General features: G+C 40.4%; 1 protein-coding gene across 2 annotated transcripts; it reads right to left on the reverse strand.

Annotated features, from left to right (window-relative positions):
• Positions 1-33,407: 33,407 nt before the first annotated feature.
• On the reverse strand, positions 33,408-56,899 carry LOC122808686 (solute carrier family 2, facilitated glucose transporter member 3-like). 2 transcript variants are annotated; one of them, XM_044079670.1, is made up of 10 exons: positions 56,529-56,899; positions 51,620-51,718; positions 45,728-45,888; positions 43,633-43,873; positions 42,826-42,988; positions 42,154-42,341; positions 41,080-41,184; positions 40,874-40,975; positions 39,265-39,468; positions 33,408-35,705 (listed from the first exon to the last, which is right to left on the reverse strand). In XM_044079670.1, exons 1-10 carry the CDS (start codon positions 56,541-56,543, stop codon positions 35,475-35,477), a joined length of 1,509 nt encoding a protein of 502 aa, XP_043935605.1. In that variant the 5' UTR covers positions 56,544-56,899; the 3' UTR covers positions 33,408-35,474. The 2 variants fall into 2 exon arrangements, with proteins under 2 accessions (XP_043935605.1, XP_043935604.1); XM_044079669.1 differs by lacking the exon at positions 56,529-56,899 and adding an exon at positions 53,394-53,553.
• Positions 56,900-72,089: the final 15,190 nt, after the last annotated feature.

A 72,089-nucleotide genomic window follows, 5' to 3' on the forward strand; every position in this document is an offset into this window, starting at 1 on the left:
GCATATTGTGCCATAGTTAGAACATGTCGTTCCTCATATTGCATCTCAGTATTTCCCTTATTCGCAACATGCTTTTACTTCACACATTGTGCCATTTATTTATTTATTTATTTATTTATTTATTTTACATTTGTTGACCGGGCTAGTCCAGCTGGATAATTTCCATTTTCAGCGGAGGCGCGGAGAGAAAAGCTCCTCAGATTAAAACAAGGCTATAGAAATTAAACAATTACAATAAAAGCCTGAGACATAGACAGTGAGCAACAATGGATACATATTAGTTTAGATCAAGTAATAAAAAACACATAGTGCTATCTACGTATTGAGAAAGGCATTAATTCTTTACAGTACAATTATGTTAGGATGGGGTAATTACATATTTTAAAATGTATGTACATACTTATAAAAGACAATGTTTGTCCCTCTTTTTTTTTTTTTTTTTTTTTTTTTTGAGAACAGTCGTAACAGTAGACATTCGTGATCACAGAGAAAGATTGCAGTTTTGACATAAGGAATTATGATAGTAGAATGAAGATAGTAGATTAGTCTGGATTGGTACAAGAGCAGAGCCAGAAGTTGTTCAGATGTAAAAGAAGTTGTTTTTTAAAAAGATGAAAGGAGCCGAGAGAGGTAATGTGTGAGGGGAGGTTATTCCATATTTTGCCTACTGAGTTGGAGAAAAGGCAGTTACCTGCAGAATTTGTAATTCTAGTTGTGTTGATTTGTAGCTTTTCATGGAGCGCAGCTGTTTCAAGTTATTATAGGGGTCAAGAGGTTACTAAGAGCAGGTGTCTTTGAAGGTTGATATAGAATATTATGTGTTATTAAGAGTTGTTGATAGATAAGTTTATTAGGAAGTTCCAACCAGTGTAAGTGTTTTAAGTTTATACAGTGGTGAGTTCTATACTGGGATGCTGTGGCAAAACGAGCTATATTGTGGTAGGATGTAGTCAGTTTCCTAAGGTTGCTTTTAGAGAGGTTAGTGTAAATAGAGGAAGCATACAGTAGGGTAGAGATAAGATGTGATTGTGCTAAGGTGGTCCATGTTTCAGGTGTAAGGAAGGGTTTAATTCTATACAGTGACCCAATCTTTTTATTAACTGCTTTTATTGTGTTATTGATGTGATAATCATAGCTAAGATGATTATCAATAGTAACACCAAGCAGTTTGGTAGTAGAGTCAGGGGAGATGAGGGAATTATCACTTGCAGTAATAGTAACGTTTAGTTGAGAAGATTTGTGGGTAGGTGAGAATAGTAATAGTTTTGTTTTCTTAGGGTTGAGGAGAAGACATCTTTTTGAGAACCACTGTTCGACGGTAGAAAAGGTAGATTGTGTTAGTGACTGGAGTTCAGATTGAGTGGAAGCTGTGCAAATAATGGTGGAATCATCTGCATATTGTATACAGGTAGTGTTTTGGATAGATGATTGGAGATCATTAATAAAGATAGAGAATAAGAGTGGGCCTAGTATAGATCCTTGAGGTACTCCTAAAGAGATAGGTAGTAGAGCAGATAGAGAATGTTTCCATAGTACTGCTTGTTGTCGGTTTTCAAGATAGGATGAGAACCAGGTTAAGGAAGAGAAATCCAAGGCAAGGGATTTTAATATATGTAGAAGAAGTGTATGGTTGACCATGTCGAAGGCTTTTGACAGGTCTAGGAAAAGAGAAGAGGTTAGTTTGTTGTTGTTACGGTTACAGTTGATGGTGTTGGTAAAGGAAAGTAGAGCATACTTAGAGTATGTGGGTCCTTGCCTTGTATTACTTGAAATATGTTAAGTTTATAGTTATTTTGCTTAATATTTCAGAGGATATGCCACAAATCTATACATTATAAGCAACACTTTTAATTCCCAGTTTCAGAAGACAGTTTTTTGCTTACTAATTTATTATTTCAGCAACTTGCATAGAAATAAAACCTCCCATGCCTTTCACATGCAGTACTGCACCTACCATTTCCATATTTGCTAGCTCTGTTTCTTTGGATTATTGCACGGATACTTTTTCTCCACTATTGTCTTTAAATAACTTCTGTTCCCATTGATGTCAAAATGGAATGTGCTAGAAGCTCTACCCCAAAATGAAGAAAAGGTGATACACGACTTTCATCACCCTCTGTACATGTTATACTCAAAACATATCTGCTTCTAGTTATTCACTGGGTTCTCATTCAGTTCTGTTGCTAGATTTAATATTTTTATGATTTGGTGGAGTAGTATACACAATTAATCATTACAGCTTATAAAGCATTTATGTCACTTTTCATTCAGATTGTTTATATTCTTTTTCTATTTGCAGTGTTTCCCTTCATGTGGTGAGATTGAAACAAAAGCACCCGCAACAGTTTGCAGTCTGATAACCAAATGAGAATCTTTTGAAGACCTACAATGCGTACAAATCATAAAACTTTTCCAAAATCAAAATCAAAATCCAAAGAATGAAACATTATGCACCTTAATTCAAAGTATATATATATATATATATATATATATATATATATATATCCATATCTATCTATATATATGACTGCTATATTAGTTATCACTGCATGCATTTTATTGCGTGATGAAACGGTGATGTTTTCCATCTCTGATGCAGTTTGTCAAATTATTTAACTGTCAAAGTTCATTATATTAATCGGTACATAATTCAAGGGTTTTTGCCCTTTTAATTTAGTTTTTGCAACCCTGAAGTTAGTATATTTCATTTCCAGGGGTGTGGGGGATGAAGTTCCACATGTAAAAAGCTGTTTTTTATTTTACTTGTCATAATCACAAATGTAACATATTGGTTTACATTTGCAATTACTTCTTTGTGATAATTTTAGTGGTGATTAATGATAATCTCCAGTAAGTTTGATGTTATGTGTTTTGATCAAACACAGTGGTGATTAGTCAATCTAAACTTATATATATATAGATAGATACAGAATATATATATATATATATATATATATATATATATATATATATATATATATGTATTTATAAATATAGGATCATAGAATCATAGGGGATTACTAGGCTATCGCGTGGAGATATTTTATGCCTAGCCATTTCATCCCAATGTAATACCATAGAAATGCTAGAACATACCCAAGATTGGATTTAGTGATGACTGCCCATGTCCAGGAGGGTTGTGGGCTCTATCCCTGGTAAAAATTTATGGTACCCCATCCACTCATCCAGGTTCCTCTTGAATAGTGTCATAGAGGTGCTCTGCTTCACATGAATTGGTTGTCTGTTCCAAAGACATGACAGTCACTGGGACATAAATCTGTCCCTCCAGCATGTCCTATTTAAGTCGCAGGCCATATTTAGGTTCCTGGAATGGGTAGCCCTAGTCCCATTTGATTTAAGGATATGCAGCAAGTTCATTAGGCTTGGCTTTAAGATTGCTCTGTAGGTCAGGCATAAGTCTCCCCTAAGAAGTCTATACAATACAGAGTATAGTGACAGGGACTTTAGTCAGTCTGTGTAAGGCACATGCTGGAGCCCCTTGATCTTCTTTGTTAGAAACCTCTGAGGTCTCTCTAATTGTTGCAGGTGCTTGGTATCGTACATGCCAAACAGGGCATTGTACTCAATTATGGGCTGGATAGGTGCTGAGTATTGGGGGGGGCTTATAACTTATTTTGCTCTCGAGGTGATGCCTTTACTAATCAAGTGTGCTACATAGAAAGCTTTCCTTACTACAGTAGACATATAGTGGTCAATGTTAAGGTTGCAGTCAACTTGTGATCCCAGGTCCCTTACCACTTCATGGGTATTTAGAATATTGTTGTTGATTTGATAGTGTGAGGGGACATTGTTTGTACTGAAGGGAATGATGATGCATTTCTTTGCATTCAGTTTGAGACTGTGACTAATACACCAGTTGTTGGTCTGTGTGAGACCCTCCTGGATATACTGACATAGTTTGGGGAGTCAGTGACTGCACCTAGTTTGCAGTAGTCTGCAAACTTGGTCAGCCACAAACCCTTAGTTTTGACCTGAACTTCTGAGAAGTATATACCAAACAGTAGGGGGCCTAGCACTGATCCCTGTGGCACCCCACTGGTAACAGGTCTGCTGACTGATGTGGAGTCACCCACTTTGATAGTGTGTCTCTGGTTTGTGAGCCAGTTGGCAACCCATCTTACAGTGAAGAGGTTTACATTAGTTTGCTAAGTTTATTGGTAATGCCTGAATGTGGGATTGTATCAAAAGCCTTTGCTAGGTCGAGGTATGCTATGTGCACAAATTTGCCCTTGTCAATGGCCACGGTCACATTTTTAAAGAAATCCACCAGATTTTACAGGCATGATCTGCTCTTCATGAAGCTGAATTGGGTAGGATCCAGGGTTTGACGGTCACCTATGTCTTTATTTAGGAGGTCCATAATGTTACATTCCATGGCTTTACAGATGAGGCTGGTCAGGCTTATGGGTCTGTAATTTCCTGGGTCTGTTACTAGGCCATCTTTGTGGAGGGGAATAACTGTTTCTATTTCTGTTTTCCATTCCACAGGAATAAAGCCTGTGGTTAGGCTATGATTGAAAAGGGTACTCAGTGGTGCTGTTAGTTCATGTTCTAGCCTGTTTAGAAGACAGCCTAGGATGTCATCTGGTCCCATAGAGGCTTTTCTTTTGCCTTGAACAAGTCTTTGAGGACCTGCTCTTCAGATATGTATGGTGGAGGGGGGCTGGGGAAAGGTTTGTTGTAAGTTAGGAGGGGATAAGGGAGTGAAATTTTCACAAACCTATCCACTAGCAGGTTTGCTATCTCTGTGGGGTTAGTGTGCGTGATACCATTGGCCACTAGTTCTGAACATGATTGGGTCCTACCCTTTAGGTTATGTATGTAGCTGTAAAAGGCCTTATGGTTATCCTTGGCTATACTTGCTAAGTTTCCCTCAAAGGAGTCCATGAAGGATTTGACAAGTTGCCATATTTGTCTGTTGAGGCTGAGGAGGTTGATTTCCCTTTGTTGGGTCCCTGTCTTTGTTTTCTTGGACAGCAACATTTTGTGTTTATTGTAAAGTTTGTTGATGCTGCATGTCTACCATGGCAGCTTGAGTTTACTTTGGGCTCTGCCTTTGATTCTTTCTGGTACAGCTGAGTTTATACACTTAATCAAGTGATTGTACAAGACTTTAGCGTAAGCTTTGGCATAGTTACTGTGATGCCTCTGCACTAGCCCAGTAATCAAGGAGCCTCAATCCTCACCACTAGCACCAGTGAGGGACATACACATTGGGAGGATGACAAGTACACACATAGTAAAGCACAATTTCCCTTAAGACCACAGAGATCACAGTTAGTCTGGGGCTGGTCTCTCCCTCTTTCTCCAGACCTTCAATAAGACTCCCCACTGGCAGAGCTATAGAGTTTAGTCCTTAGCCAGGGTTCCAAGCCAAGTCCTCACAGCACTCTCTTTGTCAAACCAGTGCTTTGTGTCCCTGCAAAAGTAGCTGACATGCACACATACTTTGAGATTTGATTTATACACAAAAACACACCTGAAAAAGGCTGGCACAGGTTTCCTAGCTATAGCCCCTTCTGCTCAGACCTTAAGGTAGTTATCACACCACCAGAACCCCTTATTAGCTACTTTAAGGTCCTTCCCAAAGAGTGACCAATCCTACTGTGTAATGTTACTATTATCCAAATGGTAAGTGTGACCAAGACTTTCAGGGCTATTTAGGAGTGGCCTATACAGTGTCACCAAATGCATATGCAAGTAGAGCTTAAATATCTCTAAACAAACCAGCCACAATTAAAAGTTTAAATATATTTAATAATAAATAATAAAAGAACAAGAAAATACTCAGTAACTCAGCACAGTGACTACAGAGTTCAGAATCACAGGAAATATTGTAAAACAACATTGCAGGACAGTCTCAAATAAATACAGAAAACATCTAAACTAATCCTTACTATATTCATATCTATAAGTGAAATTCCCTAAGTCTTGCTTACAGACAACATGCAGGCAGAAGTGCTGATGAGTGGATGTTTCCAGGTCCAAAGACAAATGCAAAATGCACAGTCTCTGTGAGAGTTCCCAAATTAATATCAAACATTACTGCTAGGTCAGTTGGATGACATCACTATTTGTCACCTGCCTTCAGTTCCCAGGCTAACAGATACCAACAGAATTTTTAGCATCTCTGTGTGAGAAGTACATATTTCTCAGAAATTTAGAACTGGAAGTTGTAAAACAGTTAAACACTTTTACATTTTAAACCTAGTAATTATTGCTGTTTCAAGATAATAGAAAGAAACCTCTAGCTCTAGACATTTTGCCTACTTCAGTGAAGCTGAGAGATAAACACAATCATAAAACAATTCATTTATTTTCTTAGCGTTTGCAAGTTAACTCTGTTCTTTTCCAGTACAGTACACTGTGGTTACATTCTTGAAGCTCAGTACAGAACATACAGTTCAACACACACTTCTGCACCAGTAGTCTAATATCCACATAACATATGAGTTCTCTTACATTTGTAAGACAAACCTATGGATCATATTACTATTCACAAATGACATATGATTATTTACAAAATTCCAGATAGCTGGGCTGGCAGTGTCACATTTCTATATAAATCATATTAATATTTTCAAGTGACATATTATTTACAAAATTCCAGCTAGCTGGGCTGGCAGCATTTCAGTTTGTCATAGTTATCACTTCCAGCTTGGAGTGGAGCTTAGAATGCATTTATACCTTCACCTAAGAGGGTATAGTTTGCCTTGGTGAAGTCTTTTAGTCTGATTTTATTCTTTGTGAGTTCCGGTGTTAGTGCCAGCTCGATGGTGACTGATTTGTGGTCTGTTTTAACTAATGAGGGTCTGACAGTTGCGGCAATGCATCTGTTTGACATGCTGGTGAGGACCAGATCCAGAATGGTTGTTCCCCTGGTTGGGATATGGACAATTTGTTTCAGGGTATTTGAATTAACAAAGACAAGGAACTTTTGTGCTATAGTGAGTTAGGACTAGCGTAGGTTTCCATTTGCTAGGGGATAATTAAAATCCCCAATAACCAGTGTGTTTGGTAAAATTTGGATCGCCTCCTGTTTGGTCAAGTAGGCCTCGAAGACTTTGTGACCTATGGAAGGGGATCTATAACTGGCTATGACTGGAATGGGAGTTTTAACTGGACCTGGAGTAACTTCATGGAGTTGTCCAGTCTAACTAGATGGAAGGTGAATTTATCTCTAATATAGATTGAAACACAGCCTGTTTTGGTTTTCACATGTTCTTTTTGCGGTCTAAAGGTGTAGAAGGCATTGTAGCCATGCAAGCCAGGGCACTCTCTGAGGCCTTGAACCAGGTTTCTATGACTGCGCAGACATCTACATCTTCTAATGATAGAAGTACTTCCAGAGAGTGCATTTTTTGGTTTAAGCTCCTAGCATTTAGTGACATGTCCCTTATTTTGTTCTGATGGTTAGTTCTACGTTGATAATGTTGTTTTGAGACCTTGCCTAAAAAAGGCACTATGGGGGAGGCAAGAGCCTTTGCCAGCAGCCAAAAGCCTAGAGGTGCAAGGTGCAAACTGTCTCTGGCAAAGAAGTGAGGTTTGTTGTTACAAAAAATACAAGGTATGACAAACCTGCCATGCACAGAGCACCTTAAAGCACTTTCCCACTACTCAGTCTCCTATAGATTGCTGAGGGGTGATCTATGCCTGGCTTACAAGGCATCTGCAAGCCCCACACTTATGAATCTCCTGCATATTCGTAAGTCAAACAGTACCAGAAACACAAAGTCTAGGGACCTGAAGTTTGTCTGTGACTTAAACTGAACAAGTTAGAGAAACAGCTATGTTTTCAAGAGACTGCTTCTCCTATGGAACAGGCTTCCCAGTCATATGAATCTGAATGTGTCTATTACCCAGATGGTGAATAGGAAATCTACACCAGGCATGGCACCCATTTACCTTATGGACAGAGTTAGCTTAAAAATGCCTAGCCCTCAATGTACTATTCTTATACAGGATGTCATTATTCTTTGGGAAAACTTGGGTAGGCTTCGAAAGGCTCCCTGGGTCATTAGCCTAATAACAATCTATGAATATGAATCTGTATAGCAAGCAGAAAAGAAGTTTAAGTACCTTGATGAAATCTGCAATGGCGGTTGAGCCTTCAGGTCCGCAGGCTTATCACATGGCAGAATAAGATACCTTGAACAAGCTACAGTAAGGGAAGTCTTAAGAGAAATTACAAAAAAAAATGAATTCAACACTCAAGAAATTCATGGTCAAGACACAAGATAGAACACTTGAAATGGAAAATGTGCTTAGCAATCATGCTGATGCAATCTGGATATTATTCAAGAGAATGAACACTGATGGTTGAGAGACAAAGTGGCAGAAGCCATGCTTGAATTGCTAGAAGAGATGTTACAGGACTATCAAGATAGTTCCTGGAAAGAACATAAAGTTAATGGGAAAAGAAGGCAGCAACTATGACCAATTAGTTGCAACACAGCTACCTGGACACAGATACCTAGCCCTGTAATTTGAATCAATAAACCACACAATGCGGATTGGGAACCAACAAACCACCACAGCCCTAGACAAGACTATGGTCAGATTTGAGCCCATTAAAAGAAAAAAAGAGAGAAAAATTCTTTCCCTAGTTTGGCATCCAGAATAAAAATGTATGTGCAACACAGACTGGGTATTTATTGACCAGGATTTCCCACCGGACACAAGAAGGAAAAGAGCAGCATTTTGTGTGGTCATCTAGCTGGATAAGCACAAAGAAGTAAAAGTGAAAATGCAGTACCTGGCAATCTGGGGAGTCAAGTGACCCAAAGGACAGACATAGGTGGCTAGAGTGTAAGGAGGTCATAACTAGCTGTGAACAACAACACTCGGGCAGATGTGGGTGAGGATCTTAGCAACTCCAAGCAGGCAAGGCACCAAGCATGGCCAGTCAGATCACAAGGCAGACTGTTTCCACTGTTTATGATGATGGTATTAAGGCAGGCTGTGCTGCAACGTGAGACTGCAGAAGGATTAACAAAGAAGACCAAATGGGACAATAAGTGCAGATGACAGAATCTTTAAAGTGTGAGATGGGTATACTTAAAATAATATGTTGGGACATAAATGGGATAACTAGCCCCATAAAGCACTACAGGATACTATGGGTCATAAAGAGAGAGGTAGCAAACATCGCAGCACTTATGGAAATGCACTTGACGAAGCCAGAACTCTAAACGTTAAACAGGAGAGGGCTACAAGTGCAAGAAGATTCCATTTATCAAGGGACATGAAGGAGAGAGGTGATTATGTAAAGGATGGTACTTCCCTTTGAAGGGACAGGTAGCTTAGAGGACAGTTAGGTAGGTCTCAAGGACCACTTGGTCTGCCATTTTTTTATACTCACTGCTGTCTATATCACACCAAATTCAGCATTTAGGGAGGTCAGTAATATTGGGATTTTCAGATGGCCTTGTGTGTACAGCAAGAGACTGAAATCAGGTGCATGACAAACAATATATATGAGGTGAACAGGGGAGACGCAGGATCATAAAAAGCATTAACATTTTATTAAAACACCTAGGAGTGGTAGATACATGGGCCCTAGAAAGACAAAGAAGAGGAACACTGGGATTTAACTACTACTCTGAAAGGCATAATACTTGGTCACAGATTGATAGGGTTTATTTATGAAAAGACTATAAAGAATCTACAGTTAAGCTAGAGGTGGGGGCCTGGATGTTTTCTGACCATGCATTCTTAAAAATAGAACTCCAGCTCTGATATGAGCTGGCAATGCTTAGACAAAGAAAAAAAGGCTTAAAGATAATAAACATCTGAAACTGGGGTAATAGCTAATGTGGGGCAGAAAAAGAAATAAGACAATTAGAGATCCCTGAAAGAAAGGGAAATGCTACATCGCCATCAGCTTTTTAAGCAAGTGAGAGAATTAGTCACAGGGAAGCAATCTCATTAGAGACAGGAAATAAATCAACCTCAGGGAATCAAGCAACAGATTCAGTTGAGAGAGGACAACATAGTTTTTAATGAGGAAATATGCTATACAGAGCATGTACTTTACAAATACTCTGAAAACATGCAGGACCCTTACCCTACGTGTCAAGCAACAAGAGCTTGAGAGAGCGATTTTTGAGCTGAAGGATACTGTGACAAGTGGACTACATTATCAGTGATATGAGTTAATAGATCTACTGAGAGGTTAGTATAAACAATTATACTATACAGTGGATCAGATAGTAGATCTACTGAGAGCTTAGTATAAACATTTATATTATGCAGTGGATTAGATAATAGATCTTCTGAGAGCTTAGTATAAAGATTTATACTATGCAGTGGATCAGATAATAGATCTATTAAGAGCCTAGTATAAAGATTTCTACTATGCAGTGGAAGAGCATGTTGGTGTACAAAAAAAGCTCCAAGAATTTTTAGATCATCTTCCCCAACAGATATTAAGGCTCCAAAAGTCGGGTGTTTTAATATACAAACAACAGAAGAATAAATACAGGAGATCCTAAAAAGTCAAATGCATGGAAAATGCCCAGGCTCAGATAGCATCCTGGTGGAAGTGTTTGAGCTAAGGGGATAACTACTGATCCGAATACGGAAGGAACTATTTAATCTGATAATGATAACATATGAAGTCCCACTCTCGGTGAAAGATGCAATTTTATTTATTTATTTATTTATTTTACAGCACAAAGAAGGTAAAGACCCTAAGCTGACCTCATCGTATCACCCCATATCAATACTGAACCAGGATTATAAGTTTTTCATATAAATATAAGACAATAGTTAAATAAAGTATCACCTAGATTAATCTCCCTAGACTAGACAGGTTCCATAGAAGACAGACGTACAGAAAACTTAATCAGAACCCTTCGAATTATACAAAATGCAACCAAAGAGCATCTCCCAGTAGTGCTGATATGCCTCAGGCAGAAAAAAGCATTTGGTAGAGTTGAGTGGCAATACCTCTTGTAAGTTTTGGAGAATATGAATTTCCAGAGGGAATTAATACACCTGGTTTGAGTAATCTACCATGGAACAGAAGCTGAAGTCAAATTTAGAGCTTGCTTATCCCCAGCATTTTCCATCACAAGATGGACCAGGCAAGGAAGCTCACTCCTTCCATTAGTTTTCACATTATACGTAGAACTATCACTGGAAAAGATCAGAATTTCCCTAGTCGAGGGGTATCATTAGGGTAACTTTATCTTAAACATAGTCCTGTTTGCAAACAATATCATACTGACAATGCCAAACCCACAAAGAGATCTACCAAATTTATGGCACATATTAGAGGAACTTGAGCAAATTTTGTGTTACAAAATAAACATAAATAAAACCCATGCATTAGATGTAAACATGGCAGATCAGTGGAAACGGAAAGTCCAGTATTCTAATATATGAGGCATGGGGAGATAAAATACATGGGCATTAGGTTAGCAAGGACTTTGGAGGAATCTAGAGTAGCTATGGGAAAGCAGTAGAAAAAATAAAGGTAATACTGAGTGCTGGAAGCACTTGAACTTGGAACAAGACCAGGCATCCTTAGTATTGCACTGGTATGTTCTCAATCATTTACTATACCTGGGACAAACCTTCTGGCAACCAGTGCTGAAGAGTAAGATAAAGACAGAAGAGTGTGAATGAGAAAATTGACATAGAAAGATAGGAAGCTGGGAATTGCATGGGAGAAGCTTATATTACCCAAAGATATGGGAGGCTTAGCAGTCTCCTATATTAGACACTATAATAACTCTTTTGGTGGAAAATCATGAGAAAGACCCAAATACTAAGGGAGCAGATATATTAGCTCTAACATGAGGCTGCAGGAAGAAACACTTTAACACTTCTCTCTTCCAAGTAGTACCTACAGAAATAAGAAGAATATTTGCAAGCAAGGAACTGTGGCATTGGAAGAATGATGTATGTCTAATAGGTTCATAGGCTGGTACTAGGCTAACTGCCTTTGCAGGCCATTTTAAGCCTAGCCACTTACCCCATGTGAGAATCAAACCCTGCACCTTCTGTTTGTAAGGCAAACACGTTAACCATTATGCCATCCTCCCACCTAATAGGGAAATGATAGGGGACGAAGGTGAAAGAATGGTGCGCTGGTATCAGATAAGACTGGAAACAGAACAAGATACCGGCATGAATCGATCACTCCAGAAAGGGTAAAGAACCAGGAAAAGGCCAGGGAGGAAATCTGTTTGCCAGAAAGGAGATGTTTTCAATATGAGGGGATTAAGAAGCAGAGTAGAACTATGGGAGAAGAAAGAAAAGGAAGGATTGTCCAACTATAGTGGATGCTGGGCTAAGACAGGGGAAGGTAAGAAATAAACATCTAATAAACTGGGCCTCCTCGGTGTTTATGTGATGATTAAGGAAAGGGAAGAATGGGAGCATCTTCTAGGAATTAAGGAAAGGGAAGAATGGGAGCATCTTCTAGGAATTAAGGAAAGGGAGGAATGGGAGCATCTTCTAGGAATTAAGGAAAGGGAAGAATGGGAGCATCTTCTAGGAATTAAGGAAAGGGAAGAATGGGAGCATCTTCTAGGAAAGGAGATTCTGCAGCAAGGAAAAATACAAGGGAGAGATGTCAAGGGTTGCAATCAAGGCTGAGGCATTAGGATTTTTTTGTGGAAATGCTAGCATAGTTTCTTTCACACACAAAATAAGCTAGCAGAGATGTCCCTGACTGTCAATGTTAATTGCTGAAGATGTCAAAAAATGTAAAAGGTGGGTGTGTGAAGAAAGTTTTTGGAGTTGTGAGGTGCTAACAAAAAGTAAAACAAATTTACAAGATATCCTGAGTTCTGCAGTAGATCAAGGCAATGAACTTGCAAAAAAGAGTTATTCTTTATGGTTGCAACACTAAGCTGCCCACTTACATATGAAGACAAAAAACTCATATCTATTTATTTATTTTTTTATTTAGTTAGTTAATTATTGATTTTGTTGACTGTGAAAATCTGTGTGGGCAGAAACCTGTTTTCAGTAGAAGCACGGGAAGAATATTCCGCAGATTATGACATATAAGTGCACAAGCATTCAGTATTACAAATTAAGAATTACAATGCAAATTATTTAGGCAGTAACAATCCAACTACCAGGAAAAGACTGCAGATAGTAGCTATGTAACAATTTAACAGAAGTCCTACATTAGACTATAATTACCAACATAGGTAGGCTTCTCATAGGTCCTTTATAACAGAGAGAAGAAAAAGTTATTAGCAGCTTTTTTTTTTTTCTAGGCATGAAAGTGTGAGGGAGATAGTAGTTAAGTGTAAGAGGTGAGAAAGTGAATGTTACTGAGGTAACATATGCATTATGTGATGTGATGGGGATGAGAATTTGAAGGAAGAGGTGACTTTTATAAGTGCTTAAGATAATTAAGAATATTGTTGTGGATATATTCATCTGGGAGATGAACATGAACAGAGACAGTTATTAAGTATTTCTTGAGTTGAATGTTTACTTTGTTAGCTAGTTTGAGCTCAAGAGGGACAGTACTCCATAGTTTAGAGACATAGTTAGAATATAGTGAGTTTCCTGCCTTATTGTTGGATTTAGTTATGTACAGGATGGATTCATTAGTAGAGCTCAGGTCTCTGGTGGAGGACAGATATCTGTTACAGAGGGCAGGGCATTTGTCTGGCATGTAAATGATTTTGTAGGTTATGAGTATTTGGGAGTATAATAAGTAATGAGTGTGATACACTTTTATAACACCTTCCAGAATATAAACTGCTCTATTGCCATTTTTATTAAGTATATATATCATGCTATATGTTTATACTTCCACTATAATTAACTACTGTATCGCCTACTATTGTGCAATATTTCATTATGTTCCTTGTTTTATGAATAAATATTAAACAATGTTCTATTTATCTTATATGTGTATGTGTTCAGTTGTGTATGTTATATTTTATGTATATTTATTCAACTTTATACCGTATACTAATATTATTCTTTTGGAAGTATCCTCCCTAGGCCTCCACTGAAAAGGGATTTCCAACCCAGTCAGAAATTCCCAGTAAACAAATGTGAATAAAATAAAAAATGAATAATTCTTTGCTGTAACTTGAACAGCTTAAATGTCTAACAACACACAGTATTCTACATTTATGCATATCACTGGAAGACATCTTGAAGGCATTTTACAATTTCACCTTCTCAAAGAGGAGAAAGATAACACAGCAGCAATAAGAAAAAGGTCAAGACCTTTTTGCTAGCCTAGAAAGAACTTGCTACCCTGGGAACAGGGACAGTGGTAGATCAACCACAATGGGTTCTGATCTATCAACTGTCATGCGATTTGCAATGCACAAACTACAATACACAACGTGTCACGAGGCCACCTAGGCAGTGCTCATGATCCCAGACTTGACATATGTCCAACTTACATCAGCAATTTGTGTGGAATGATTCTTCATAAGGCCATCTTATTGGCATTGCTGGTTATGCCCAAGAGCCATGCCTCTTGACACCAATAAGGAACCTATCGACTATGGCAGAGAATGAATACAACACAATCCTATCACAGGCGCTAATCATCTAGATTTCTCTGGGGGTACCCTGAAATGGAGTACCAAAACATACATGAATATATTTGCAGTGTGTGCAAAATTGCATACAATGTTGGTACCAAACAGATACAATTGGGAAGAGAAACATTTAGGAAGAAGAATGTGGGACTCATTGACAGAGAAGGTGCCTGTTGAGGAGCCATCCTGTTGAAAATCCACCCATAGGTGATGACCATACAAGGAAAAGGCAAACACAATATGCTCCGGCACTAGCTAAGAGGCAGTGCCTGGTTTACAGTTATGGCTGAGATTAAACATAACATACAACCAGCAACAAAACAAAGAATGCAACTGTACATCAGACACCAGCTGCCCAGATAACAGTATACTGAGGGCAGGTCACAATCTTCATCAAAATGCCAGGTGGAGAGGCCCACACTGACAGCTGCCAATAATGGGTAGTATATGTGCCAGATGAGGTTGCAAGCTAACTTTATTGGTAAAAGTGGGCCTGGCGGTTGGATGAGAGTGGGGTGCCAGAAATACTGGACATGGTTGGGTGGTGTTTCCAATGTCGTTTAATTAGACAGAGGGGAGCAGTACAGATGGGTGAGCATGGACTCTGCTCCAATAGAAGGTAAGGCACTGTGCTGGGGTCTGATGGACAGGTATGTGGCACCCAAAGAAGATATGTGCACCATCTATTTATATCAGTGTCCATGGGGGCACTTTTTTGGGGAATGCTACAGTTGTGATTCACAGCATGCACAGAGGATGAAGTACTTTGTAAAGATGAATGGCACCGGATGGTATGCGTAGTCTCAGCATGAACACCCCATCCTCTTCTGTACTCACGGCATCCTGCAGAGCTCTTAACACTGGATAGAGGTGTAGAAGTGGTGTCTTTATGTGTCTTAGACTTTGCTCTCATCCTCTCATGGTAGGCTATCCTTTAAGCAGTGAACATGGACCATCTATAAGAATAGCACTGACCATAGTGGGTGACTGAACAATGACATCTGCAGCATACAGACTCTCTATGCCGGCTTTCTGCTATGCAACACAAATTGGCCAGGACCTTCCACAGGATATCAGAGCTGGATCCAGCACTAGGCAACTTACACAGTTGCCTAGGTCTCACTGGCTGGGGGACTGTCATAACATTTTATTTTAATAAATAAAAAAAACTTAAATTTCTTCTTTAAGGATACACTCTGCATGTTGCATCTATGAGTGCATGCATCTTTAGGAGGATGAAGCAAATAACGTCAGGATTTTATTTCTCAAATGCACGTTGGAGTTGGAAGTTTGGAACTGTTGCTGCATTGTTGCCACAAACTCAAGAGGAGCATTTCTACTGCTTTGGTGTGTGTGGAATGATAGGTTAGTTAATTAGCTTGCTCAGATTCAACCCGAGTAGCATGGCAACATGCGACAAGAGCCTTAATCCTCTATACCAACTGCCATACTGTGCATTTAGTCATCAGAGTTAATTGAAATATTCTGAAATATGTGATTTTTGCCTTTTATTGGTTCATGCACTTTATTTTATTGCCTAACGGGAAAAAAATTCTTCAAACCTACAGGGGTGCATTTTCAGTCAATGTGCTATAGAATTTGAAAGCAGTGTTAGTAGCACAGCAGGTAGTATACTTGTCTTTGATGAAGAAGGCTGTGGGTTCTTCTCCCACAACAAGTAGATGGAACGTTGATACTAGAGCCCATTTTAAGGGGGGTATTGAATTCCTGAGTGCGTTATTCTTTAGACAAGATGATAAGCCAAGGCACCATCTGTCTGCATTAATGGTAGGTGTTGTGAGATCTTTTACATCAACCTGAGCTATCAAAAAGAGTAGGTGGAAGTTTCCCATTGCCCTGGCCAAATTTCCCCTAGTACTATAAGTAAGACCAAGGGTCTCCACAGTAAAGATGCCAATAGCCTAGTGGAACTAACCTGGTCAACAAAGGATATTTAAATTGACAGTTTTAAATTAAATTCATGTCTCTACCTTAATTTCAAAAATAAAGAAGATAATAGCTTATACATTTGCAGTTTTGAGCAGTGTTTATGGAAACTGGATCAAGAGAGACAAGTACTAGTACTCCAGCATGGCTGCAGGGGAAGGTGATCCATTATCCTGCCTAGGTCCCCGTTTGTCCGTGATTAGGCTCTGCCAGTCATCTCACATACAATATACCATCCTAACAACCTCTGCTATGGCTGCATAGGTTTCTGCCTGGCCCTGCATAATAGCCCTGCAGGTATGCTGAGTAGTGGCCATAGTAACAGACAATCAGGAGGGAGGAAGCAGTACTCATGGTGTTGCCATCCACTGGCATGCTGACCTTTGTTGCTCATCTCATGCTCTATAAAACTGACATCGACCACAGAAGTCTCTGCAGATGGAGAAGAAGGCACTCCTTGTGCTGATGTATCAGATAACTCCCATCCTTCTCTGGCACCTTGGGACTAACACGTGGGTTGTACAGGCGCAGCAGCTGTGTCCACTGATTGCCTGTGTCTAACACTGCCACTAATACTCCTGACTGTGCTGGGATGTAACTGTCAATATCTCTGGATTCAGACAGGCCTCCAGTATTAGGCATACCTCTACCACAGTGGAGAAACCTGGTAATGCAGCACCTGTGAGAACATGTATCTATATCCAAGTATATGAATGCACCAAAGATGGTAGATGACTTCAAATCAAAGGGGGACTGCAGTAGACAGCTGAATGGGTGGCACCAACCAGAAAGGGAGTGGAGCCAATTAGAAAGGGGTGGGGCTATGTTACAGTGCGATCAATCCTGTCCATGCTTCAAAGATTAAAATAATAATAGATTTGTGTTAGTTTAATTTTTGCTGTACAGAGACAGTAGTCACAGCCTGCATGCTTACCCACCCCACACACACACATTAGTCTTGCAACACCAGAATTACAACAATAAGCAGCAAGGCCAGTAATTTCATTCTCATACTGACATAGCCCCCCTCCCATCCCAACTGCCTACACAAAGGACCTAGTTGGAACCTAGAAAGTTAAAAAATAAAAAAGGCAATATTTACATTACTGTATTGCTTTCACATAAACATCAACAAGAAATGAGTATTGCAGCAGTCAATAAAACATACTGCTTGAGCTCTTTCATCCTGAAAGCAACTATAACTTCATCAAAATCAATTAAAGTTAAGAAACAAGCCAATAAATACTTTAAATAATGATCCAATTAAAGATGAAACTTAAAATTTTAAAAGTACAATGAACTTAAAAACGAAACTACCATCCAACTAGTTGCACAAATTAAAAATAAATTACAATAAAAAATAATGTTAAACAAGAAGTAAATAAGTATGCAATTAAATGTAGTCCAACTTGAAGTTTAAAAAGGGCTGAAGAGAAATATTTTCGTTAATGCCAGGAAACTGGCCAGTGTGCAGTCTCATTTGCCATTTAACTTCTTTATTTTCTAATAGGGACTTAAAATCACCACCCCTCGGGCCAATTCTAACTTGTTCAATAGCAAATTTAAAAGCATCACAACTAGGCTAGAACTAAAATGTCTAAATAAAGTATTGTTAATATTATGCTTATTAATCTGATAAAAATGTTCATGAATGTGTTTCCTTATGGGTCTTTCAATTTTGCCCACATAGAAAGTGGGGCACCCAGAATATTTGGCTAAATAAATGACTCTTTTAGATGTACAATTCCTCTTAATAAAATAAACTCTTGAAGAGATGTCATTCTCAAAAGTTAAACTATCAGCTTCCAGTATAAATAGATATTGATCACAAGATCCACATTTTGATGTACCTTTCTAAGGTGTCACATTACTATACTCAAATCTTTCAAATCTTTAATATCGGGGACAGTTTTGTCCACAAAGGAAGGGTTATTCCCTAAAAGCTGATAAATTTATTGGTTACCAACATTCCAGTTTCTTATAAAAAATATCTTTGATTTCCTTAGCTTGCGGGTCATATTCTAAAATAAATGCCCTTTCATAGATTCCATTTTCTTTTGTCCAGTCAAAATTAGTTAAACCAGTCCCTAACAAAGGCTCAAGCTTTTTACCCCATTGAGACTGAACATACTACTTAATATCATTAACTAATGTGGCCAGATAACTTCTAGCTAAAAACATGTTAGCCATAAAAGCAAGCTCCTTAACGTCTTCAAAAATACAAATCATCCTGGCAGCCCTAATGAACTGACTTTTAGCAATACTTTTTTTTCTGACCAAGTAGATGACTACTTGAAAACTTTAAAAAAGAATTACTATAAGTTAGCTTTCTATACACATTGGATTTGAAGCCAGTACATGCCTTATAAAACATTGTATCTAAATAGTGCATCTTTTCATTACTAATGCTATATGTACATTTTAAAAAGATGATGTATTATTTATATAATTTGTAAAATTACTAATATCCTGATCTAACTCATTCCATAAAATAAAGATATTGTCCAGGAATTTGACGTACAGTTTAATAAACTTAAAAAAAATTGACTTCCAAAGATAAAATTTAACCCCCAGTTAAGGAGCACTAAATTAGCATAAATAAGGGTGCAAGAAGCAACCAATAGCAACACCTTTGACTTGTTTAAAATACTCCCACTCAAAAAATGTAATTACTGTCTAAAACTAAAGAGATTGAATCCAAAATTAATGTTATCATTATCAAATGATTTATATCTAGACAGGCTATTGTAAAAATGATCGATTCCTTCAACCCAGGGTATGGAAGAAAACAAAGCCACCACATCGATGGCCAAAAAAGTAATACTCTGAGAGCACAGATCCACTTTTAGTCTCCCTAAAAAGTCCCAAGAGTCAATAATAAGATGGTCCACTTTGTTGTAAATAGGTTTTAACCATCTATCAATAACTAAACCCAAGGGGTAAGTTTTAGACCTTCACCTTGCTACTATCAGTCTAAAATGTGGTTTATCCACATTTTTGTGGATTTTTGGGATACCAAAAATGGATGCTACTACCAGATTCTTTACTTTTAACACATTATATGTGTCCAAAGACATTCTCTGATCTAATAAATATTATTCTAAGAAGGAATCTATTCTTTGATAGTTAATGTTAATTTCGTTAATTGAAACATGGATGTAGGTTTCATCATCACTCAGGATGTCAAACACAGACTTCCTGTAATTTAATGCATCAAAAAAAACAGTCATTCCACCCTTGTCAGGTTTCAAAACATGTACAAGATTGTCATGTCTAAGCTTATCATACAGTTCCTTCTCTCCTTTGCTTAAATTATTGTAAAATGAACGTCTGTTCACACACCTTGCTTGTAAGCCATACATTTCATCAATAATGGATTTTTCCAAAACACTAAGGGTGGGGTTCAAAGGGGGAACTTGTACATGATCTTACTTCAGTTACCCCATACACACTTTACTCATGCAAGAGTAGAGTTAATTTCAACAACAAAACATTGACAAACCATCCTAATGTATCTTGATTAACCATACAAAAAGATATTGGGTTAAAAATATGTCAACCATAAAAAGCCACTCAGAACACACTGCATACCTAGTATCTCTTTTATACCTGTCAGGATATTATATTTAAAAACGAAATAATGTAATCAACAACTCCTAAAACACAGAGCCTCCCTATATCTGGTTAACCCTGCCAGGATATTATAATAAAGGAAAAAAGAAAGTCATCAACAGCCCCCAAAACACAAAGGCCACTGGAATCTGGTTGACCCTGCCAGTGTATTATGTAAAAAAAAAAAAAGAATTCAGCAGCAGTCCTCATAACACATTGCCTCCCTATATATGGTTAACTCTGCCATGATATTACATTAAAAAAAAAGAAAGTCATCAACAGCCCCCGGTCTTTCCAATCTAGACTGTTTTTAAAACAGTCCAGAGACAAAAAAATATATATTTTTTTATTTTAAAAGTGGAATTCGAGCATGCATGCATGATGCTGAGTTCAACAAAGAATTGCATTTGACTTTACATACTAGTAGCAGTTCAAACTGCTACTAGTGTGTAATGCTGAATAATTAAATTTCTTTTTCTTTTTTTTTTTTTTTGGAGAAAGTTGGGGGGGGGCTTCAGCTCAGCAGTCCGATACTACAAAACGCCACTGGAATGCACTCTTCACTAACAGCAATGTAGGTAAACCAGAGTGCCATGCAAAACCTATCTTAACATACCTTGATCAGAATGAGGCTAAAGCTGTAGTCCTGATGTGCCTGTAGCAACAAATAAGCCATGTTCATTACTTGTATAGCTGTCTGTCAGGCAGGTTATACAGACCATCCCATGCACTATACAATACCAACTTCTGGCATCGCAAACTGATGCACAAGATGCTCTGTGCAGTTCTCCTTGAAGTTCAAGTAGTTCACTGTGGATTAATGAGCTTTCACTTCCTGAGACAGAGGTGACAGGAATTCATCCATGTCAGGTAATGGTGATTGTGAGTGCACCCCCCCCCCCAACCATGATTCTTTGCACTTGTATTGAGGTGTTGCTTTGGTGCGTGCATGTGCAGTCAAGTCAATGACCCTTTTTCAAACGTGCTCATGCATTTTATTGTGGCTGCAGATTTAATTTACTTGCACCACAAAGTCCAGCCAGACATGCTTTGGAAATACCCCATCTGATCTAACATTCCAGAACATTGGTTGACAATATTAATGGAGGGTGTCAAGCAAGATGTGATTCCCCAACTGGGAGAACTTCTCCTTCCTCTTTTCCCCATGTCAGGCATATCTGCCTGTAATTGTAACAATGTAGATATATAATAACTGTTGGCTTACCTCAGCAGCATATGAATATGTCCAGTTTTCCCATGGCATGTATTACATGTTACCCACCCTTTATGGTTCATAGGTGTGTACTAGGCTAATGGCCCTGGAGCCTTTACAAGCCTAGCCCTTAGGATTACCCTGGCATCATGCCACCTGACCTTAGTTCCCAGTGCCTCTGTCGAGACAAGCCACTGGAGTGATCCCTGGCATGAATTTTCTATTTCCCATCCACTCATCAAGATTTCTCTTGAAAAGGGCCAGTGATGTGCTCTACTTGACATGTATGGGAAGTCTATTCCATAGCATGGGCAGTCTCTGGGTTATGAACCTATCCCTCCAGCATGTTTTGTTGATTGTGTTAATGAGGTTGAGGTCTCTGGAGCATGTGGTGTGGAGGGATTGGGATTTCTTTAGATGTAGCATTTCTAACAGAGCTGGGTCAGACATGGCTTTGTAAGTCAAGCAGACGATATGAGACAGAGAATAGCTGGAATTTTTTAAGTCTGTCCATATAGGGTAAATGTTTAAGGCCTAAGATACTCTTTGTGAGGTACTTTTGTGGCCTCTCCAGTTGTTGCAGGTGTTTAATGAGGTATATCCCAAATGAGGAATTGTACTCAATGACTGGCCTAATGAGGGAAGAGTAGAGGGAGACAATGCCCTCTTTCTTCCTGGATGCAAAACCCTTAGTAATGAGATGTGCCACATAAAAGGACTTTCTGACCATAGTGGTAATGTGGTGGTCAAAAGAGAGATTGCTGTCAACCTGTGTTCATAGATCTCTTATAATGCCTTCTGTGTTCAGCAGACTACCATTGATGTGGTAATTCATGGGAACCAGGTTTTTCCCAAAGGGGATGATGACGCATTTTTTTGGCATTGAGCTTAAGGCCATGGTTCTGACACCAGTCGTTGGTTTCAGTGAGGCCTTTCTGTAGGATGTCAACATAACTTGGGGAGTTAATAATGGCTCCCAACTTGCAGTCTTCTGCAAACTTTTGTCAGCCAGAGTCCCGTTGAGTGGGAGTGGACTTCAGAGACGTAGATACTAAACAGGAGAGGACCCAGGACCGAACCCTGTGGGACTCCACTCATGACTGGTCAGCAGTCTGACTTGGAGTCATTTACTTTTACACTGTGGGTTCTACCTGTGAGCCAGTTTGCAACCCACCTAGTGATATAAGGGTTGATGCCTAACGTAGTGAGTTTTTCTATGATTCCTGAGTAGGGAATAGTATCAAAGGCCTTGGCCAGATCAAGGTAGGCTGTATGAACCACCTTGCCTTCATCCACAGCACTGGTGACTGACTCAAAGAAGTTAACCAAGTTGAGTAGGCATGATCTACCCTTCACAAAACCAAACTTTGTGGGATCCAGAGTTTGGAGATTCCCTATATCCTTGCTTATTAGGTCCATGATTATGCGTTCCATAGCTTTACATATCAGACTTGTTAGGCTAATGGGGAGATAGTTCCTAGGGTCTGTAGTCGCTCCTCCTTTGTGGGGAGGGATGACTGTAGTGGTGCACCATTTGGTAGGGACAAAGCCTGAGGTGAGGCTGTGATTGAACAGGGCACACAGGTGAGGTGCCAGTTCACTCTGTAGTTCATGTAGAACACAGCCAGGGATATTGTCAGGGCCCATAGAAGCTGTATTCTTGGCCTTGGACAGTGCTGTTTTAACCTGTGCAGCAGTAATACTGGGTGCCTAGCAATGTACTGGTATTGTGACTAGTCCTTTGGGGGGGAGAAAGGGGTAAAGTTGGCACTGAATCTGTCGGCCAGTATATTGGCAATATCTGTTGGCTCAGTATAGGGGGTACCATTGTGCAGTAGCTCAGAGCAAATCTGGATATTACCATGGAAATTCTTTACATAACTATAGAAGGCTTTGTGGTTGTTTTTACTGTCTGCTACAAATCTGTTTTCAAAGCTAGCTTTAGAGGATTTGATGAGGGATCTCAACTTTTTGTTGAGGCTGATAAGGGAGTTTTTCAGTCTTGGGACTTCACCTTATTCTGCATCAGTTTCCTCCTTCTGTTGTAGAGTTTGTTTATGGCAGGGGACCACCAGATTGGCTTCCTTTTTTTTTTTTTGGAGGAGACCATCTTGTTTCTATTGGGTATGGCAAGATCCATGCATCTGTGTACATGTTCGTACAGTGCATTGGTGTATGATTCGGCAATCATGAATCCATTCTCCATTTGCATGGGTTTTGTGAAGTTAGCCACCTCTGTTTTTAGGAGCCCAAAGCTAGCTTTGGAGAAGTTTTTCATGGTGGTTACCTTTGCGGGGTGGGAGGGCGGAAGGGATGTAGATTTCCAAGGTGAATAGTTTGTGGTTGGATCTAACCAGGAGGAGATGACTATTGGTGTAGAGCAACGGTCGACATGTTAGTAATGACCACGTCAAGGATGTTGCTACCTCTAGTGGGAGTAAGAAGGAGCTGCTCAAGGGCATTGGAATTAATGAATTCCAGGAAACGCTGGGCAAGTGTATTGGTACAGGAGTAGTTTTCCCAGTTAATGAAGAGGTAGTTGAAGTGCTAGTGTGTGTTCTGGAAGGCTATGTGTTCCACGTGGTGTGGTGCAAATGTTGACCTTCTCCTCTTGACCAGCTATTCTGGTCTTGACTGTAGAGAGTGTGGCTTCCAATTTGAACACATAAGTGCATCTCTCGCAAGTCTGGTTGGGAGGTAAGAGGAGAGGATTGTCAGTGTACACGAGGCAGTTGCTACATTGTGTCAGGATACCCAAGTTCACCAGGTTAATAGGAGAAAGCACAGGAAACTGACCTTTAGACATGCTTGGAGGGGTGGGCATTAATAATAAGTACTGGAGCTGTTTCCTTGCAGAACACTTAGTGGTGGTAGCACTTTTATGTGCTACAATAATTGCTACAAGAAGTCTGGTAAAGTGCTAGACTAATAAGCTAGCAAAAGTGCAGAGAGGAGAGAACTAGCAGATCTAAGGGAAAATTTGAAGAGCAGACTTTGGCACTGCTCAGAAGCTTGCCAACAGTCCTGGATACAGCAAATCTAGGTACAGAAAAGGTGGGAAAAGTGCAAATCCTGGCTTTTAAACCAGAAAGCTGAAAGAGATGTAGAAAACTGCCCAAACAGCCAATAAACTACAATTTTTGGGCCAGAAACCACTCCTCTTGTGATAGATAGGCTACCTACTGCTTACCACTCCTACTGATAAGCTAGAAGGCTTCCCTCCAACACAGAAAGTCTTGGGGGGCTCAGAAGCTTAAAAACAATCCTGGATACAGCAAATCTGTATCTGGACTAGACTAGTTACAGGAAAGGTGGGAAACAAGTGCAAATGTGGGCTTTTAAACTAGAAGTTGAAAGAGATGGAAAAACTACTTAGAGGAAAGGCAGGAAACAACCTTAGAATTTTTTTTTTACAGAAAAGCAGCTAAAGCAGCACTAAAAACAATTCAAGTGCAGTGCAAGCTAGCACACTGTAGCTTTATTAAAGCAAATACAGTTTAAATAAGTGCAATTTATTCAAAATGTATTTTGAACTATATTAATTTATTGTTTTATTCAGCAGATTTTCGTAGTAAAATGAAAAGGGAGAAAGGATGAGCAGACCCCTTTCAGTAGCCAGCCTTTCAGTAGCAGACAGTATGTGATGGATATTAGGCACTGACACACAACAGGCGGACGTGCAAAAATGCAAGATTATATGGAGCATACCATGTGTTCTGTGTGTCTGTGGCCCTCAATAAGGCACATACTGCCTCTACCCAAAGTGTGGATGGGTACAAGTGTTTTGAATGCACCTCAACTGTCTCCTGAACTGTGGTAGCGTTAAAGAGCTCAGCAGTTCAAATGACTGCCATTGTATGTCAACTGCACTGCCAATGACATACACTGTAAATCTCAGCTACAGTATATCCTCCCTCAGAGCATATGCAGCACCTGTCCTCAGAAGGTATGCAGTCCAGCACTAGGCTGAGGCCTTCGGCAGGTCATCCATCAAGGTGTCAGTGTGATTCCCTGATATTATCCCCAACAGCTTCCTATTTGGTTGTATGTGGAATCCCCTCCCTTACAATCTCAGTCTAGAGATACAGCATTATAGCACAAATTTAGTAACAGGCAGCCCATAAATGCTACTAAGGCCTTATTGTTATCTTCTCCCAATTAGTCCCTGAAATGAACAAGTTTGTGTTTGCTGCAAAACCTTGTGGAGCATTAACAAGCCAGTGAACTTTGCCAGTGATAGTTTAGAACTCCTTCCCTCCTCCACCTAAGACTCAGGCACACACATACACACACACACACACACACACACACACACACACACACACACACACACACACACACCCCTCACTGCCACAGTCCATCAAAGGATGTGCTTCAAAAGGCTTCACACTGAAATGTTAACACTCAAAATACTGAGTGCCAACAGTCAAGAAAAAAAAAAGACCAACAACCCAGGAGAAGAGCAAATCTCAAACATCGCTCTTTAAACTTTTCTGGAGGTTGGGCAAGCCCCCATGCATCCCCTATTGTGGGAAGAAAGCCCTCCACACACCTTGAACTTATATATTCAAAGTCGAAGATCAACATACCGCAGAAAAAAAGGAATATTCTGAGTAATGCCTATCTCAGATTTAGTGCATATAAGCCCATTTTTTTGACCATTTAGTTTCCGTTTTTATGGGCTCATACTAGCTGGTCTCAACATTTCAAAAAGGTGTGTAGCCACACTGCTCCCAGCAGTTACATCATGGTGGCCCGTGGACAACAAGATAAATTACAAATCACACTCCAATTAAATGCATGTTACTGCCCCCAGCCAGGAAAAAAATGCAGTTTTTATACATCTGTCCCATCTGCTGACAAACTTGTACCACACAAAAGCCTCACACCTAGTAATGTTCTCTGTACAGCAGTAATCTTCTTTTAGAGATATATGTCAGATACATGCAATCATACAGAAGAACACTTAAGGGATGTCAGCAGTGAACACACACACACACACACACACACACACACACACACACACACAGTTCCCATCCTAAAAATGGGGCCAGCCATGTGCACTATAAAAGAAATGTTCTTGTGAGTGGCCAGGTATTTGAAATAGAACCATACTGAAGGGAAGACTGTTTTTTTTTTGTTTTTTTTTATAGCAAGATTAAGTACAGGAAAAAGAAGTTATGTCTTACCATAACATTCCATCTGTATTGTTGATCCTTGTTCAGTCATTACGCATGGGTATCGATTCCGAGCTCAGAAGTGAGCTGGCCATTTTCCAAGCTCGCATCAGCTTCAAACTCTCGAGCTAAACTCTTACCAACAATCCCCCTCTCCCTGTTACCTCAGATTGAGTTTGCAAGTTAAAGAAGGTAGAGGCTACCTCTGGTCAAATAACCTAAGAGAACTGAATGGTGAGATCCACTAGAAACCACAGGAGGGGAAAGGAGGGAGGGTCGTAATGACTGAACGAGGATCAACAACACAGATGGAACGTTATGGTAAGACATAACTTCTTTATCTGATATTGTTAAGCCTCGTTCATTCCTTACACGTGGGACAGAGTCCTCAGCTACCTCTATTCTGGGAAGCTCTCATGGAAGTACATTTCTGAGCACCATAGAACCAAAAGATGCTCTTCCCCTGGAGGCCAAATCCAGTTTGTAATGATTGATGACGGTATGAGGTGTAGCCCAAGTTGCAGCTGCACAGATGTCATGTAAAGAAGCTCTGGCATGGAAGGCAGCAGAAGTTGCCACTGACCTTGTTGAATGAGCTTTCATGGTAGTAGGCAACGAGATATTACATTGTGTGTAAATAAAGATCACACAGTCCTTCAACCATCTAGCCAATGGGACCTTAGCAACAGCAGATCCTAATCTAGATCCAGAAAAGGCCAAAAATAACTGGTCAGATTTACGAAAGGATTTAGTCCTGTTTAAGTAAAAACAGATTTGCCTGTGTATATCTTGGGTAAGTAGGCAATACTCTTCTCTGTTTCAGTGGTTGGGAAAGAAAACTGGCAATTCAATGGCTTGATTAATGGACATTTCAGAGATCACTTTAGGCAGAAATGATAGATTAGTTCTCAGAGACACTCTATCTCTATGAAAAATCAAGTATGAACTCTTGATACATAAAGTTTGAAGTTCAGAAATACATCTGGCAGAAGTAACAGTGACCAAAAACAAGGTTTTCCATGACAAATACTTGAGGTCGCAAGAAGAGGCTGGTTCGAAAGGTGCCATTGTCAGAGCTTGTAGAACTAATGATAAATCCCATGGTTGAATAGGTTCTCTAAAAGGTGGCTTCAGATGATTCACACCTTTTATGAAGGTCTTGCACAATTTATGGGACATAAGAGCGGAATCTTGGACACCCTCATGAAAATTAGAAATTGCAGCCAAATGAACTCTAATGGCAGAGGCCGATAGGCCTGATTGAAACAGGTCAGCCAGATAGTCTAGTATTATCGACACTGGTGCTGAAAAGGGGTCTACTTGTTTATCTTTCAGCCAACAGGTAAATCTTTTCCACTTGCTCAGATAAGTAATTCTAGTGGAAGACTTATGAGAAGCAATGAGAATATCACGTACTGGTAAAGAAAGATCATTCTGCCTGGCAATCAAGGGAACTGGAGTAGCCAAGCTGTTAGCTTCAGGCTGTTCAGGATGGGATGAATCAAGTTCTGTGGGTGTGAGATCAACTCCGGGATTGGAAGGAGAATGCATGGTCGATCTAGTAGGTGAGGCCAAAGGAATGGGAACCAAATCTGTCAGGGCCCATATGGTGCTATGAGAATTACCTTGCTCTTCAACCGCCGGGCTTTCTTCAGAAACTGGGGAATGAGAGGAAAGGGCGGAAATGCGCAGAGAAGACCCGAGGGCCAATTGTGGACTAGAGCGTCCCTGGATGACTGTCCCGGAGGGGGAATCAGGGCAAAGTAGTTGCTGCATTTGTAGTTGGTCGAGGATGCAAAGAGGTCGCAGCAAGGATGGTCCCAGCGGTGGAAGATCTCCACCGCTATCAAGGGGATTCAGGGACCACTCATGAGGTTGAAGAATGCACCTGCTGAGTTTGTCTGCTATCATGCTGGAACTCCCGAGAATGTGCTTTGCCAGAAGAAAACGGTTGGTAGCCATCACCCATTGCCTATTGCCATATCCTCATGGCCTCTCAACAAAGGGAGGAAGATTTGGTTCCACCTTGCTTGTTGATGTACCAGACCACAGCCATGTTGTCTGATTGAATCGCAATTGTCCCAGATGGCAGCAGGGGATGGAATGCTTGCAACGCCAGAAGCACTGCCCTCAGCTCTAGAACATTTCTATGCAGATGGGCCTCCAGTTGGTACCAAGTGCCTTGGACTGTCTGTCCCTGACATAGCCACCCCCACCCCATCAGGGAGGCATCCGTGGTCACTGTGGCCTTAGGTTGCTGGGGGGAGAAGGGGTGAGACCATTGTGAGAGATCGTGTGTCATCCACCAATTTAAATCCTGTTTGCACCTGTAGGTTACTTGAATCATGGCTGAAAGAGTATGCTGAAAAGGATACCATTGGGTGAGCAGTAGCCATATTAGAAGCCTCATCTGAAACCTGGCCATGGGAACAATGGTGATGGAGGCTGCCATGGAACCCAACAGCTGTAGAACTGAGTGAGCTGTGGATTGTTCCTTTGAAAGGATTGGAATTAGTTGTTGCTTTATCCTTAAAATTCTGTGCTCTGGAATAGCAGCTCTGCAGTTTTTTGTGTCCAAGATAACATCTATGAATTCTGTCGACTGAGATTGGATTTCTGCCAGTTTATGGTTATGCCTAGCCTTTAAGCGGCGAGGACACAGTATGCCAGGGCTTTTTCCAGTAGATGTCTGGTGGGGGCGGAAATGAGCCAGTCGTCTAGATATGGAAACACCTGGAATCCTTGAAGTCGCAAGTGAGCTGTGACAACTGCCATGCACTTTGTGAACACTCTAGGGGCTGTAGAGAGTCTGAAGGGCAGTATTCTAAACTGATAATGACTGGCTCCTGCACGGAAGCACAGAAATCTTCTTGATGGCCTGTCCACTTTTATGTGGTAGTACGCATCTTGAAGATCTATAGAGCACATCCAATCGTCTTTTTCCAAAAGCTGGAGGATAGACTGTATAGCGACCATCCAGAAGTTTTGTACTCTCACAAACTTGTTCAATACACTGAGATCCAAAATTGGTCTCCAGTCCCCGGTTTTCTTTGGCACCAAAAATAATCTTGAGTAGAATCCGGATCCTATCTGGTCTGGAGGGACTATTTGGATGACTCTCTTTCTTAGCAGCTTTTCTATCTCTAGTACTGCTTCTTCCCTTTGATTGGGTGGAACATCAGGAAGATTTTTTGAAGGGACAGGACAAAGATTGAAGGGGGTATGATAACCACTGGTTATAACTCTTTGTACCCAAGAATCGGTGGTGATGGTTAGCCAGGCAGAAAGGTAAAAGGAGAAACGTCCCCAACCACCTCCAGAGGAAAGGAGTTGGGCCGCTCTTCAGGAGCGCTGGTAAGATTGACCAGGGAAAGAATCCCTGGAACCCTGGTTACGCGGACCCCCTCTGCCCCGAAAGGAGCGTATTTCCTGTGAGTTTCCCCCTCGGCCTCTGGGGGAAAACTCGGTCTGTGTGTCACATAAAGGATCCTGAGATTTCTTGAACCATATCTTCCCACTCTTTTGGTTTCAGGAGAAAGCACGTTGAGGGGAAGAATAACAGACACCTACAGCAGAAAGGGTCTTACCATCCTGTTCACATCTGGCTAGTTTGCTTCTAACTTTGGGCCCAAAGGAGGAGGACTCAATGGGGGCATTAAGAAAGGAAGACTTAAAAGGTTCTGCAAAGTTGCACAAGTGCATCCAGGTGTGTCGTCTCAAGACCGCAGCTAAACCTGCTGCTCTAGCTGCTTCTTCTGATGAGTGAGATATCAACCGCATAGAGGAGTTAGATATAGACTCAATGGTGGCCAGCTGAGAGGCCACTTTGTCACAGACCTCATCAGACACTGCACCAGCCAAGGTTTCAGAGAGCTCAGAAACCAGATCCCTTTGAAGCCTGGGAAAATGTGCCATATAATTCAGGGACCTGATAGCAAAGGTCGCTGAAGCAAAGGTGTGCTTCCCTATTCTGTCCAGGGCCCGGGACTCTCTGTTAGGTGGATGGACAGTCTGGCTTTCTTCTTCTGCCAGATCCTTTTTTGTTGCGGCCACCACCACCAAAGTATCTACAGGAAGACTTTTGGACCAATGGTGATCCGAAGCAGGAGGGGATAAGATCTTATCTGGCCTCCACTGAATAGCTTTGACGGTGTCAGGGGCCTTCCAAGCACGCTGCACGATGAACCTGACAAGTTCATCGGCAGGTGGAGTAACCCAAGAGGTAGGGGGCCCGGGCGCGAAAGGCCTGCAGGAACACAGATTCCTCAGGGGTCGGATTAGAGGACTGCAAGTCACCTCTCTATTTCAGGATTTCGAGGATATCGCCAAAAAGAACCTCAGAGGTTGACCGAGGGGATCCTTCCCCCTCATCGAAATCTGTGTCTTCGGTAAGGGACTCCTCTGTGGAGTCCATGTGCTTCCTCTTGCAAGAACTTTTCCGGTGGACCTCCTCAGCAGGAGAAGCTGGGGAAGACAACGGAAAGGGGGATTCCTGAGGGAATATGCCCTGAGGCCCTTGCACTTGGTGTCCGCTAGGTGCGACTTGTGAAACCAGTGTACCAGAGGAGGGCGGAGGTATAGACAGTCCAGTATCGCCAGCAGCAGCGAAAGCCTTCTCCATCAGTTGGAAGGCTGGTCCACCCAGAAAGGAGTGTTTGTCTAAGACGGAGGCACTCATCCCCTAAGTGGCTCAGCCTGCCTACCTGGAGTCCCTGGATGGCTGTGGAGCAGCAAGCTATGTGTGTCACAGCTGACATCCTGGGTCATAGCAAAACTTTCCTGCCACGAAGGCAGATGCGGTTCCTTAGTGAGATCCATAAAGGAAGCTGCAGAAGGGGAAGACTGTACTATATCCATGGACTTCAAAGGCAATGAAGGAGGAGAATAAGAAGGTGTCTTTGGAGATGCGTGATCATCTCCCAAGGAAGGATAGTTCCTGGGGGGTGGAATACCTCTGGCCAAGAACACCTGGTCCACAGGACACAACACATCATGTTCGGAAAGGCTTCTAGTGCACCTCACAGAGACTGAGGGAGAAACAGGCCTGTCCACAAAAGAGGCAGACTCAGTGCCCATCTCATCTGACCGCACCAAGGACAATGGTGCCTAGAAAGACTGAACTACTGTAGTCTGCACCGAAGAAGTCATTGGTGCCGATGTCACTGTCTGCACCGACACAGGGATTGGTGCTGAAGTGGTTGTCAGTGCCGAAACTGGAACCGACTAAACTGGAGTCAACAATAAAGGCCTCGGTTCCGAGGAGGATCTTGGAGCTGACGCGGTCAATGTCTGCGCCGACTGAACGGTCGGTGCCAATACAGTGGTAATGGTCTGAACCGAGGAGCCCCTCGGTGCCGATATGTAGAAGGCTGCAGGAGAGGACGGAGCCAAAATCACTAGTGGAGCCGAAGACCTCAGTGCTGAAGGTCTGGGCACCGAAGGCACTGGGGCTGACTGGGAGAGCTCCGGAGCTGACATTTTAGCCTTTTTAGGTTTTGGTTGTTGAGAGTCCCCAGCCAGGGACGAAGGCAAGGATCTAGCCTTAGTAGAAAAATCCATTTTCTTATGGGCTTTAGGAGGGATTGAGACCTCTGACCCAGAAATAGCCTCTGAAAAGGGAGATTTTAGAAGTTCCTTCAGTATCAGCTTGTTTTTCCTTTCTAACAAAGCTCTATTAGAAAAGTTCTCACAAATAGTACAAGGAGGTTCAACAGATAAATGGGAAGCTCCCAAACAATAAACACATAAAGAGTGTGCATCAGAAGTAGGCAGATTGTGTCCATAATCAGAACACCGCTTAAACCCCGGACTACCTTTTTTATCTGCCATATTAAGTAATAGAAAAGTACCAACAATGGTACAAGAGAGTACCCGAAGGTATGAAAGAGAAAGGGAAAAAGACTACCAACAATGGTAAAGAGAAAATTACCTTGCGGTAAAAAAAGGGAAGTAAAGGACAGAAAAAAACCTGATGAAATTATGAATGCTAGATGCGATAGGGCAAGAAACAATAAAATATCAACTTTTCTGACAGAAAAGTAATTTGTAAAGCAATTAAAGAACAATTGACTGTACTTAGCTCAAGAGAAGTAGCTTGACATGACCGGATGGCAATGCGGCAAACGAAATCTGAGGTAACGGAGAGGGGGATTGTGGGTAAGAGTTTAACTCGAGTGTTTGAAGCTGACGCGAGCTTGGAAAATGGCCGTCTCAGTTCTGAGCTTGGAACCGATACCCATGCGTAAGGAATGAACGAGGATTAACAATATCAGATGCTTATTTTTTTATGTCTGCTATTTGACTTCTCCTTCACTTTCCTGTACTTCACTTTACAGGAAACAGAGTATTCCAGGCACTACCAAAGTGGATCTTAAGTAAGAAAACCATACAATGTACATCAGTGGCACTTCTGACATCTCACAATAACAGTAGACACAGGTCTACCACTAACAGTGCAAGCTAATTTCCAGCATGAACACTAGCGTAAACCTATCTCACTTCTGAAGCACTACATTGTGAATTAGAAATATTTTGCTCTTGATGAAATATTGGCCAAGTGCAACTCAAAGTGATGACTTGTGTCATTCCCCAAAACAAAAGCTAATATTACTTGTCAATGCAGTAGTAATAATTCAGTCTCTGCTTGTTAACACTTCTACAACATTAAATGTAATTGTTGCAACTCCAAGGGCAGGAAGTTGCATGTGTTTTGAAGCTACAATGTTGTCATGTGGAGCATTATCCGATGTGTTGTGGAGTTTTCTAGAGCTTAACCATTACAGTCTCATCAACTCCATCATATTCTTGACCAGCACTGCCACATCTGCCTGAGACCTGCAACCTTAAGATGTCACTAATCGGATGCAGTGTTATGAAAATAAAAATAAAACACAAAGACAAACACATTAGAATTGCATTTTATTAAAAAAAACACATTATAATATAATGTTCAATATATACATACATCTAATATATAATATTCTCACTGTACATATGATAATTTTAAATAGGTGCCACCCTTTTCAGCACACATCTCGCATATAGAAGTTCTTACAATGTGACAAAGTGCTCTTAGTACAGCTCTTGGATTTAAAATATATTTAGATATAAAAAAATAAATTACACAATCAGGAGAAAAAGTACCACCAAAATTACACAGGGTTCTTTCTTTCTCAAATCATAAGATTGCACATATTTCCAACAGATGGAAAAAATGTATAACCCATAAAAAAAGACCAGATAGTAAACATGGTTTAACCTGGTGCATTTTGCTCTGTACCGAAAATGACATGCCATTTATGCTGTTTGGAAAGAAATGTTTCTATCTCACCCCAGCCCATAAAAATGAAGCAATCATACTCTTGTTGGTAGAAATCTGAAAAATGGAAGTAAACATTCTGAAGGCTGCACAACAATCCAACGTCACTTAGAAAGTGAACGGTTTTGCTGTGTCATTAAGCTAAGTAAATCATTTAGCCCAGAGTACAGGGGCACAACTTCTTCATGGCAACAATAAGTTTTACTTCCCTTTCTGTCTACAAGACCAATTTCTGAAAACAGATTGTTGAGCCAATCAGAATGGCCTAATTAAAAAAAATTAGAAAACTACTTCTACTTTTGTGCTTCTTTCATGGAAACAAAAAAGCACTTTCATATCCTCTAAGTTTCTGTCCTTAGAACTCCCAATTTTCGTTCTCCTTTCACAATACCCTAAATATTGGTGGCCAAGTTCAGTCATACAATTTATCAGTCTTTTCTCCCGTGTGTATGCTCACACATCATTCAACTGCAATCATAACAAACCCATAAAGGAACTGCTATTGCACATGAAGAAAACCCAACCAGTGCACAATGACACAATACGCATAATTAAAATGTAAACACGACATACAGTATGTGGCTGACATTTTGACAAAACTCTGCAGTGTTTTCTCCATACACAGGCACACATTTATACAATAATTTAGACACTACAAAGTATTTAAATAAATACAAAATAAAAAAATAACATCATACAAAATATGTAACAGTAACAGAATAAATGAAAATTCAAGTTATTGCACACCCTGTAACTAGTCTGGTCCCCTTTACAGCAGAACTGCTGAGGGCAGGGCCAGTGACATCCACACAACTTTAAAATATTGGCCACAGTCATAACATTGATTCTTTTCAAATGAATACTGTTTACAGGTAGTATAAAAACAAATGAAAACAAAGTAATGCTCTATTTGTTTTGGTTATTTGGATATTGGTACCTTGTTTATATAAAAAAAAAGACCAATGCTAGTGCCAAAAAATTAAGCATCTTTTTGACACCAGAGTTTGTTCACAAGGGAAATAAACAAACAAAACTTCTTAGGACAGAGTAGTCTAACAGCTGCTACAAAAAAAGATACCTGCATGTCTCGGCACTTTTTTTGCATGACATGTAAACATATGGAGTTTGCTTCTTGGCTTCTGAAATGCATGGTCATTTACAACAGAGGTCTCAGTGTACAAGAAATCTTGATCGTACATCTCAACTGTTTTTACTGTGGAACCATGACGCAGGAACAGTGCAGGCAAATGTTCATAGCAGCTTACAAGGAAATGTGAAGGAAATGCCTACTTGTGTGCACTTACTGATAAGTGCAGAGAAACTCAGCTTTGTGAAATCTGATATTATCCTGGATACACCTTTACATACAAGGCAGTGGAACAGATACAACTTAAGGATTAATGTTTAACACAAGGTGGAAATGCCAACCTCTCTGTTCCTCAGACTAACTGCAGAGGAACTCAATGTTGATACTAAAGAAGCCTGAACAGTCTATATGGTTAAACCTTTGCTGTGCAGAGCAAAGGGATGTTAAGCTGTAAAACTGAAAGGCTGGCCTAATACAGTAGGAGAGCTGAGAGGTAAGGTCATAACTGATTCATTGTTCTAGGCGATCCAATGAATGGTTTCTTTTTTGAAACGGGAAAGTTACCTTAGATGACAGAGTTGTTCTTGCTCAGGTCCTTTGCAGAGCCAGTGTTGTTGAGCTCCATCATTAGACCCTTCTCACCTGGGCTTTCAACCTGTGGTTCACTGGTCTTGAATGTCTTGGCAATATCTTCAAATGTGCGGCCTCTAGTCTCAGGCACCATGAAGTAGGTGAAAATGAAAAACAGGACCAGGAAAATGACGAAGATTATGAAGACGTATGCCTTTAAGGCAGCCTGTAAGAAAAGCACATTAAAAGCCATTAAACATTTAAAAAGCCATTAAACGTTTAAAAAGTCATTTGTCTTTTTTCTTTGAAAGCCGTGTAGTAGGATAGAACTCAAGTTGAATACAGTATAAATATTAATAAATGTCCAAAAGATACAAACATGTTTTATTAGATAACTATCTGCTTTGGTTTACAAACTGAAGCATTATCAATTTCAACATAACTGTTGTGTTTAAAAAAAAAGATTGCTGACTATAAAAACAAGTCAGAATTATACTGTGCAACCATCTGTAACTGCTTCAACTCCATTTCAGTTTCAACAAAAAAAAAAAACACGGTGAGCATGCTACAAAAACCCTGTGTACTCACTATGTTCTAACCTTTACCTAGAACAAACACAGAAGAAAATTAATTCCATTTTATTTTGGCCTACAAAGTTTCCCTCCTTCTCTGCACACCAACCAAGAATACCATAGGAAAAGACATTCAACTAACACAGCTTGAATATGGACTTCCACTGATCACAGCAGTTGTAGCAGCATACAAGAAAAACTCTTCCACCATCCAAACTATAAGTAGTTTTATATGCTGTTTCATTACCCTGTCCTCTAGAAATGAGAATCACTGTATCACATTTGATAAAGCCAACTGACTACCTGTCTTATAAAATTCCAACCTTCTTGAATTTCAACTCTACAAGCTCCTCAAAGAACACTGACACCTTTCCATTTTCTCCAACCTCTTCAGATGATACCCCAGTACAATGTTATAAGTCTTAACTACTCTGGTCCACCTCTTCAATGTCCCAGAACAAGACTTCATTGTGCTAACTATGCCTTTTCCATTCTACGCTCCAAAACGTCGGGAATTCCTCCGTACTTACCTTAAAAACCTCAACTCATACCTATCATTTTGTGCCCAGCTTAAAGACCATTTCAAGTCAGAGTCAATGTATAAATGCTTTCCCTGTGGACGTATCACATAATCCCTCACTGACACCTCACCTATCCCCTCCCCACTGACACCTCACCTACCCCCCGACACATCACCTAATCCTCCACTGACACCTCACCTAACCATCCCCACTGACACATCACCTAACCCCCACAATGACACATCACCTAACCCCCACAATGACACGTCACCTAACCCCCACAATGATACATCAACTAATCCTCCAACCGCCCTCACTGACACACCAGCTACCCCCACAATGACACATCACCTACCCCCACAGTTATACATCATCTACCCCCCACTGACACCTCACCTTATCCCCCACTCTCTCCTTCACCAATCATGCACCTTTCTGTTTCTCACATTATTTCCCTACATGACATCTCTTCCACATGTTAATTTATGTGTGCTTTACCTTACTGCCAAAAGAAGGTGTCTGCTGATCTGCTCTGGAAAAGCCATGATGCATATTTAGCACTTTCATTCACGAAAAAGTGACCAATCATGGAGGAAAGCACTACTTTGTGTTTTAAACTAAGTATGTATTCATATAAGTAGAGGCAATCAGACGATTTTCTAATGATAAAGGTGATTTCTGTATGTCTGCATCTATCCCTGTGTCTGGATGAGAGGCAGACATAGAAAGGTAACCCCTGGACAAAATTTACAAAAATACATGTGCCAAATCCCATTTTCATGTTTTCAGACACATATTGAAGTTCAGGAAAACCAAAGTCCCTTCAGATTAAGTTTGTGGGAGGGGGTGGGAAGTTCTTATCCTTCCAAAATATTTCACTTGCCTGCATAAACAAATTATTATTATACTGGCTAGGTGCAGAAACCAGATGAGTTCCACTGAGAATAAATTGTTTTTCTACCATTTCATGAACAGTTTGTTGACTAGAACTTGAGGTTTATGGGAAGGGAAATACGGGTTGTTCTGATGGGATCCATCAACCCCAAACTCACAAAGTACAGTAGCAGCTATCTGTTCACCTTGTTACCACTTTTGCCTTTTATTTCTCCATTGTATATGCATATTGCATAATTACAACAACTGATACTTCTGCAATCAAACAAATAGCAATCTATAAAGGATTTAAACCTTGCCTGGATCAAAACCCAGCAAATTATGCAGTACTGTACCTTGAGCTAAAATGTATATTTTAGTGATGGAATAATACTGTTCTCTCTGTTGGCGCTATCCCACATTATGAAATTTAAAACTGTACCCGCTTTCCATCTTTAGGCCATGGATTATTTGTTTTATTCCTTGACATGAACTTACCTTATCTTATTATCAGCACTTTGCAAAGATAATACATTTCTAGGCCTCACTGTAGAACTTGTATTTATTTCTGTGATCACCATTAGTTTCTACACTCCTCTCCCACACAGTATTCTCCTCTGCTCTTGTCTTCTTATTGTGCACAGCTCAAAAAGATGCCTTAATTTAACTTTAGCAAACATATTTATTTGTTAATCCAGTAAGTGAACTTGCCCTTCATGGACCCTTTTCCTTGACCCAGTTTACAAGAGAAAGACCAATGGTCAATTTAGTATGGCCAGACAGCCAGCTTGTTCTTCTGAGGAAACTGCAATTCGTAAAAAAAAAAACAAAAAACAAAAAATTCCACAGGCATAAGGAGAACATGCAAAACATCCCTGAGACAGTCAGGCAAGACTAAACCCTAGAATTTCAAGCTGTGAGGCAGCAATCCTACATCTAAGCCATCTCTGTTTCCAACATGAGCTACGTTGCCTGCTGTAGCTGCGGTTTGCAAGTCTAATAAGTTACCTTGCCTTCACCTGCTGCTTTTTTAATTGGGTACATGTCTTTTTCTCTATGTTTCTTTATACACCTCAGCTGAGTCAGCAGTGAATCAGCTAGTCATGCTGTCTTTTAACAAAACAATTAACTTGGTGACACAGTAAATGACAAACTAACTTGCAGATTACTATATTCTAAAAGGAAAGGGACAGCCTAGAAAAGATTAGATTGACAAACGGCACACTCCATCATCCACTCCTACAATCAGACAATATACAACCTGCACACCTCTACCCATCCCCCACCACCCCTCACCACCACCACATGTGAAAGCAGCAGTCACCTACCCAACCATAGCACAGTCAGGGACCAGGACAACCTTTCCTATGTCCAGCTACCAAATAAAATGCAGGCTACTACCTCTGTGTTTCAATGTTGGTTGACACATTCTCAAATGTTATGTGGCTGTACAGCCTGTGCTACTTAAAACCCACATTCCAAACTGTAACACATCCACAAATGTGGATTATTCATCAGCAGGAGACAATGCAGTATACTGTATATCAGATGCCTCAATAGTAAACCGTATATTAAAAATCATGCACACCCCTTCATGTTGATCCCCTTCCTACTAGGCAGAGTACATCATCAGTGAATGACTAGATTCTATTCCAATCTTTATTTCTTCAATAAGCTTCAGCTGGAACAATGCTATGACTACAGGATACAAGTAACTTTCTTGCAGTATCAGTACTAAGTTACCTATTTTTATAACAAAATGCCAAAAAGATGTAGCAAATTAAGACTTATGTCAGTACAGTTGGTTGTTTTTACTTACCTCTGCATATGGGAAAAGGATCCCTACAAGGAAATTGGAAGACCAGTTGCAGAAGCCAGCTATGGCCATGGCTGCAGGTCGGGGACCCTGGCTGAACAGCTCGGCCACGATGAACCAAGGGATAGGCCCAGGCCCCATTTCAAAGAAGGCAACAAACCCAAAGATGGCAATGATGCTAACATAACTCAACCAAGTATATGTTTTCTGTAAAGGAAAAACAATAAGAATAAAAATTCTATTACACTCAACTTAGTGGAGAAAATGTTCACAAGATGGAAGCAATACATTCCATATTACAAATTTCGTAGGTTCATAGGTTAGTACTAGGCTAACTGCCCTTGCGAGCCATTTTAAGCCTAGCTAATTATCCCTTGTGAAACCCAAACCCTGCACCTTGTGTTTGTAAGGCAAACAACTTAATCATTAGGCAAATGAAAAAAACTCAGTATGCTGGATATATTACAAAAATAGTGTTAAAATGATACACTTTTTATCTGGATCATATAAGTATCTTACCTATAGAAATGTTCATCTATAACTTACTTTATCACATTTACATTACATATACAGAAATATATAAATCTGATAAATTACTATTTTTGACATTTGCAAGAAAGTCATTAGGAGGTAACATGAACAGTCTGAAAAAAATTCTGCACTCTGTATAACTTCATAGAATTGGTGTGGTACATTTCACACATGTTCTCATGTATTAGAATGAACCACTGGTGCAGAGGAATAAATCATTGACTATGGCCCAGGAGACCTAAATTCAATTACCAGCTCAGGTGCTTGACTCTGCAGGCAGTGAGGATGCATGCATTCATCCTGGAATGGGAAGTGAAAATGATGGGTGTTTTCCTAGTAGGGCTCTAGAGGACAGCAGACCTCACAGCAAACATGCAGACTGGGGGGTTGCTTCTGTCACTCTTGGCTTCAAGTGATATTACCATGTTTGGGAGGGATATTAGGGCTAGGAAAAAAAACTGTGATACAGTATTATATATCCCACCTCCCTTGTAGGAGATCTTTCCAGTGCGAGTCACAATGAAAATTCCAGGATGGACTTTGTGGAGACTGGAGATCAGAAGGGCAGGTGGATCTTGAAGCCACCATTAGCAGTTGAGAAAAAAGAACATATGTTCTTGTTTCACAAATAAAATACTGCCAACATGCTTTCACTTATTGGTTACCATCTCATACACATTCGTGGACACCAGGAGACCAAAAATGCTCATTGGTGGTCATCTGTTAAGTCACAGTGAAACAAGCATTATTACTGTGACTTAAAAGTGATTCTTGTAAAGCTATGTAAGCACTTTGTTAGCAAAAAACACTTGATGAGCAAGCCAGGGGTCTGGGTTACCTAATTTTCCAAATTTGAGAAAACTGAGAGAACTGCTGGAAATTGATGCATGGAGGACAAATACTACTTCTGCCACCTAGTGGTAGTGTACTTCTATGACTTAACAAAAGGTTCTAGTATCCCATTTAGAATTCAGTACTTTTGCAAAGATAGTACTACATCCCAGTTTGCATGCCTTGAAGTTATGCACTGTACGAACAATAAAACAAATAAATGCTGTTTTGTTAAAAATATCACACTCACCAGGAATACAAGAGCTAATGTCATTAAAACGGCACAGCCAGCCATTCCTCCTAAACCAATCAGATGTAGGGTTCGACGACCAGCACGCTCAACAAGAAAGAGCTGAAACATAAAATTAGTAGGGGAATTATTGATATGATGAAACACCAAATTTCCCTTTAAATGCATAATGTGTCAGACTAATGCAAAATGCATTTGCTACTTACTGAAACAATAGTGAATACAGTGTTGACTGCACCAGCACCAATTGTGGCATAGATTGGTTGTTCCACTCCTGCTTCTTTAAAGATGTCTGTTGAATAGTAGAATACCTAAAGAAACATACATTAAGCCTGTAAATATTGTGCTTAAATGCTACGGATCAGAATTAACATTGTCCTGCAAACAATGCATTAAAGGCATATGCACATAACTTCACACACACACACACACACACACACACACACACACACACACACACACACACACACACACACACGTGGTGGTATCAGATAGAACATATCCCCCCTCCTTTCAACTGGTCTGTGTCCACAATGTGTACTGCTTCTCCTGTATAAGACATGTGAAGTTTAATGCAGCATGTACTACCTCATTCATTTCACTTTCCCTCTCTTTCACACGTGTGCACGCACACGTGCACTCATACACACACACATATGTGAGAAAAGGGAAACCCTTCTATCATATGTATCATACTATGCCAGTAAAGTAATTTGGGAGACACCAGAAAGGCACTGACAGGAGAAGATAAGCACAACTGCATGCCTAAGATAGGAGAAGATGAGTGCTACTGGAAATGTTTAACGTACAGTGCAATTCAGCTTCAGTACTCAAAGTACAAAGCAACCAATTTCCAAACAGCTGTGCCACTCCACTGAGCTACACAAATATGACTCTTTTTTTTTTAAAAGTCTGCTCCTGGGAATTAGAAGAGTTGTATATCCAACATTTTTGCCTCCTGATAACCATTCCTAAAAGGTATGCAAGACTTGCTGGCATAACCGGAAAACCACATTACAGCATTACTGTGACTTATATACACCACTGGGTTTTAAATTTTACCAGTGATTGGGTTTTGACAGGTTTTGTCTAGTTCTAGCATGTGTATTTTTCCTGAAGTTTTAACTGCCTCCCCAAACCCTACTCAGGGCAAGTGATAGATAAAGAAATGAAAAAAGGCTAAATTGAAAATAAGCACATTTTTACAATGAAATAAGTTAGAAAGAAAAAAGATTTAAATGTAGAATGAAACATGACAGAAGGCTGAACAAAATTCTTACAGCGTTGATGCCAGAAAGCTGCTGTGAGAGTTGCAGAACTATAGCAATTATGATTGGCTGGCGATAGTTAGCAGAGCGGAACAGTTCGATCATTGTAGCCTTCTTCTCTAATGCCATCTTAGCACTCTCCTCCTTCATTTCCTGAATGTCTTGACTAACATCATCTATACCTCGGAGTTTCCGCAGAACTTTGGAAAGAAAAAAGAAAGGAATTCAGTTTTTTCACATATACATCAGGAAACCAGATTTTACCAGTTTCCAAGTCAAAAAGTTTAATACTCTGTGATCAGTAGTGGCTGTTAGAAGTTCAGTCTATGCTTCAAGCAAAAATCAGAAAGTTTAAGGGATTTTTTCTCTCTAAGACAATTCAGACTTGATTTTCAAGTGTACCTAATGTTTATCAATGTAATATCACATTTGCTATGACTGCCTGGCTGGAATTACTGTTTTAAATTATATTTCTTAAAGAGATACCAAAAAATAAATAAATAAATAACAGAAGTAGGCAACTACATAACCGTATTCTATAAGTGCCTTTTAGTTAACTTCTCTCTTGAAAGGAGATTTTCATATACAAGCAAATATCATCTTTATCTCATCTGTCAGTGTGTAAAACTAGTATAGAAATATGAAAGAATAAATAAATAAATGTAGGTACTCTCTAATACTTACCATGTGTAGCTTCATCTTCCTGTGCCTTGTTAATTAGCAGAAACCGTGGACTCTCAGGGCAAAAAAGCAAGGCAATGGACTGCAGGATGGCAGGAAAGATGGTGAACCCCAACAGAAGTGGCCAGAGGGTGTCTGAACCCATAATAGCCTCCAGACCAAAAATCTGAAAAAAAGAGAGAGAGAAAGAGAATATGACTACTCAGAACTTTTGTTTTGTTTTGCAGCTGCAGCAGTCTTGAGCACAAAGACTATATTATCTTATTCTTTAAACAATATAATGCTTATTTACTTCAATGTAATACATCACTGGCCTCTGGCCTTGCATTACATACTGTGCTTGTTTTAGTTACATTATCATTGTTCATTATTTTCTGCACATTCTGAACTACTCCAAGCATTCCAAGGTTATCATTTAATACTTAGTTCAAAGTAACCATAAGTACATTACTAAAAATATCCTCAGCTGAGATTTTTAAAAAATCATTTATTTCTACTACTTCAGATTTTACTCCACCTTCCTTTTTTGGTTTCATCCTAGCTCTTCATTTCACTTCTTTCACTTTCCCTGTAGCTTTTCCATCACTCACTGTGTCTCTTATATTGTCTCCACTTCTTCTTTTGATGAGTAATTATCACCAAAAGGACTTTTCACTACACTCTTTACTCTTTTACCATACCTTAAAATATTCTGCAGAAAGCGTAAATGTATTTTGCAGACTTTTTTTTATTCAAATGTCTATGTAAGATGCATAGTTTTCAAAACTAAAGCTAAAAATTAATCCAAACTCTTGCCAACCTTCTCCTTACCTGTGCAATTAGAATGCCAATAACCACTCCCAGCTGGTGTAACGTTCCAAAGGCACCACGCAGTTTGGTTGGAGAGACCTCACCAATGTATATAGGTACAAATCCTGTGCAAAGACCACAGAACAGTCCAATAACCAACCGTCCAATAATCAGCATCTCAAAGGAGCTACACAGCTTGGAGAAGCCCATCAAGGCACCACCTAAAATGCCAAGGATGTTCACCATGAGCATGGAATTCCGCCTTAAGGAAAAAAGAAGGAAAACAGGCATCAGTTTTAGTGCATACGAATTATAATGTTATGATGAAAATAACTAGAGATTATACAGGTTTATTGGTTGTATAATACAGTTATTGTCACCACTATCCTGTTTGGGTGTGGTGAGTCTGTTTTTGCCTGGCAAATTTATCCAACATTAAAATAATGAATGTAAATAAGCGCTCAGTAGACAACGAACAAAAACACTGGTCCTCTGTGTCTTGGTACACCCACCTCACAACAAGGTCACAAATAAACGGATTAGATGAAATTCAACCGAACTAAAGGGAAACGGCCAGGATAAATAAAAAACCTTTATTGTATGAAGAGTTAAGCGCTTTCACTCGCTACAATGCGAGCTTCTTCAGAACTCCATTAGAGCGTTGATTTAACATTTAAATAAGTTATTTGGCGCCAAAAAGCACTGTGTTAAAAGCAACATATACACTATTAATAAAATAACAAATTAATACATAAAAACATGAAAAAAACATAAAAATATACTCTCATTATAAAAATCCTATTTATAATACATTTAATAAGCTTAGAATATGTGTTCACTGTCTGCTGTAGTTATGTAGTTGTTCATCATATAATACAAAAAATCTAATATAATAAATACAAAACTATAATGAAAATTAACTGATGGTTTACTTTATATTTGTAATACTAATATATTAAATAATTATAAATAAAAATAAAAATAACTACTGTATTTTCAAAAGTGGCTTAATGGTAAAATAATCATTAAGTCCTGGAAAATTAGAAGCATCAGTGTAAAGTTGCCACCACATTTCTTTATATGACAGTAAACTTTTATAATCTACCCCTTTAGGGTCAACGTGAACATGATCCAAAATACCAAATTTAAAGTAATGTCTGTCCCCACATTTTGTAATATGTCTATATAAAGCATTGTTCTCTTCCTTCGTCTTAATACTATATAAATGAGCATATATACGTTTGTTTAGACATCAGTTAATTTTCATTACAGTTTTGTATTTATTATATTAGATTTTTGTACTATATGATGAACAACTACATAACTACAGCAGACAGTGAACACATATTCTAAGCTTATTAAATGTATTATAAATAAGATTTTTATAATGAGAGTATATTTTTTATGTTTTTTCATGTTTTATGTATTAATTATTTATTTTATTAATAGTGTATATGTTGCTTCAACACAGCGCTTTTTGGCACCAAAGAACTTATTTAAATGTTAAATCAACACTCTAATGGAGTTCTGAAGAAGTTTGCATTGTAGCGAGTGAAAGCGCTTAACTCTTCGTACAATAAAGGTTTTTTATTTATCCTGGCCGTTTAAATTCAGTTAAATTTCATCTAATCCGTTTATTTATGATCTTGTTGTGAGGTGGGTGTACCAAGACACAGAGGACCAACATTAAAATAATGAAAAATCATACATTTATTTTGTGTACATGACATTTTCTTATTGCTAGAAAAAGGCATCTTCTTGAGAATGTGTTCTGTCGCATAAAAATATCTAGTTCATTTTTTTTTTTTTAATAATACAGCAATGTTTTTTTTTTCTTTTTTTAACTACCACATCTGTGTTGACAAAAAGTATCAGAGCATAACTATACAACCATTAATACTGGCAGCATATGTGCTACTAGTCTTGCATTCAAACTACACATAGGGAGCAAAATGCAAACAATATGAAATTGATGTACATTTTAGGTAACAAAACTACTTCCACATATAGACAACACTGAATTATATCACTGTTGGTGTTTCCTAGCTGCTTTACTAACTTGGCATAATATTTTTTAAAAAATAACATTATGCACAATGCTACCACTACTCAGTACCTGCCAAAGCGGTCGACAAATAAGCCAACAGAGAAAGAACCAATCATTCCACCAACAGAAAAGATGGCCACAGATAGTGACCAGAGAAGTGTGCTGACAGAGTCTGTCATCGCCGCACCAGTCCTTGTCATCCAAGTCACATTGTAAAACTCTTTAATGACCTGAAAGGAAAAAGAAAGGGAGCGGAGAAAATTAATTCTTATGTCACGTAAAATTTTATACCCTTACTGACTATGTACAACAAAAATTAAACTTATTACTCAGTGTTATTGCTACTGGAAATTTCAAATTACAATACAAAATTTTAAATCTTAAAACTAGAGGTTGGGTTTACCCAGGCATTTCAATAAACAATTTTACTATAACAGTTTCTATGGATAAAAGGGTGCTATGCAAAGATAAGCAATAGTATCTCCCAATGAAACAAAAGAATGGATAGGCACAACATGATTGTCAAATAATCCTTTTTGCAGTTATATACTTAAACAAAACTGTCCTTGCTGACTTTTATAGCTGAAATTCCCTTCATGCTTCCTTTCTACTATTACTAAGATAGCATTTTATATATGCTTGAGATATACATATTGGGTCTACTTCTAAATTTTGAAGTTTCAAAACTTCAAATTTGTTATGGTCCAGACCATAAGATCAAAGTTTTGAAACTCTAAATTGTTTAAATGGAGATCACTGTTCAGTGTGGAACGGTATATTTATCATTTCTCTTGCAGTGCGATCTCGGAGTTGGTATATTTAATTACCAGGGGGGGTGGGGGGCACAGGGGGTATGACTCCCCCCCCCCTGCAAAAATGTAAAAAAAAAAAGATTTTTTTATTTCTATTTTTTAATTACATTTCGGAGTTTCAAATCTTTGATCTTACAATCTCAACCATAAGAAATTTGAAGTTTTGAAACTTCGAAATTTAGAAGTACACCCATATATGGAGATTGATACAGATATATATATATATATATATATATATATATATATATATATATATATATATATATGTTCATACGTGTGTACTAGGCTAATGGCCCTGGAGCCTTTACAAACCTAGCCCATAGGATTATATGGATACATACAAACACACACACACACACACACACACACACACACACACACACACACACACACATACATAAATCACACTTATAAAAACACACACACGCACATAACCAAACATTATTTTTAGCAACACTTTTAACTGTTTAACTGCATCTATTTCTAAATAAATAGATAGAATAAATAGATGGAATAGTGGGGTTGCTATTCTCTATAGAACAGGACTGCAGATTAGTAGAACAAATCATAACCTTTCATCTGACACTAGTATTGAAATAATTATTACAAAACTGCAACTCAACCCACAAAAAACATTAAATATTATCTGTACCTATCTTCCCCCAGGAAAAAATCCAACCATATTAGAAGACCTACTAAACTGGCTATCACTAAATCACCCTCAAGAAACAATACTCTTAGGGGATTTTAACATCGACTGGAACTTATGTAAACAGACTAATCCATCCACCCTTATTAACCTGCATGGCTTCTCTCAAATAATCAACTCCCCAACTAGAATAAACAAACTTAATAATAAAGAAAGTATACTTGACTGGATATTAACAAATAGTCCTCAGCAAAAATATACAACAGGAACTCTCCCAGATGACCTCAGTGATCACTCCCTCACTTATATTATTAGGCAAAAAAACAGTACTACTGTCCCCATCCAAGTCAGATCATTCCGTAGTAAGAAATATTTTGACCTCAACCAGTATCAAAATGAACTCACGCTAGTCAACTGGTCACCTCTTAAATCTCTCCCAATAGATGAAGCAGTTAGTCACTTTAATAATACTTTTCTCACTATCCTTGAACATCATGCCCCAAATCGTTCTATGCGTGTCAAATCTAAAACAGCCCAATGGCTCTCAAATAACACTAAGAAACTTATCCTGAGTAGGAATAAAGTCTGGGCTAAATGGCGTACCACAAAAAGCCTAACTGATAATGTCACTTTTAGACAACAGAGAAATATGACAAAAAAAGCCATCATACAAGATAAAAAGAACTTCTATACTCAGCTTCAGCAATCTTCACCACACCAACCACATAAATTTTGGTGCTCTATCAATAAACTATTATCCCCTGGTAAAGTTGCCACACCAAACCCATCTGGCTCTGACCCTGACTGCCCCTTACAAACAGCTAATGCCTTTAACACTTTCTTCACTTCTGCCATACTAAACCTAGCTAATCAACAAAACCCAGATACCTCCAAACTATTTACACCTAGCTCTATTCCCCCCCCCATTTCACCTTAAACCCATACCCACTTCTCAAATATTGTCCTTACTTCATAAACTAAAACCTACAACCCCATCTGCTGACCGATTACCAGCAGAATACCTCCAACTAGGTGCAAAAGCCTTAGCATACCCCATCTCTATTCTTATTAACAGGACAATAAAAGAAAGTACAGTTCCATCAGTCTGGAAAATCTCTTATATTATCCCTCTTTTTAAAGGAGGTGACTCTACTGAGTACTCTAACTACTGCCCTATAGCATTACTATCTCCGCTTGCAAAAATTATGGAGAAGTGTATCCACAAACAGTTACTAAATCACCTACTAGACCATAAACTACTGGCTAATTGCCAACATGGGTTTCGACCATACCATAGTACTAGCACAGCCTTACTATCCTTCATCGACTCAGTTAACAAAAACCCCAACAATAATACTCCTTCATCGGCATTCTTCGTAGACCTGTCCAAAGCCTTTGACATGGTCAATCACCAGCTTATTCTCCATCATTTAAAATCTTTCTCTCTAGATAACCCTGCATTATGCTGGTTCACATCTTACCTAGACAACCGCAAACAAGCAGTTCTATGGGACAACCAACTCTCTGATCTTCTCCCCACCACTATAGGAGTCCCTCAGGGCTCTATTTTAGGTCCTCTTTTGTTTTCCATTTTCATTTATGAACTTCATCTAGCCACTCCACAAACAACTTGCATTCAATATGCAGATGACACCACCATCATTTGCTCAGCCTCAACGCAGTCAGAACTTCACTCTCTCACACAAAAAACCTTCTCAACTATAGAACAATGGTTCTCTAATCATTGTCTTCTCCTTAACCCCAAGAAAACCAAACTCTTGCTCTTTTCACCCACCCACTTGTCTACCTCTATCCATTTCACGCTAATATCTGATAATGGAACCATTATCTCTCCTGACCAAACAACAAAACTCTTGGGTATTACTATTGACAATCAATTAAAATTTGACAATCATGTTAATCTTACAATAAAATCTACCAACAGAAAACTAGGCTCTCTCTACAGAATCAAATCTTTTCTTACTCCTGAAGCCAAAACTACAATAGCTAGAACCCACTTAATCTCAACCCTTTTATATGCTTCCTCCATATACACAAATCTTTCTAAACATAATCTTAATAAACTTACTACATCATATAACAATATTGCCAGATTTGCAACTGCCTCTCCATATAAAACCCATCATTGTTTGAATCTCAAGAAGCTTGGGTGGCTGGAACTACCACACCTCATACAATACTATCAACTCACTATTGCCCATAATGCCCTACATCACCCTGACAACACCCCAATACTCTCCACCCTCATAACGCCCTATAACAATCAGAGGTACCTACGCTCCACCAACAAAATACTGGTCCAAACATCCCGATCCAAAAATTCAGCAGGTGACTCCACATTTTCCAACTCAATTGGCAAAATATGGAACAAGTTACCACAAGACCTTACATCCCTAACTTCACTCTCCCTATTTCAAACTAAACTAAAATTCTTCCTAAATAACCATTGGCTCTGTTCTTGTCATAACCCTGGTTAGCTCTCTTTTTTTCCATCTTTATCTGATTCCTTAACAACCTTTCTCTTTCTTCTCTTCTACATACTCTTACAGAGTATTTAATTTTTTTCATCTTTTCTTTTTTTACCATCCTAGATTTAGACTCTACTCAAAAGTTTATACAACCTGTTTCAAGATTTATTGCATATGTTTTTTGTTTTCCTATTATTGTATATTGATGTATATCTTGACATTGTTTAGTACTATGTAGTGGAGCTTTTCTCCCCGGGCCTCCACTGAAAATGGACATATATCCAGCTGGACTAGCCCGGTAAACAAATGTAAAATAAAATAAATAAATAAAATAAATAAAATAAAATTGCGTACTATTAATATAACCTTGAGCAGGCTTGAACAGGATTTCAGATTTACTGCTTGTTTCAATTAATTTACTTAAAGCCAACATTTTGTTATCCTTTTTAGTACATGGACGTTGACAGGGTAAGTCCAGTTTTATACCACTGTTATAATTTTGTTCTTTATTATTATTTATTTATTTATCATTTGTTGACCGGGAATGTCCGACTAGGTTCCACAGAGCCTGTTTTCAGCGGAGGCCCGGGGAGAAATGCTCCAGATGCATGTCTTTGGAATGTGGGAGGAAACCGGAGTACCCGGAGGAAACCCATGCGAACACAGGGAGAACATGCAAACTCCACACAGAAGGCACCCCAGCCGAGAATCGAACTGGAGAACCTCTTGCTGTGAGGCGACAACGTTAACCGCTGCACCACTGTGTTTTAGACAGACATACTCCATTCTAAGCACATAGCTCAAGGTTCTGCATTAACCTGGGTTTCAGATTATTCAGCAGCTTAGTTGCAAATATTATTTCAGATTGCTTTATAAATGTGATAAGTTCTTAAGAAGTCCCACTGCTTTACAGGACAACGATGGATGTATGTTTCGTTTAACTTTCCTACTAGTTGATACAACTGCTTGTCTCAACAATGAAATGTGGCCTAACCCTCATACCACATCTTTAGTGGTTATGAAAAAGTAAATGGGTGTATATGTATGCAAATATGTGTCCAAAAGTCTTCATTGCTGTTATTCTTCTGGTTCACAACATCTAGTAATTCACAAAGAAACTGGGGAAGTGAATAACTGCCTAAGTAAACTGCCAAACCACAGACTTATTTGTTGCAACTCTACATAAGAGCCATAAAAAAGTAACATGTTGCAAAAAATACATGCAAAACTGGAGAGAACCATAGGTGAAAGGACCACAAACTGGAATAAACTAAAAAAAATAAAAATATTAAATACGGCGGTCCAAATATATTGATGGCACTCAAAACTTTAGGCAGACTACAAACTATGTTTTAAAATAAGTTTAGACCAGTGCCAAAATAAAAAGACCAAAATTGCTAAAAGAAAGGAATAAATTTGCAGCTAGTGGCAATGAGCAATGCATGAATCTGTATTTTTTCGCATTCAATTCTGCCAATCTAAAATCAGACAGAAAACAGTGGAATGTCTTAAGGATATTCTTTATTCGGAATGGAGACATGAGAGGGACAGGGTCTATGATATGGCAATTGCAACAAAAGAGATAGATTAGGTAACTGGAATTCCCGTCAAATTGAGAAAAAAAATGTAGGCACTTTTCTTAACTTTGGCACTCCTATTTCACTTTCTCTCATCTGTAAAATAAAATAAAAATGCTACATAAATTAAGTAGAGCAAATTTGCTCATTTAGTTATAATTCTATCTAGTTAAACCATACTTCCCTGTTCTCCAGAAAATCATGGCTATATCTAGTTAAGTACAGAAAGGAAACTATAACTACCTAGTAAAGTAAGACTAGCACTATAGCACCTATAAAAACACATGCATTTGGCTTCACGTATGCTGCTTTGCAATAAGAAATTTACATTAAGACTATCTATTGCTCAATATACTGTATCCTGTATAGCCAATAATATTTTCTGGTTAAATTTATACTTTAGGTAGAAAGTTAATATTGAGATGTTGCCTTACCGCACTTGGGGCATTTATAACACCTGTGTTGTATCCAAACTGCAGTGAACCAATTACAGCCACGGACACAGCAAACAATAGATTGCACGTCACCTTTGTCTGAAACAGAAAATGGAGAAAAATAATATTAAAAAAAGAATAGCACAGTTTTTATAATAGAACTATACACTCTTGTTTTACATATGGACCAGAGGGGTTCCCCCCATAGTATAATAAGAAAATACAGTTAAAGTATCAGGGAAGCTCATGTGACATGTTTTTGGACACAAGCCTACTTGTGTCCAGCTAGTTTTAGTTTAATAGATTGTATTTCCATCCCTAATGTAGGGAGATAAGTAAGTCAAATTTAGCTGATGTATATTTTTCCATCTCCAATGGGTGGAGTTTGAGGAAGAAACAAACAGGACTTAAAAATGTTGACTTTTTGTAGCACAGGGATCCTGGAACTAGATTCAATCCATCTGTAAGCTGAAAGGGACCATTACACAGTTAAATCATAAATTAATAGCTCAACAGATCATTGTAAAGCATTAAGTAGTAGAGTATGGAACAGTCACATTGCTTCTTCTTTATAATATAAACAGTATTGCTTATGTCACATACTGCATGGCTAACATATTGCTGTTATCTTGGAAGAAAAAGGAAATGCTACAATTGAGTCTCTACTGAGTGCCATTAAAGTAGTCAGCACCACTGAAGAAGAAATACAAATGAGCTGAAACTAACATAGAAATATGTGCCCATGTGTCTTGTATGCAGTAGTAAAGAAATGAATGTTGTCTGCAGTTCATTAACCAATAATTTGAAATTTCCCAATACATATTTCTCATGATGTTTTGATAAATAGATTTTTGTAAATAATGTTGTACGCCTATTCAGGTTTTGTCAGGGTCTTTCAATCTGGGTCTTCAGTACAGCTGCTTGGGAACTTTTGCTTCCTCATTAAAAAAATACAGAAGGACAAACTGCTGCGTGTTCCTTTTGTAAATTGTGTGTGCTTGTGAAATATTATATTGGCTAAGACCACCTTGTATGCTGAAGATCACCTTTCAGGACCTTTCTCTGCTCACACAGGCTTGTAGCCTGAACAAGTCACATGAAATGTCAGTATTCTCATTGTGGACCCTGTGTTAAAACCCCTCAGTATGATGCATTTCTTTCTCCGGTCAATGGTGCTTTTCTGCCATCTCTTGTCCCGTACTCAGACAGTACTATAATATTTACATCGTTTTGCTGTTTCCAGTAATTTTTTTTCCCTGGTACTTCTGAGGTGACAATTTAAAATACGCTCCCATAATATTTTATACATTACCAATACGCGTGTTTGAGCATACATCTGACTCATATAAACAACGTCAGTATATTACATGCACAACAGGCCGAACCAACAAACCTAATGCCTAGATGTCAGCCAGCTACTCTCAAATTAAGTATGTTATGGAAACAGTGAGTTTGAATTCTATCTCAGACTGGCTACTCTTGGTGAATTGGGCAAAAACAATCCAGGTGAGCAGCAATGAAAAGATGTGAAATGACAGGCTCGAGGCTCCAGAGGCAGAAGAGTATTTATTCAGTGTGTTAGCACAGGACAACTGTCACTGCGTTTGCAGAAAACCGAAAATAACCAGTTAAGACTGTTTGTTTGTTTGTAAAAATAAGTAAACATGCTGACCACTGTCCGACCCTTTCTTTCGGCAGTTTAGCCTTGTAGAGGAAAATGTCAGACAGGATGTGAAACCACACCAGATGAAAAAACATAACCTATCAAGTGTACCTCATTACGAGGAACGTTCCTCATTTTGAGTCTTAAAAGGTCAATCTTCCTCATTGAAAGGATCTGCCACACACTGTACGTTAAGAATTTTTTAACTGACATCGTTGCTAAATAATACCGAATCATATTAAGTCATCAAAATATTTTTAAGTAAAAGTTAAGACATTGTAAGCATCATCGGAGCTGTTAAGCTTAGTGTTCCACATTTTGTCCATTTCCTCCATATGTTGACAGCTTTGGATGAGAACGTCTCTTGCCGTGTTAGGTCAGATTATTTGGTTAAAGAAAGGGAGCCAGTAAGGCCTGACCTCGCTGACTGAATTCCATCATCCATACAATGAGTGACCTTGCCCAAGGGTTATCCTAGCTAGTGCGATCCAGTGGTACCCGGATGTTACACCATACCCAGGCAGTCTGTGGTAACACCGCGAGGACACACCCTATTACAGCACCGTTTGCCACATTCCTATTTCTACGTGTCAGTAAGAGTATACAGCAAAACGTTTATCAGTAAACGGCAGTTTTGTAAGTGTTCAAGAAAGAATTTCAGTTGTAAGTCTCAGTACTGATTAAATGTCAGAAATAAAGAACCTATTTGTCAACCGCTCTCCAGTAGGGTTGCCACCTTTTCAACTGACCAAAGTGGGATATTTTCGGGACACACATCAGATTTTACAGGCCGCCACATACCCATGGTCAGTCAAAGGATAGAACTTTACTCTTTTGCCTAAATAAAAGCTTATTCTTGTAGCAGTTTAGCTTCTTATTTTGTTTCTTGTGACATTTAGGTATATTAGATGCAGAAATAACTATTTTATGCAACTATTACATAAAACATGGGACATAATTATGTCCTACAATCTCAGGACATTTGCCATTTTTAATATTTTCTGTCAGCACCCAACTGCCCAAAGAGGGACTGTCCCTCGCAAAGTGGGACAGGTGGTAACCCTACTCTCCAGCCGATGTAAGGGGGGGGGGCTCCACCCCCCCCCCCGCACTATGTGTTTATGCTGTTAACTTTGAAAAGGCTTTACCACTTACAAGTAGGAATACTATGAGATACAGCCACCATGGAGTTAAACAATTTTACCACAATTAATCACAATTAAATTATCGCATGTCCAATAATCGCGGTTTAGGACCTCCAACAGCATATCGGCATCGACCCCACTTTTCCCCCATTTGAACACTAAGGACTTATATAACGGCCGTCTCAGCAGTCTCTGCTTTTGCTTCATATTTTTGCCCCATCCATCGCAAACAGTTTAATTTTGTGGTAAACAACTGAGGATTACAGACGACCAATAGTGCCAGACATTACTGATTCAAATCATATATGCTAGTATTCAGAAAATGTAGGATCTGGATCCAGATTAGAAAATGTTTGTCAATGGAAAACCTGTTGCTCTAGTTTTAAAAGTGATTCACTGTAACACTGAAAAACATGCTAATTTAGGTCCTTTGACTCCGATTTTTTTTTACTTTACTCGTAATTATTGAAGCAAAGACGTTGAGAGGTATATGAACTTGTGTTTGAGACAAACCTTTACAATCTTTACTTATCAATAATTGTGGCAATAACGCCTTGTTAAGATAACACACACACGCCATTTTTTTTTGCCATCATAAAAAAATTACCCTGATGCGTATCCCAAGCTGTTCACTGAGTTGTCTCTGTACTAATGCTCAGTTTTGCATGATTTAATGATTTAACAATTTCAGACGTAGACATATATGTCAGATTTATATAAATGACAAAAATGTGTAAATGAGGGCAACGTGTCAGAACCTACCACCAGATTCCCAATCCCAGCAGTATGCGCAAGATCAAAACTCGTTGGGTAAAATAGCAATCATATACTATGAATTTATAATGCGTTAATAGGTGACGCTGATAGTCTGGGTACTGTTTCCGTTAAATACAACCAGTCTAATGTATTAAAGTTACACATTACCTACCCAGCAGGCATTACATGTATTTTACTTCATTTTGATAATACGTCTACATGTATCGATGATAAATTATGCTACATAAACTTGTAACAAGCAACAGACAATGAGACTACAGAATTGAATATGTACAAAACTCACGTACCATTTGCTTAGTAGCGAGTCTTCAATTACTATTATTATTATTATTTGGAGGGAGGGGCTAAATTCGTATGGCTACCCACTAGATAGTTAATACACTATGCAGAGCAATACTAATATGACCAAATTTTTACTCTCGTCTTAAAAAACAGACTAAATGTCTGCCACAATACACAGTCCATCTTTAAACAGGATGTAGCCAGGATGTAATCTTTATCAACACAGCCGGCGGCATTTAACAGTCTGTGTGTGACATAATCTCAACTTTCCATCTCCAACATGAGGCACACTACCACTCATAATGTGAAAAAATGAACAACAACAAAAAAAACTTCAGCTATGAAGCTCACAGGGTGGTTGAAATGTTCTACTGTTTACATACATAATGTTCTTTTGATGAATTAATAGGATGCAGTTCGTTTTATCATGGATATCAGTTAAAAAAGTCTTGACATTAAATGTGTGAGAGAGACCCTTTCAATGTGGAACTTCCAGGAACATCAACTTTTTAAGACCAAAAATAAGGAACAGTCCTCATAATGAGGTACACTTGAGAGGCATGGCCCTTTGTGCCTCCAATACAGGTGCATATATTTGACGATTAGCATATTTGACATAAAATAAAATATAAGAAGTACCCTTTCATGTCTCCTACAAATGACCTCTGCAGGATGCTACCCTTCCCCCACACATCATCCATGGAGAAGTACATACACAGCTTTGCTTATTCCTTCCTACTGCAATACTTAAGTCCTTAGCCATTGCATGCCGCCTTCCACTGATTAAGGATTTAGAGCATTTTTTAACCACATGCTCAGTGTGGTTGCTAAGGCCGGCTATGCCACACACAGAAACACATACACACATTCCCATCCGATAATGCATTTGGAAACGCAGGGCGCATACTCATCCAACAGGATACGGCATTTTGGTTATCTCCAGTTAGCTGTGGCACACCTAAGTCAAGCATATCACCTGATGATACACCGTGTTATGTTCATAGTCATACAGACACACACTGGTAGCACATAGCACCTTTACCTTTTCCGACTCCATCACCAAGTCTTTTCGATGTGCAAAGGAAAATTGACGCACGCCCTAGAATTAATTCGGAAATACAGAATATCCTTTAAATAGCCTTAATCAGATCGACTTTAAAATAAAAAGGAAAATAAAGCAATTTTTCTACTGAGGTAGGTAGAAAGTATTAGTTTAGTCCGTTTTCTCCTTGAAACCGATGAAAAATACTAATGCAATGTATATGTCGCAGTAATCGTGTTATTCTCTTTCGTTTCAGATACGGTCCTACCGGTTGCAGTACTATTTAAGATAAGTGGAGTGCCATGACGTAGTTTATTACAGTTCCTGCCAAGCCCCCATCCCATCCCCCAGTGTCCACGTCCTCTGTCTTGTGACGATGAGTGTAAAATCACTGGACTGGTTTCAATAGCGCCTATTGCGTCAAAGACGAGCCCCCTTTTGCATTGCCATTTATGTACAGTGACGCGCTCTGTCCTTCATCATGCCAGTTTCCAAGGAAGTGGTGAGACGCCCAAAACAACCTGCGGGCACAGGGCTAGTGCATGTCAGCAAGAAAAATGTTTAAGCAAATCTGTTCGATTCTCGGCAGGAGCGCCTTGGGTGTGGAGTCTGCATGTCCACCCCGCGGTCGAGTGGCGTTCGAAAGCCATGCGTAGGGCAAAGTAAAATAAAATTAGCAATTCTTCGTTGAAGGTCGGGCGTCGAGCTGACACCTCGGCACCGTAAAACTCTACTGCCAATCATTAGCGGACCGGAGTTCCGCTGTGGCCACCCCTAACAGGGAAAAGCCGGAAGAAAAAGGGGGGGGGGTACATTTTTCAGGTAGTGGGGTGGGGGGGGGGGCAGAGATGCATGATGACACCAGTGACCTGAGTCTCATAACGCTGCTAAGAGCTGTATTATTTTTCATCACCCGTAACATTAAGTTTCATAGTTCTCAACCAATCGGGGACAAATCTCAAAAGAATCTGAAACAAATCCAGAAAAAAATCTGGTAGAATAAGAGAATGTGAATTACTGTATATTTTCTGAAGTAAAATAAGTCAACATCTGTAATTATTGTCATTAATTATTGCATGTAAGTCGCCACCTTTTCTCTAAAAGACACCTGTTTTAGGAGGGGGTTAAGAGGGCTAGAGCTAAAGTTTCAGCCATAATCAGGGACAGTTGTGCGGCATATGAATATTTTATCACCATTTTCCATATTTCCACCACGGATCTATCGTGCAAATGACTCTCTAACTTAGTGGGACTAACACTGAAAACAAAAGCAGTGAAGAGTTCAGTTCCCAGATGGTGCCCTTTTTACGTGGAGTCAGTCGAGCGGGGGTTGTCCGGTGTGTAGGGGGGGGGGGGGCGCTCTGAGTTCTCCAGATTTCTTCCACATCCTAAGGACGATCTTAACAGCCACCGATCATCCGATCCTGAAACGGATTAACCATGTAATCAAACAGTGAATATAGGGGTAACAAAATTATAATGTTTAACCTTGTAAGCTTTTTTACTAGGCAACATTTTTTGAGTAGATATCTCACGAGAACCTGTTTTTACAAGGAAGTGTATAGGAATATTTACGTAAAGACACTGGCGACAAGATGTATGACAGGATGCTGGACAGCAAACGCCCTAACCCTTTAGTGCCGGACCTTCTTGCCTCCACAGGAATAAGCATTGGTAGCAGTTATTATCCCAGCGCTGCCGAGTTTCATAGAACGTTTGCTTTTTGTGTGTTGTCCTATTTTTACAGAAAAAAATCGTGACAAAGCAAAGCACAACATGAGTACTGTTTACAAATGAGCTAAGAAAGATTTTAAAGTTATACGTTTCAACAGGGTAAGAGTACATGACAATTGTAGAATCATGGATGAAATGGATAATATTTACGGGAACTGGTAGTTCTCTACTCCGTATGACTTCCCCAGAATTGCTTGTGTATTTCCAAAAGACTGTTCTATCGTGTTACTGTTGCTCTGCTGCGTTTCATGTTTGCTTTGTTGAAGTTTTTTATACAGGAGTACCATACCCATCAACCTCTCACTGCAAGAAATCTGGACAAAGCCAGAAATAATGGGGGGGGGGGGGGGGGGGCAAAATACGGACATATTTTAAATATTGTTCCTATAAACTTAGAAAGTTGCTAGTATAACATTTTTTGAATTATTATGTATTTTCTTAATGATAGACAGTCTGAAACTCAAATGCCTGTCATTAGTATTATTTAGTTACTTCAATCCTCAATTATTTGCCAGAAAACCACAAATTTTATGGGGAACTGAATACAAAATATGAGGCGAAAATCTGGACATTTGAGAAGCATGATAGGTACCTCTTTTAACATTCAGGGTGCAGGCTGAAAACTTAAATGTGGAGCTCAAGATATATGATGCATAGAGTGGGGTGATTAACTGACAGTGGCAACATTTCTTACGAAGGATAAGCCGGGCGTAGATGTAAATTACAATTTGTTTAGAATTATCTACAGCACTATCTTAACTGTGTAGCGACATGCGCGAATGGGCGTTCCTTCATTGAAGGTTGTCCGTCAGGCCCGGCAAGTCGGCATATAAAAATCTACTGCCAATCATTAGCGGACCGGAGTTCCGCTGTGGCGACCCCTAACCGGGAAAAGCCGAAAGACACAACAACTATCTTAAAATTGTTTAAAGCTTGTAACATTCCTGGCACTGAATGTTTTGATTACTTTCTTTAATATAAAACTTTTTGGAGAAAATGTGCAACTTATGCATATTGTGTATGTGTGGGTGAAGACATTAAAACATACTTGAGTCAAAAACATGGTCAACTTTGTATCAACGTTGTAAAAGAAATCAAGCAGACCTAGGCAGGTCAAGAATACCCTGTAAAATTATCCAATGACAGAAGGGTTTTGATAATGTGCCCCTTTAAAATAAAAGTAAAATGAGAGTGGCATTTCAGTAACAACATTGAGAGCTCTGACATGCTAAAATGGGAAGAATCAAAATATTTGCATTGCAAGTGTAATCTTCCAGTCTTTTCTGGTAACTGACCACTTTGCTAAGGTGTGCACACTGTCAAAGTAACACCTGATCATGGCACAGTTTTAAAAACTAACAGAAGTATATATAGTTTAGGCTACAGATGTCTTAATATGTCAGTAGTGTAGTAGAGTAGGTATTTGAGATTGTACATATGTATGTATGTACTTGTGTATGTAATTGTTTATGCATTATCTATAGCACTGAGTTACTTGGTCACCAGAGGGCAGCCTGCCATACATAACCACAAGAATTATATCCATTTCACAGCACAGCTAATGCCCTACCAAGATATCAATGACATGCTTACAACCCCCCCCCCCCCAACACACATCTAGTGGGAGCTGCTTAAACCTAATTAGCAGCCACTGTCAGCACCTTGTGATATATACCATATAGACAAGACGGCTCAACAGAGGCTTCAGAACCTCCTGAGAAAGCTCAAAAAGACCAGGCTCCCGCTGTCTGCTCTTATCACTTTTTACAGGGGAGCTATCGAGAGCATCCTCACTAGCAACTTCATAGCATGCACAGCTGCTGAGAAGAAGAAACTACAGAGGGTGGTGAGGGTGGCTGCACAAATCTTGAGCACAAACCTCCCTTCTAATCAGGAGCTTTTCTTTAAAGAGCAAGAAAGAGAACATATAAAATACTTTCTGATTTGACCCATCTGGCCCACAACTGGTTCTCACAACTTGTGTCTGGAAGGTGGTACCACAGCTTCCGCTGTAGGACTACCAGATTCAGGAACAGTTTATATCCTACAGCTGTGAGACTTATTAATACAGACACAAACCATAATACATGATACAATGAAACCTCTTTTTTCATTTAATGCTGCTGCTCAGAGCAATTACTGCCAGCATTACTATCATGTAATATGATGGTTATACTGAGTCACGTTTAAGGTTAACAAGTGCAATATGGTAACTAAACAGCTGCTGTTCACAATTCTCTACTTATTCTACATCTTAATAGTGTAGGAGGTTTGGCGGTGGGCATTTATTTATTATTTATCACTGGATAACGGGTATTGAATGTGTTTATGTAATGCAAACTACCTCTTGCATGTCATAAGTGTTATTTTCTTTATGTTATTCTTGGATACCGCTGTATCTATGTTATTTGCACTGCATTTCTCTTGTGAGCTGACATTTGTGTGGTCTTAAATGACAATAAAGTTGCTTTGATTCTTCTACAGACCACTCTGTTGCTTTTAAGACATCTTTGAGGGCACTGTAAAGTGAAAGGAGAATAAGCAAACTGTCACACACTGTTTGTAACCTGTTTCAAACCTCCTTTCCAAAACAAAAGTTAACGTACACTAAATGTAAGAAGAGCACACATCCCTTTGTCTCTGGTTTAAAATCAGACCAAAAAGCATCACTCATGGACTTCAGTGATTTAATCCAAGCTTTACTTATATTACAGAAATCCACGAGTGGTGTTTTTTTATGCTAAAGGTAATTACACTGCTTCTGCTGCAGGACAATTTTGCCTTGAATTTTTGATGATTTTCTGTTTTCACTCTGGTGCCAGCATCTGCTGAAAGGAAAAGAGAAGACAACACTACTGGAAACTTATTAAAATGTCATTTTCAATGCAGGAACGGGGCATTGACTTGGATGGGGAGCCTGTTCTGGAGCATGGGGATACTCTGAGACACATATCAATCTTGCCAACATGTCTTATTTTTGTCACAAGCAAAATTTAAATCCTTGGATCTAGTGGTTCTGATGCTATTCATTTTGCAGATGTGCAAAAGGTCCATCAGAAGGGTCCCTATTACGGTATCAAAAATACATTATATCTAATGCATTTTTACTGAACTGTAAATAGTGAACAGGCAAAATAGCGAAGCAGCGTTTCAGCAAATTCTTTCCCTGGGAAAGAAGCCGCTTGGCCGCTTCGTTAGTTTGCCGTGTTTTGTACTGTAATGCAGTCTTGGAGTGCGGTCTCACAGATTCCCTTATCCGGTATGGCTCCCGAATGTAAATGTGCAATAGTTACTGACCATAGATTTAGGGTGCGGGTTAAGGTAAGTGCATATCTAGTAATGTATTTAGCGTACACTTTAGGTTTAGAAATAGGGTTTAGTTAAGTGTATATATGTTTACTTTTTGTGGGGGGGGGTTAGAAGTAGGGTTAAGTTAGGTGGATATATGTTTTCAACTGTTTACTTTTTTATTTTGGGTTAGAAGTAGGGTTAAGGTAGGTGTGTATGTGTTTTAACTGTTTACTTTTTTTTTTTTTTTTTTTTGATGGAACAGCAATTTCTTTCCCTCAGAAAGAAATCGCTGTTCTGAGCTGTTGATATTTTCAGCTTTCAGTGAAATCGGGTCGATCATTCATTGTTCGTTGTTTTCAGCGTTCAATGACGTGATATAGACCCCCATCAGAACTGGATCCGGCAATGCCTTGTATGTCATGCATAGATCACCTCTTAGTAATATGTAGGAGAGAGTACAGAAATGTGGCTTTTAGGTGATTCATGTAGGACAATGTGTTTATACCCTAGATTATCCTGGCAACCTTTGTAGGCATACCAGTTGTTACATATGTCTGGTTAGGTATATGCTGAAGGGGGCATTATACTCAATGATGGGTCTGATAAAGGCCAAGTAAAGTGGCAGTATGACTTCCTTGCACCTGAATGCCATGCCGTTACTTATAAGTTGGTGACAGAATGATTTTCTTAATGCCTTGGCCACATGTTGGTCAAAGGCCAGATTACTGTCTACATATGTTCCCAGATCCCAAACTACCGAATCAACTCTTAGAGTTGTCTTATTGATTGCATAATTAGCCTGAGTGGCACTTTTTCCCAACTGAGTTTTAGTCTGTGACTTGGCAGCAGTCATTTGTCTGTGTTAGACCCTATTGTAAGATGTTTGTATCATTGGGAGAATCTATGATTAGATTCATGGTTAGCATCTGGAGTGTTTCTCCCCGGGCCTCCGCTGAAAACAGGCTCTGTGGAACCTAGTCGGACATTCCCGGTCAACAAATGTTAAATAAATAAAATAAATAAATGATTTGCTGGCTGACAAATTCAGCTCAAATGATGGCCTTCTTCAAGAGAAATCTTGATGAGTGGATGGGAAATAGAAAATTCACCCCAGGGCTCACTCCAGTAGCTCTACTCGACAGAAGCACTGGGAACTAAAGTCGGGTGGCACGATGCCAGGGTAATCCTATGGGCTAGGCTTGTAAAGGCTCCAGGGCCATTAGCCTAGTACACACCTATGAACCTATAATACTACCCAATTTGCAGTCATCCATGAATTTGGTCAGGTCAGCCAAAGGTTATTGATATTAGCCTTTATTTATGAGAAGCAGATGCCAAATAGGAGTGGTCCCAACACTGAGCCTTGAGAGACCCCGCTGGTGACCAGTCTCTTAGTGGAGGTGGTATCACCAGATTTTCCGGGTCCTGTCTATGAGCCAGCTAGCAATTCATCCAGCTTTATAGGGGTTTATGCCCAGTTCAGTGAGCTTGTCAACCGTACCTGAGTGTGGTAATACATCAGGATAGGCAGTATGCACAGTTTTCCCTTCATCAATTGCCTTGGTAACCTTCTGAAAGAAGTCCACCAGGTTTAATAGGCACAATATTCCATTGACAAAGTCAAACTGAGTTGGGTCTAGTGTCTGAAGGTTGCCTGTGTCTTTGTTGATCATTTCCATTATAATTCATTCCAAGGCTTTGCATATTTGACTAGTCAGACTAATAGGTCTGAGTTTCTGGGTTCAGTTGATGGTCCATCCTTGTGAAGTGGGATAAAAGCTGCAGTCCTTGATGGGGCTCATTGAGGCTGTGTTTTGTTTTGCTTTAGTGAGTGCCACCAGGACCTACTCCATGTTAATAGTTTGGTGGTGGGGGGGGGGGGTAACAGCTGTAGTCCTCAATTGTCATGGTACAAAGCCTATTTTGAAGCTATAGTTGAAAAGTGACTCAAGTGGTCCTGCTAGGTCATGTTTCCAACTATTTAGGAGGCTTCCTGGGGCATTGTTGGAGCTCATTGAGGCTGTGTTTTCACTTTAACAGGAGCCATCATGACCTGCTCCATGTTAATAGTTTGGGGGGTTAGTAGGTATTTCATGGAGGGAGGTGGTGGAGTGAGGAGTGAAGTTTGAGCTATATTTGTCAGCCAGCAAATTCACTATGGTGATCTGCTCAGTGAAGATGGCACCACTGACCACCACCTGTTCAGCACACTGATGTGTGCTGCCTTTGAGATTTTGGACATAGCCGTAGAAGGCCTTTTGGCTGTCTTTAGCCTGTGATGCTTTCTTGACTAAGTAATTAGCCTTGTTAGACTTAATTAGTCCTCTTAGCTTTCTGTTTAGTTTAATTAGAGAGCTTCTATCATTATGGGAGTTACTCTTTTTGATTTTAGCAATGACTTGTTGCCTTTTGTTATATACTGTATTAAGGTTAGGATTCCACCAGTGTGGTTTGTTTTTAAATAAGTATTTTGGAATTACTTCTTGTAGGTGCAGCTGCCTCTATACAGCCATTTACATAGTTGTACAGGGTATTTGTGAACAATTCTGCATAGGTTTGTTGTGAACTCAAGATTGGGAGGGGCATTGAATTTTGATAAACTATCACTTAATAGCATGTGGTTTTATGTAGAATAGTTCCTAACTGTTACAGGTTTTGTTGGGGTTACCGAGCTGATTTCTTTTGAAGGAGACAATTTTGTGGTCTGACCTCACCAGTGAAGATACGACATTGATGTGTGTGTGGTGTGTGTGTGTGTGTGTGTGTGTGTGTGTGTGTGTGTGTGTGTGTGTGTGTGTGTGTGTGTGTGTGTGTGCAGCTCTGTCCCATATTGGTGAGTACCAGGTCTAGTATGTTTGAACCTCAGATAGGTGTGCACACTATCTGATCAAGAGTATTTGTGCTAATAAAGTCCAGGAATCGTTTTGCCTATGAGTTTACAGTGTATGTTTCTCAGTCTATAGATGGGCAGTTAAAGTCTCCCATGAATAGGTTATTTGGTTTAATGCTGAGTGTCTTCAGTAGGTCTAAGTATGAGCTATGGGATTCTAGGGATGTAGAGGGTGACCTATAGCTTGCTAGGATATGGTATGGAATTTTGTCTATGGTGATTTACACATGCATAAATTCCAGGGCATTGTCCTGTTTAACTAATGTGCAGATGTAAGGCGATCCTATCTTGCCTACATTCTAAACTGATGGGCTCGGAGCCGAGAATCGGCTCCGACTCAGCCGGTACACTAGCACAAAGTCTCTGATTGGCTGGGCCAACCCCTATATCCCAGGATGCACTACACCCAAGCCCCCAGATCTCATTTGCTGCTCCTAGTGCTAAGACATGGTTTCGAGTTGGCTGTGGCTAAGTACCCTATTTTTTTAGTCAAATTTGTTTTTTTTTGTGAGCTTTTTCTTGACATTTAACCAAAACAGCTATTTTAATAGCTATCTTGTTGTCTGAGTGTGTATTGGTTGTTTTAGCTTAAAGTTAAAATTTCTGTGGTAAATTCCTGGTGTTTGGTGGGCCTTAGCCCTACCCTTAGAGCATTTTAGTTAGAGCTCTATTCCCTTCCTTTCCTTCCTTCAGTGTGCGTTTTTTGGTCAGAATGTCTGGAAAAGAGCATAGGCCTTCTGGTTTTAAAAAAATGTACCAAGTGTGGGTACAAGATGTCTATCACAGATGGCCATGACACCTGTGTTTATTGTTTAGGGGCCAAGCACTTGCAAGAGTCTTGCAGTGTTTGCCATGCCTTTTCCTCCAGGGTCCTCCAAGAGAGAAAAAATAAACTGATTTTAAAAGGCTTAATCAGGCCTTCTTTTGAAGAGGCTCTTCAGTCTTCAGAGCCTCGTGATAAGAAGAAAAGGTCGTCGGTTCCGACCAGTCCGTCGGATCTGCCGGCTAAAAGAGGAAAATCTATGTTTTCATCTTCGGCTCCATTGCCCTTGGAACCGAGAGATGAGAGACCAAGTTCTGCTTCCCCTTCCTTGGTTCCACTGACTATGGAGCCGATGGAAAGGGGTTCGAATTTGGGCTCTCCTCCCTCGGCTCCTAGGGCTTCGGAGCCGAGAGAGAGAGGGTCGGCTCCAGGATCTGTTTTGTCGGCTCCTAATTCATCGGCTCCAAGGGAGGCTTTGGTGTTCCTTGAGTCTGCCTCGGCTCCAATATTGTTGGAGCCAATTCGGAGCCAAACTCCTACGGTGATATTGGAGCCCATAGAGACAGTTTGTCGAGCCCCTTCTATTTCCTCCAAGTCCTCCAAGCTCTCTGATTCGGACCTGGACAGGGTTGTCCAGAGGCTCCAACAGTCACCGGTCTTTTCCAAATTGCTGTCGGCCCCAGCCCAGTCGGCTCCGGAGCCAGCCTTGCCTGTACCGTCTCTTCCTCCTTTGACAACCTTAGGGTCGTCAGAGCCGGGTTTACAGAATCTGGGGAAGTTGTTGGGTCAGTCCCGAGACCCACTGCTAGTCCGTCGGCACCTACCTCTGCTCCAACCTTCTCGATCCTTTTGACAGGTCCTGGTACTCGTGGCTCTTCAGTTGGGCCTGAGGGGGAGTCATTGGGGCTTCTGACCTCAGCTCCTAGTCTCCCTCTTGGTGCTTCAGCGAGGGGGGGGGCCCAACTCTGGTCAGGGCCTCGGAGGGGGGGTCTTTCTACAGACTTTGGTGGACCCGCCTTAGAGCCTATGAGGAGTGCACTGGCCAAGTCCCTAGTCACTTCTCCGGAATCTGTAGCTCCTTCCCTGGGCACGGCGACTGGAGCCTCTGGTGCACCCCTGTCCTCGGACAGCGGGGCTCCCAGGCCTGAGGATACCTCCTTGTGTGGTCCCTTAGTTTCGGATGGGCCTTCAGAGTCCTTGCCTGATGAGACCCCTAGGAAAAAGATGTGCAAGAGGAAGCATGTGGACTCCCCAGATGAGTCCGTCACCTCAGACACCGATCTGGATGATGCGGAAGGGTCCCCTAAGTCATCCTCTGATGATGTCTCGTTCTCTGACATACTAGAGATCTTGAGACAGAGAGGCGACTGGCCTTCCAAAGCCCCTTTCGCAGAAGAGTCGGTGTTCCTTAAGGCCTTCGGAGCCCAGCCCTCAGCCTCCTGGGTATCTCCACCCTTCGACGAGTTACTGGACATTATTTGTCGAAGGGTGTGGGAACACCTTGACTCTGTGGAGCCTGTTCCCACTCATCCCAATAAATTCTTGTCTGCACCCCCCGATAAGCAGTTTCTCACTAAGGGAGTTCCGGTAGATGCTATGGTGCTGGCGTCTGCCACTCAACAGGACGTGGCAGAGGCTTCGATGTCTATCCATCCACCTAACAAGGAATCTAGGAGCATGGATAGGTACGGGAAGCGTACCCTATCTTCAGCGACCTTTACCTTGTGGTCACTGAATTATTTGTGCCATTTCACAAGACTACAAAGGGATCTCATGAAGGAGTTGGGAGATACCCTTTCGGGTAATGTGCCTGAAGCATTGGCTCAGTCTGTCAATGCCCAGCTATCTTCCCTGTCGTCCGTCATTAACTCATCCATGAGGCTCATTTCATATGCGGCCGAGGGGGCGGGTAGAGCAGCGAGTTCAGGCATAGCCCTGAGGAGGCAGGCTTGGATGTGCTTGTGCCACTTTGCGAAGGCGTTCAAGTCTTCATTCACAGATGCTCCCTTTGATGGGTCCTCACTCTTTGGACCCAAGGTGAAGGACACCCTCACTAGATGCGAGCAGGAGGGCAAGACATTGTCTGCCGTCGGGGCCCATTTTTCGCTTCCCATGAGACCTTAACCCAAGGCTCAGAGGGGAGGGAAGATGTGGTTCAAGAAATCGCAAAGGTCTTTCCCTGCTCATCAATGTGAACCCCCCTCCAGAGGCAGAGGAGGGGGGGGGATTACTCTGGAAGGCGTCGCCCTAGAGGCAGCGGAGGCCCCTGCAACACAGGAGACCGCGAATCCTTTCACGGTTCATCCTTCCAACATCCCTGAGGGACGGCCCGACTGTGCGTCTCCGGAGCCAGTCGGGGGTCATTTTTCGGGGCACCTGAAAGCCTGGGAGTCCATCACTCAGGATCAGTGGGTGCTCCGGATTATCGCCGGAGGTTACACCATTCCCTTTATTCATCCCCTTCCCCTCCAAGGAAAATCCCGGACATGCCACCCAATCAGAGGGTTCAAGCAGCTACAGAAGTGTTAAAGCTGCTAGAAAAAGGAGTCATCCAACCAGTCCCCAAAGGCCAGACCAGATTAGGAACTTACTCAAGATTATTTTTGATGCCAAAAAGAACAGGGGACTTGAGACCTATTCTGGATCTCAGCCGTCTCAACCGCTTCGTGAAGAAGTCCAAGTTCCGGATGGTCACGCTACAATCCATTTTCCCATTGCTGGAAAAAGGAGTTTGGATGTGCTCCATCGATCTCACAGACGCCTATTATCACATCAAGATAGACAAAGCATCCAGGACCCACTTATGCTTCCGGCTGGGATCCAGTCATTACCAGTTTTGAGCCCTGCCCTTTGGTCTCACCACAGCCCCCAGGGTGTTTACCAAGTGCCTGGCAGTGGTAATGGCTCACCTGAGGCGTCTTGGATTCCAGGTGTTTCCGTATCTAGACAACTGGCTCCTCACCGCCCCCACCAAGTATCTGCTCACTCAAGCTGTGACTACCACCATCGAATTAGGTCAATTGCTAGGCATAATATTCAACTGGGAAAAGTCTATATTGCTGCCATCACAGTGTGTTGCCTTTATAGGCACAGAGCTAGACTCCATAGAAATGCAAGCCTACCTCCCAACAGAAAGGATAAGGATCTTACAGAACCAGGTCACGGACCTATTGCCCCGTCGGAAGGCTCCAGCCAGGTTAGTCCTTCAACTCTTAGGATCTATGGCAGCCACTATTTTGTTAGTTCCGATGGCAAGGATGCACATGCGAATTCTACAGTGGCTTCTTTCGAGCCAATGGTCCTTTCAGGAACTCCCGTTGTCCCACCCGATTCTAATCACGGACACTTGTCGGTGGGATCTCCACTGGTGGCTTCTCTCCTCCAACCTGAACCTAGGCAGACCATTTCACCCTCCTTACCCCATTGCCACTGTCACCATGGATGCTTCCCAGACGGGGGGGGGGGGCATTATTTGGGCAGGACTGTCCAAGGCACTTGGCAAGACCACAAGACTTGCTTACATATCAATGTCCTGGAAATGAGAGCGGTGCTTCTAGCATTGCAAGCACTTCACAGCTCTCTCCCACTGGGGACAATCGCGATCCTTTCAGACAATATGTTGGTGGTTTGGTACCTCAACAAACAGGGAGGAACCAGGTCTTACCCCCTTTGCAGAGAAGCCATGAGAGTGTGGGAATGGGTGATTGCTTCCCAGAGGTTCCTAGTGGCAACGCACATTCTGATGCCTCACGAATGGTCCCTGAACAACCAAGTGGCGGATCGGATCTTCGCCCGGTGGGGGTTGCCTTGCTGCGATCTATTCGCCAGTCCGCTGAATGCGAAGTGCGACAACTTCTCCCTGATTCCTGCCCAAGGGGAAGAACCCAGGGATGCGCTAGTTCACAAGTGGCCCTCCGGTCTACTCTATGCCTTCCCTCCACTTCCTCTACTGCCCAGACTGATTCAGAAGGCTATCTGTCTGGGAAGCTTCATGATCTTGATAGCCCCATTCTGGCCCCGTCAAGTATGGTTTCCATTCCTGAGGAAGTATGTGGTGGATGGTCCATGGATCCTAGACCCGGTCCCGGACCTCCTGACTCACCAGTCGGGGCAGGCCCATCCGTCTCTATGGACTCTCAAGCTAGCGGCCTGGTTGCTCCACTTCCGACCTTAGTCAGGCAGCATGTGTTTTCGCCTGAGGTGGTTCAGATACTGTCCTCTTCACATAAGCCCTCTACCAAGAGTATTTATTTTAGCAAATGGAAAAGATTTGCCTTCTGGGCTCAACGGCATAACCTTGATCCCCTGACAGCCCCTGTTTCAGCAGTATTGGACTTTTTGGCTTCTCTTTTTAGACAAGGCTCTGCGGTTTCTACGCTGAAAGTGCAGTTAGCAGCGATTTCCAATTACCATGTTGCCTTTGACCCTTTTCTCATGAGTTACAAATTGTGTAAGGCCTTTCTTAAAGGAGCTTGGTTGCTTTGTCCCCCTATATCACAGCCAGTTTTACCATGGGATTTGAATGTGGTCCTTGCTGCTTTGACGTCCCCTCCATTTGAACCAGCAACAACTTGTGAGAAAAAATTTTTATCATGGAAAACTGCATTTTTAGTAGCTATTACTTTGGCCAGAAGGGTTTCAGAACTTCAAGCCCTTTCTGCCAAGCCTCCTTACCTCATTTTCCATAAGGACAGAGTATCCCTGAGATTAAACCCATCCTTTCTCCCTAAGGTTTCTTCTGCTCTTTCTCTTCAGCAATCAATTGAGCTTCCAGTCTTCTTTCCTGACTATTCCACCGATGTAGAATACAGATGTCACCAGTTGGATGTGCATAGACAACTATGTCTTTATCTGGATAGAACGCAGCAGGACAGGAAATCAGATCAATTATTTGTTGCCTTTGCAGATAATAAAATTGGCAAACCAGTCACTAAGGCCACTATTGCCAGGTGGATCAGGGATTGTGTATCCTTTATTTATTCATTGACAGGAAGGTCCCTTCCATTTCCAGTTAAAGCACATTCTACTAGAGCTATGGCAACTTCAACAGCTTTCCACTTCAGACAGTCTGTAGATGAAATTTGTGCTGCTGCCACTTGGTCTTCTCCACACACTTTTATTGCTCATTACAAATTAGACATGGAGTCCAGGAGTCAGGCGTCATTTGGCTCCACAGTGCTCGAGAGTGTTTTCCAATGAGCCTCCCAGGTCTAGGTGCTAGGGACGCGGTCCCATCAGTTTAGAATGTAGGCGAGATAGGATTGCCTTACATCTTTTAGTTATGTACTTACCATAACGATAGATGTATGCGATCCATCTCGCCTACATTCGTATATACCTGCCCTCCAGCCCCCTACCTGCAGGATTTGGAGGAAACGCTTTGTGGGGTTTCCACTGAAGGTCTTATTCTCTTCTCTGGATCACGTATCTCTGTGAGTTGGGTGCATGTGAAGGGGACTTTGTGTGGGCAAACAAGATCTGGGGGCTTGGGTGTAGTGCATCCTGGGATATAGGGGTTGGCCCAGCCAATCAGAGACTTTGTGCTAGTGTACCGGCCGAGTCAGAGCCGATTCTCGGCTCCGAGCCCATCAGTTTAGAATGTAGGCGAGATGGATCGCATACATTTATCATTATGGTAAGTACATAACTAAAAGTTATGCTTGTTGCTAGTAATGATTGAGACTCCTCCACCTTTTGTCCCTGTCTGTGCAACTGATGGTCTAAATGTGTTGAAGGCACTGAAGCTGTGCACTGCCAGAGTATATTCTATGAATTTAAGCCATGTCTTAGTAATGGGGTGAATAAAGTTTTAGACAATATTAGGAAACCTAGGGGAGACAGGTGAAGACCATCCTTTGCAAAGCAGCACAGTCTGTTAACTATCTCCTCTCATGCTGACAAATACTGAATTCCCCTGGAAAGAGAAAGACACTGGAGTCTAAGCCAACTACTGAAGTTAATCATATTTTGCTTATTGTGGTATCATCCTTGGTGATGGTAAAATGCCACTCAATGCAAGGCAGACACCTGCCTGAGACACATATTCAGAGAGATCAACAATGTCTCTCTTCATATAGTCCAGGGAAGTATGTCTCAGGTCATTAACTCCCACATGGACCTGTGGTGTATGATTAATTCACCACAGAGGTGTTTTCACTGGTCTTAAAGGAAAACAGCCTCTGCCAAGATGGACACCCCAATTGCTAGTAAGTAAACAGACAAATAAGCACCAAGGCTGTATATGGTACTCAATGATTCTCTCAACATTTTTTGCCAAAATGTGTGGCATAGCATGGCATGTAACAGATGGGCAAAATGAGTGTCAAATGAACAGGCTCGAAACTGGAAAAGTGAAAATCAAGCACACTGCTGTCTATGATGTTTGTGGACTACAGTACAAAATAAGTTGTTATGAACATATCACTTGAACCATCACAGGACATGAGTCAATGTGCCTTTTCCCAGCAGACAAGATGGTTTTGATAAGTAAAAATAAGTGGGAGGATATATAAGGTGTGACATTTGGCAGGTATAGTATTTGAGAAAATGGGATATGTTGCTCAAAGTGGCAACCCAGCCACTGGGGATGCACAAGACAGTGCATTTCTTTGTGCCAGTCCCAAGCCCGCATAAATGGAGAGGGTTGCGTCAGGAAGGGCATCTGGCGTAAAAATTCTGCCACATCACATATGGCGCAAAAATTTCAAATTTCCATACCAGATCGGTCGAGGCCCAGGTTAACAATGACCGCCACCAGTACTGTTAGCCAACAGGGTGCTGGCGGAAATTGGGCTACTGTTGGCCGAAGGAGAAGAGGAGGGCAAAGGCATGCCCAAAGGCAGGAAGAGAGGAGGAAGGTTAGCAGTGTAATAATGAGGGTAGG

The sequence above is a fragment of the Protopterus annectens genome, chromosome 8.part0, assembly GCF_019279795.1.
Source record: "Protopterus annectens isolate FY-2018-M chromosome 8.part0, PAN1.0, whole genome shotgun sequence".
In the NCBI taxonomy this organism is placed as follows: Eukaryota; Metazoa; Chordata; order Ceratodontiformes; family Protopteridae; genus Protopterus; species Protopterus annectens.

Excerpts from the sequence above, each read along its gene's own strand:
- LOC122808686 (XM_044079669.1), bottom strand. The coding sequence starts at position 53,519 with ATGATTCGGTATTATTTAGCAACGATGTCAGTTAAAAAATTCTTAACG. Across the intron at positions 42,342-42,825 it reads GGAAGATGAAGCTACACATG|TTCTGCGGAAACTCCGAGGT; the intron begins GTAAGTATTAGA and ends TTCTTTCCAAAG. Across the intron at positions 35,706-39,264 it reads TCCTTTTCCCATATGCAGAG|GCTGCCTTAAAGGCATACGT; the intron begins GTAAGTAAAAAC and ends CTTTTCTTACAG.